This window comes from Ovis canadensis, chromosome 14 (genome assembly GCF_042477335.2).
Source record: "Ovis canadensis isolate MfBH-ARS-UI-01 breed Bighorn chromosome 14, ARS-UI_OviCan_v2, whole genome shotgun sequence".
Taxonomy (NCBI): Eukaryota; Metazoa; Chordata; class Mammalia; order Artiodactyla; family Bovidae; genus Ovis; species Ovis canadensis.
Genome location: NC_091258.1, coordinates 52,796,607 through 52,868,403, shown reverse-complemented (window position 1 = coordinate 52,868,403; position 71,797 = coordinate 52,796,607). Strand labels below are relative to the sequence as shown.

The 71,797-nt window shown below is 47.3% G+C and overlaps 1 protein-coding gene across 1 annotated transcript; it reads left to right on the top strand.

The window, feature by feature from the left end:
• The first annotated feature begins 42,338 nt into the window (after positions 1-42,338).
• Positions 42,339-70,544, top strand: CALB2 (calbindin 2). The gene is made up of 11 exons (XM_069552321.1): positions 42,339-42,518; positions 52,673-52,749; positions 55,533-55,622; positions 58,260-58,340; positions 63,478-63,534; positions 64,130-64,207; positions 64,704-64,759; positions 65,076-65,115; positions 65,269-65,322; positions 66,088-66,159; positions 69,863-70,544. The coding sequence occupies exons 1-11, from the start codon at positions 42,425-42,427 to the stop codon at positions 69,977-69,979; spliced, it is 816 nt and encodes a 271-aa protein (XP_069408422.1). The 5' UTR covers positions 42,339-42,424; the 3' UTR covers positions 69,980-70,544.
• The last annotated feature ends 1,253 nt before the right edge of the window (positions 70,545-71,797 follow it).

Here is a 71,797-nt window from a genome sequence, read left to right as displayed (position 1 = left end):
TGTTACCCACTGGACCTGCAGCAACCACAGGGTTCTATGTAGAGATGTCCTCTGGAGATGAAATTCACCATTACCAGGAAAACTGCAGGGACTTACCTGGTGTTCCAGTGGCTCAGACTCTGTGCTCTCCATGCAAGGGGCCTGGGTTTAATCACTGGTGATGGAAATAGATCCCACATGCTGCAACTAACAATCCTGCATGCAGCAACGAAGACTCCACACAGCCAAATAAATAAATGTTGAAAAACAAAGGAAGAGTAGGTAGTATTTCTTGAGCACTCAATGTTGCTTTATCGTCACAGCAACCCTCCCAATAACTATCATTATCTCCATTTTATGGGAGAGGACATTGAGTCATAAAAATGGTTCAGAAATTTGTCCAAAGGTACACATTTAGTAATCGGTAGAGCAGGGATTTGGAACCAGATCTGTTTTATTCCGGTGTTTACTCTGAACCACTTATATATGATCCCTAAACTTGAGATTCTATACATATCAAGTTCTCTTAAGTACTCAGTAATATAGTTAGTAATCTTCCAAATAGTAATATAGTTACTAACCTTTCAAATAGTCTCACCTAGCGTAACCCCCCTTCTTCAAGTGGCACAGATAAAACTTTAAGTAGCATATTAGTTAGCTATTGCTGCATAGTAAACTGTCTCAAAACCAAGCAACATGAAACAATAAGTACTTGTTATTGCTCATGAGTCTGTACAGGCCAGCTGAGCAGTTCTCCTGGTCTCTGCTGGACATACTCAGGTAGCTGAGGTCAGCTATGGGTCAGGTAGGCAGCTCTGTTTATCTTAATTGGCCTCTCTCACACCACTGGGGGTCTATGGGCTGCAGTCCAGTCTGATGGCCTCAGCTGGGACAAGTGGTCTGTGCTCCGTGTGGCCCTCATCCTCCAGGAGTCCAGCCCAGTATTTTTCATACAGAAGTGGCAGGGTTCCAAAACAAGTAAGAGACTGCAGAAGACTACAAGGCCCTGGAGGCTTGAGGCTAACAGATGCCACATTCTAATGCCCAAAGCAAGACCCAAGGCGAGCCTGAGTCAGAAGAGGGCAGGGACTAGAAATTCTCAACCACAAAAGGTGTTGATACGGGGAGTCATGAACCGGAGCCATCAATGTAATCTGTCTTCCACAATGAGTAGCTATGGCAACAGGAAACCTCCTATTTCAACACCAGTAGCAATGCTGGCTGAACGCAGAGTACGTGTGGACTCTGTGTGGACTCTCACAATTGCTCTATTATAACTGCCCCTCGTATGAAAGGAAACTGAGGCTTAGAGAGCTGGAAAAACTTGCTAGCAATACGACACTTCTGCACAAAGGACACAGCCTTGGAATTGGCTGGCTCTCTCCAACCACCTGGGCCCTGAGCCAGAGGCTCTGGTAGCTTCTTTTCTTAAAAAGCATAAAGATTGATCTGTACCTGTCTGGTCCCAAGTGTGTATTCAAAGGTTAGCCCTTTGTTTTTTCATCCTTTCTGTGGAGGGCCCTAGGAAATTGATAGGACCCAAGAGAGTCCACAACTCTGATCAAGCCCCTTCTCAGCTTACTGCTTTGGCAGCTTTTGCTCTAATTCCAAAGTGCCCGTGGTGCCCTGGGGCCATAATAGCCTTCCCTAGAACAGAAAACGAGATCAGTCTCAGCTATTGGCTTTCATATCCTATGAGTACACTGGAGGAAAGGACAGGGGCTAGGGACCAGGCACCGCCTTAGGCCTTCATCTGCAAATGACAAATACTTAACCTGGCCCTGTCTCTCACACAGAATATTTAGGAGGACCCAAGGAGCATGTTTTATGAAGATAAAAGGTCTGGGGATATGAGGCAGAGCAGAAGAGGTGAGGAAGCCAAACAGAACAGGAGACAAAAGGAAAGTGGGTAGAATAGGATCTTGGACTAGAGAAAGGGTGGATTCATCCACCCAGAACCTGCCCAGATAGGCACAGTTTTAAGGCACAGAAACTCTTCCTCAGACCCTTGTGTGAAAAGCAGGCAGCCCCTCACTCAAGCAACATGTTGGCTGCACTGCCCCCTGCTGACCTTCATGTGTAAGAACACAGGCTCTGAACAAACTGAAAACAATGAACTTGGGTTTCAGAGACCAGACCACAGGTCTACCAAGGAACCTAGGAGGCCTTTCTGCCTACTCGGCCCCAAGGCTGCTTATTGGGCCTAGTTTACAATTTCCCTAACACTTCTCCTTCTTCCCAGGGATCCAGAGAATCAGCTTCTGTTCCCCTGCAGGCACCATCTACTCTCTAAGTTGTGGCTGTAACAGGGGACCCAGTCTTCCCAGCTTTTCCATTGTTTGCAAAGACAAAGCCCATGGGTCGTTATTTCTTTTCAGAGTTTTATTGCTAATCATAGTGCGGAAGTGGCAGTGGGAAAGGGTGGAGAGGGATGTAATACAGAAAAAATTCAAGCATACTATTAAGAAGGAAAAAGAAAGGACTTGCCCAAGGTCACAGAGTTAATAACAGGGAGCTGGAATATGAATGCAGGCTTTCTGGTTCCAACACTTACCAGCTTAACCTTTAGGCAACATCGCCCTTACTACAAGTAATGAGCCTCATCTTTGTGGCTTGTGGGCTCTGGGACTTAGTTTACATTTTAATCCCCAGTCTGCCTTTCTGTCACTTGCCATGTGTGTGAACTTGGACAGTATACTGAAATTCTTGACGCTTCCGTTTCCACATCCATAAAATAGAAAGAAAAATAGAATCTACCTTACATAATTATGATAAAAATTAAATAAGATGATGCATAAATAGCATGTTGCACAGAGCCTGGCAATAGCAAGCACTTAATAAATGATATTTATTCTTCTATTTTTAATTTTTGTTCAACTGTACCAAACACATTAACTATTGGAACAAATCTAATCTTTTACCCTGGGCTCTGCCATTAACTCACTATATGACTGAGAGGTTACCACTCATTTGGCTCACAGCAGAAGTCTCTTTCCTATACTCCACACTCCTCTGTTGCCACCTCCAATGGACTGTTTTCCTCAGACAGCTAGAGTAGCCCTTTAAAAAAATAGATCACTTTGCTGCCCTGTTTAACACTTTCCAGTGGTTCCCAGGGCACGAAGGACGAAATTCAAAACACCCTGGCCATGACTTGCAAAATCATGCATGCTGTAAGCAGTGCGTCGCCTCCCTTGCCCTCTCTGTAACCCAGTCACGCCGGCCTTCCTTCTGTTCTTGAATATAATAGCTTATCCTCACCTTGAGGTATCTGCCAGAGAAGCAACCAGAAAAGTCTTCCCTTTGACCTTCACCAGGCTGACTCCTCATGACTCAGATCCCAATTCAAAAATTCACTGTAGAGGCGCGTTCCCTTCTGCCCAGGGCTGTCTTCTTGCCCAGTCCCTGTCTCACTACCTTGCTTTGCTTTGTTTCTTGGCTTTTAAAAAAATTCTCTTTATTGTGGTAAAAGTCACATAATACGAAACATGCTATTTTAGCCATACTTAACTGTGCAGCTCAGTGGCACTGAGTGCATTCACCTTGCTGTGCCACTCTCACCATCACCCATCTCTCAAACTTTTTTACTTTCCTAAACTAAAACTCTGTCTCCATTAAACTCTAACTCCCCATCTCCCCGCCCACCTCCCAAGCCCCTGGCATCTACCAGTGTACTCGCTGACTCGAAGAATTTGACTCATCTAGGTACCTTGTATAGGCGGAACCAAACAGCATTCGTCTGCCCCTAATGTATACGGGAATGCATTTTTAAGGTTAATTTAATATATATGTCCTGCACACAGAGCGTACCTTCTGTTTTCCCCTGTGCCCTACAGCAGGCCCTCAGCAGCCATCTACTTCATACATAGTGTACCTATGTTGACCTTGATTTCCCAATACATTCCACCCTGTCTACCCTGCTTTATCTTCTTCCCAGTGTTCATCACGACCTGAAACTATCTTATTTTATTTATTTATTTGACTGGCTTTCTCTCTGTGTCACTCCATCAGAATGTAAACTACCCAAGAGCGAAGAAGATAGTCAGAACTCTTTGTGTTTTGGTTACGACTGTGGCCCTGGAGCAACACAAGCTCAGTGCCTGGCATTCAGTAGCTCTTTAAGACGAGAGACTGAATTAACGAACAACTGAAGGTATTCGATTAGCCCACGATTCACTTATAAAACATGATCTCTTGGATTCAGTGATATCGAAAGTTATTTCTAGCTCTAAAATGCTAAGATCCTTGGGGCATTCTGGGGTCCTGAGAGAATACGGGAGAGAGACCAGTCTGTCTGGACTGTGGAATTCCAGGAGATGTTATTGAGAATTGATGTTTGCCCAGTGATGGGAACGAGGTTTTAATCATCTTCCAGATAACTCCAGCAGTCACCTTTTGTCCACACGTCCCTCAACCTTCTCTCACTGTAAAATTTCACAACCTTAAGTTTAGCTTTCCTATCTGTTCTATATTCCTATAATCCCTATAATCACATCCTAGGACAAGCAAAGGGCACTGTAGGAAAAGACGGCAGTTGGCACTGGCTGATAGGACCTTAGCCTCTAATCAAGAGAGCTTTGCTGACTCTCAGAGTTCTCATTTTATCAATATGTCCTTTTGAGACTATTCCATCCGGGAACATGAAAACCCTTTCGAGATGGACCTGGGCTGTAGCCAGCATCTTGGCACTGAAACTATCATGGTGGTGCTTGCCCAGATCAATTTTTAAAGAATCAATTCAACAAACGTGTATTCGGCACCTGCCATGTGCAGTCAAAGGGAGATGGAAAGAGACAACAGTACCTATTCTTATAAAGTATCAGTTGATCAACCACCGAAACTATGTAAGTGCTACTTGTCAACTCTGATAAAGATGATGGCAAAATAGTCTCCAGAATCCTGTATAGTAGATAAGAGACTGCAGGTTGAGAGCAGAATAATACATATAGATGGAGAACATAGAGTAAGAAAATATTAACCCACATGGGACTTCGCTGGTGGTCCAGTGGTTAAGACTGCACTTCCATCGCAGGGCTTATGAGTTCAATCTCTCATTAGGGAACTAAGATCCCACAAGCTGCATATAGTGGGTAAAAAAATAAATATTAACTCACAGTGTTAGCAGCGTTCTGAACAACTTTCTGTGTTTAACCATTTTGAAATCACTCTCATTTGATATCCTTGTTTATGGAGATCTAATCGGCATGTCTGATTGGAAGCTGAAGAACCATGGGGAGACAAGCCTACAATGTCCACACAGGGAAAATTTCCTTTTTTAAAATCCTGCCTGTCATCACGTGCTGGTCTCCTTGCCCACATTAATTTGTGATCATCTCTGGGGAAAATAGGGAGGAGTTTACAGAAACAGAACAGAAGAGCAGAAAGAGACAGGTGAGGCCTCGGGCGATGCACAAAGCCCTGTGATAGGCAGTTCTGGAAGGGAGGAGACTGCATCAGCTTCAAGAGCAGATGAGCCTTGCCTTATTTTTCTTTGCTCATCTGACCAGGTACTCCATAAATGTCAGACAGAGGATGAGAAGAAGTAAACATGTTATTATGAAAAAAGAAGGGAGCCATCTGGTTCATGTCAGAGGTCTGGACTGTGAAATATTGCAATTCCCAGGTGACCTTGGGGAAGCTTGCATTGGTATAACACCAGCCATCTATGAAGCTATGGTAAACTCTTTGGTTTTAACTAGAGGGTGTATTTACATGGATGGCAAATGCAGGTGCTCTTTGAACATGTGTGCTCTTCTTACTCTCTGGAGTTGGCTGTGTTCTCTCTGGCTGGATTTTCTCAAAGCCAACAGATAATCATGTGGAAGGTATGTTTTGTTGCAGGAGGCCTTGCTGTTGAGCAATCTCTCAAAACATAAGAGAAGCATTTCTCCAGATGGCAGGGTGCTTTGAGTTCAGAGGGAGGTGTTTTGGGCCATCACCAAGGCTTAGTCCTTGGTGTTGGCCAGTCACACACGGAGCATCTTGTGCAGCTGTGCCCTGTGACAAGCCGCCACAGTTCTGGGCCCTAGGCTGAGTACTGTTATTTGAACCTTCTGCTAAAAAGTAAATACTACACTGTGAAATTGATCTAAATTATTCAACTCTCATACTTACACACCTTAAGGAGAATGTTTTATTAAAAATCTTTGAAGTCAGAGAAGTCTAGATTGAAATTTCAACCCCACCCCCTTGTAACTGTGCAACCTTGAGCAAGTTATAAAATCTCCTCAGGAATTCACTTATTTATCTTTAAATGGACATTAAGAATGATGTCCACCTCTTGCAAAAGGGTTATTATGAGGATTAAGGGAGATAACAGGCAAAGTTCTCAGAACAGTGACTGACAGTAAGCAAGGGCTGTTTTCACTGCACAGAGTTCTGCATTAATATATCTAGCCCTGAAGTCAGAAAATATTTTTCAGGATGGGAAAGAAGAGAAACCAAGCATAAAAGTGCATATCCTGGTGGCTAACTCAAGAAGTTTTTAGGATGCCTGTTTTTCACATACCAAATCTATTCAGTAGGCAGAAATCAGCGCTGTGGACTGCTCCACCAACAGCAAATAGGGCAGAAGGTGCTGGCTTTGGACTTGGACCATCGATACTAGTTTTTTTTTTAATTGTGGTTATAGCAAAATCAATACTAAAGGGTTGTGACCAGAATTTTTAAAAGAAAAGAATGAAATTTTAAAAGCACAGTGTATTTGCACAAAGTACTATTTCATGAATCCTGCGTGTGTGTGTATATATATATATATATATGTATATATATACATATATATATTCATACATACACACACATGCATATATGTGTCAAAAGCTAGAAAACCACCGATTCATTTTTCTTTAGAAATATCCATTCTCAATCTATTTCTGGCTTGACTGACTATTGATGTCTCCCTTCGACTAAAGTCACACATACCATTTCTCTTGGTCTAGTCACAGTAAAACAGCTCCAGCGATCCAACACACCACAACTCTGGAGAACTGAAGTTAGCACTCCAAATATCAAGACTACTGAATCAAAAATTCAGTCAGATATCTGGGGTTTGATCTGCCTGACGCTAAATAATCAAGAAAACTATTTTTCCCCACAAGGCTGATAAACTGAGGAGTACTACCTAAAAGTCAGTTCATCAGGAGGAATGCTCATGAACTGGGGAGGCCTCAAAAGATCTGGATGCTTTAGAATACCAGTCTGGGTAGCATCAACCCAGGAGAGACATGGGGATGTCTGTCTTGGCTTCAGGCCACACAAAAGCTTCCTGGAAAGCATCTTGCCAAAGATTTCCTCTCATAAGCTACTCAGTGAAAGAACTGGGATAAATATCCTATTCATTAAATGCCACCTCTGTGGGGACAGGGGTGTTTATTTGCTTTACCTAAATGAAGTCAGAGAGGAACTCCTGGGGAAATGAGAAACTTTCACTCAAGGTACAATGATCTTTCTCGTTAAATAGGAAGCTTTACTCCAAATAAACAAATAAATAGGCAGGTTTAGTCAGTCAGTCAGTTAAGTTGCTCAGTCGTGTCCAACTCTTTGCGACCCCATGAACCGTAGCATGCCTGGCCTCCCTGTCCATCACCAACTCCCAGAGTCCACCCAAACCCGTGTTCATCGAGTCGGTGACACCATGTCAGCACAGTCATGCAATAGAGACACAAAATCACTGAGAGAGAAAAATGCACTTATTTCTGATAAATGATTAAAGGGTAAGTATTGCCATTACTTTCCAATGTTATGGTTTATGACAAAACTCATCTTCTTCCCATCCCACAATTATTCCCCTGATAAACAAGTTTTAAGCTTTTCTAAGTTTAGAAATACCAAGTTTTTCTCTGCCAGATCTGAAAACGCAATATATTTGGATTCATCTTGCCTTTTGATCACCCAGCCTCTACCTCCCTTTTCTAAAAGCACCTCTATTTCCTTCTGAGAACTTACTTCTTTTCTTTGAGATATAAATATCTGTGCCTAGCACTCTGCTTCTCAACTTGTGTCCAGCTGACCGAAGCCTGAGGCAGTCAGGCACTCTCTGGATTTTGTGTCCTGATTGGTGAGTCAAGAGGCCGACTTTGTGGAGTCCGTTCCTGGGCAGCATCAGGTGCTAACCTTGCTGGTGTCTCCCGCATCGTTGCACTCCAGATTGACCTTGACTCTGCCCGCCTGATTCTTCCGCCTTCAAAAAATTCGGTGAGCTCTCAGTTCCTTCCAATGAACGCCCCTTTCCTTAAACCAATTTTAATGAATTTCTGATGCTTGCCACTAATAGTTATATTCCAAAAATTTAGCAACCAACCCATTTGAACCAGATGCCCTCAGCAATCAGGGCAGACACCAGTCATAAGGAACTGGTAAGACTGTTATGGTGTGTTCTGGCTGAAGATCAGCCCAGTTTGCAGCCAAAGAAGCCTGACAAAATATCAGGGCAATACACCCCACCATTCATGACCCAAGGAAAAAATCTCACTCAGGAGAGAGAAAAAGAGAAAAGGGGGGATCACAGGTTTGGGAAACTGTATGGTTCAGAGTAGGAATCTAATGACTCAAGTCAATGAATGAATGAATGAACTAATAGCTACCCAGAAAGAGATACAGGAGAGAGGTGAGCCTGAGCTACTGCTCACACATACTCAAAGCCAGGTGTAGTCTTCTTTCCTCACAGAAGGGCCTAGACATCGCGCATTCCACTAACGGCATGCAAAATAAGTATAAATAATACACAGACAAACATTTACAAAACTGTGATGCTTATGTGATTCTATCATACCTTATTGTTACCTTCTATTCATGGCCAGTAATAACGGTTTCAGATTAATGATGGTGAGATAAATTTTCCTTATAAAATTGACTATTTAAGCAAAAATATGGGGTATTTTTTAAATTGTATAGATAAGAACACAGGTGGTACAAAGTTGTGATAAGAATCATTATGGCAATATAAGAACACATGGTGTATAGGAAACACTGTATTATACATGGTGGACAAAGAACATAAATTCAAGATCGAAACTTAAATCTTGGCTTCTTCTTGGTCTCTCTAAATACAGAAGCCCATCCTCTCTCTACTTGGGTGTCTGCAGCCACTCAACAGGGAATGACAATGCTGGTGGCATTTACACATATGTGGTGAAGGGCGGCACTTAAGCTCAGCCACAAAGTGGCACAGAAAATCTAAATATGATAGCAAATCAAGATCCCGAGTCCTTCACACAGTCCACTGAGCAACGGTTGATGGTTACATGTTTTAGACAGCTCTGCCTTCGGGTGGATTCAATTCAGTGACCTAGACACTAAAGACTGGCTATGTCCCAGTTCCAAGTTTCTGAGTTGTGTTGTCCTGTCCCCATGCTCTGACTGTTCCTATCAAAGAGGGCTCCAAAACACCAAAGAGTTTTCCTATAATATATTTCTTTCAAGCTTTTTACTTAAGCAAGGTAGCTTTTAAAATTAAATAACACCCACATAGCTAAATGCATGTTTATGCATGCATTCTCTGGGGATACTTCAGTAATTTCACTAACCAGAAGGCATATTTCAGAGAAATTATTCTTAAGTGGTAACAGTTGCAGGGCTAAAGTCTCATCTGAATTTTTAATAAGATCAAAGAGTAGCAAGGATGAAATCACATCTCCTAAAAGGGGGCTATCAAGCTAGGTAATCCACTGGGCTGCCATAAAGAAAAAATTGCAAACCAACAGCCTATAGAGTGAATCAGACCCACAGATGGGGGAGGGGGGATGTTGGGGGCACAAAAAGGGAGAACAGACAGGGGAAGATTTATTAGAGTGAGTTGCCTAGATCTTTAAATTGGGAATTCTCACATAAAAATGTTAGTTTTCCACCTTCTTTGGACAAAATACAAATAGCTGACAACACTGGTAATATGGCCTAGGGACCATATTCAGGAGGAATTCAGGAGTGGCTTCCTGCTTGAGGTAGGGCACACACTTTTCAGTTCTCCAGAGTCCCTGCTTATCCGTTTTGTGCTACACCCAACCCCTCTGCCTTCCTTATAGTACCTGCCTGAGACCAGAGGACAGAAAAAGGTCACTGTTACTTTTCACCACAGAACTGGCCTCCTTTGTGCAAAGGTCTCAGGAAGGAGATGGTAAGTTTTGTGAGGGCAGGCATTCACTGTGTCCATTTTCTATTGTAGCCCTAGCATCTAACATTTATCCGGTGCTCCGTATATTCCTGGGCTAGCTGGCTGGCTGGCTGGCTGGCTGGAGAGATCTTGGGATCCATACTGGAGAAGAGGAACATCAGAAATTACTGGCTTGTTTACGTGGCTCAAGAGAAGTATGGTGGCTCCATAGCTCAACCACAGAAAGGGTTATCAGCCCACACAGTGTCCACTGTTCTAAAAATTCTTTCTTCTGAAGAGGAAAGAAGCAAATGAAGGAAAGAGAAGAGGGAATTTCCCAAAGATTTAGGAGACAGTATATTGGCTAAGAGCATGAACTTTGGTGTCAAAAAAACCTGGATTTGAATCTTGGATCTGCCATTCACAAGCTGTTAGACCTTGGCCAAGTTGCTTGATCTCTCTGGCCCTCAGTTTTCCAGTATTTTAAATAAGAATCATGTTTACCTTGTAGGGTTTTGTGAGTACCTGATAAGATTGTACATGCAAAGCATTTAGCGGCTAGCAAATAGTAAATTCTCAATAAACACTGTAGCTATTGTCCCCAGTTGCTACTGAACCATTATTTCTCTTTTCCACTGGATTATTCTCCTAAGAATTAAACACACAGTAAGCTATTTTTAAAAGGGATAAATTTAAAAATCCTTCTCTTACAAACTTATAGTTACCAGAAGGAGAAGAATAGATTGGGAGTTTGGGGCACTGCTGTATTTAAAATAGATAACCAGCAAGGACCCACTGCCTGTAATAACGTAAATGGCAAAAGAATTTGAAAAAGACTACGTCATGTATATGTATAACTGAATCACTGAATCACTGCTGTACACCTGAAACTAACACAACATTGTTAGTCAACTATACTCCAATATAAAATTAAAATAATAAAAAAAATACTTCTCTTGATCCACATCCCTTTCCACATACTGCCCCATTTCTCTACTCTTCTTTAGAACAAAACTTTACAAAGCTATCCAAAGTCGATGTCTCTGGGTTCTCTCCTCCCTGTCTCCTCTGAAGCTGTCAGGATTTGTGTGTGTGTGTGTTTCCACCACTTGCCTAAAAGAGTAGTGGTTAGGATTACCAATGACCTCCCCATGGCTATATCCACTGATCAATTCTCAGTGCTCATTTCACTCAACCATCTCATCAATATTGTCAATACTTGGCACAACTGATCACTATCTCTTTCTTGAAAAATCTTTCCTCATGCCTTTCTATCTCACTGGCCACATCTCTCTTCTTTTCGCAGCTATTTGTAAGGCCTTCCCAGACAGCCATTTTGCTTTTTTGCATTTCTTCTCCATGGGGATGGTCTTGATCCCTGTCTCCTGTACAATGTCATGAACCTCATTCCATAGTTCATCAGGCACTCTATCTATCAGATCTAGGCCCTTAAATCTATTTCTCACTTCCACTGTAAAATCATAAGGGATTTGATGTAGGTCATACCTGAATGGTCTAGCGGTTTTCCCTACTTTCTTCAATTTAAGTCTGAATTTGGTAATAAGGAGTTCATGATCGGAGCCACAGTCAGCTCCTGGTCTATTTTTGGGGGCTCCAAAATCACTGCAGATGGTGATTGTAGCCATGAAATTAAAAGAGGCTTATTCCTTGGAAGAAAAGTTATGACCAACCTAGATAGTATATTCAAAAGCAGAGACATTACTTTGCCAACTAAGGTCCATCCAGTCAAGGCTATGGTTTTTCCTGTGGTCATGTATGGATGTGAGAGTTGGACTGTGAAGAAGGCTGAGCACCGAAGAATTGATGCTTTTGAACTGTGGTGTTGGAGAAGACTCTTGAGAGTCCCTTGGACTGTAGGGAGATCCAACCAGTCCATTCTGAAGGAGATCAGCCCTGGGATTTCTTTGGAAGGAATGATGCTAAAGCTGAAACTCCAGTACTTTGGCCACCTCATGAGAAGAGTTGACTCATTGGAAAAGACCCTGATGCTGGGAGGGATTGGGGGCAGGAGGAGAAGGGGATGACTGAGGATGAGATAGCTGGATGGCATCACTGACTCGATGGACATGAGTCTGAGTGAACTCCAGGAGATGGTGATGAACAGGGAGGCCTGGCGTGCTGCGATTCATGGGGTCGCAAAGAGTCGGACACGACTGAGCGACTGAACTGAACTGAACTGGCCACATCTCACCTTCTTTGCTCACTCTTCATCTCTCGTTAATTATTTTTTGCTTGCTAGGAAGTTTCATCCAGTCTTGTAATTTTATGATCATTTCCACTATGATGAGTCTCAAATGTGCCTCTGCAGCCCAAATCCCTCCCTGAACTCCAGACCTCTACACAGAATTGCAATTTGAGTACACATCTCAACTTAGACATCAAATGAGAGGCTTGAACTTAATATTACCAAATTTGAGCTCCTGGACTAGAAACAACAATGTCCCAGTAGCAACTAGCAGAACTGGCTTCTAGATCTTGGGAATACCATTCTTCAATAAAAGAAATCAGAGATCTTTGGAGAAATAGCTAATTCTAGAGACTAGGGAAGAAAATATACAAGATGAGCCTGGAATGTACTAATTGTAAGAAAACAATAATGATAGGGATATGTCAAAAAGACACAGGAGCCAAATGAAAAAACTCTCAATGGCCAAACAATTTCAGCAACAAACCAAAGTAGTACTAGATTATAACGCAAAGTATACAGCAAAGTATACGTGAACTGTGAACTTCCAGATGTTCAAACTGGTTTTAGAAAAGGCAGAGGAACCAGAGATCAAAATCCCAACATTCGCTGGATCATGGAAAAAGCAAGAGAGTTCCAGAAAAATATCTATTTCTGCTTTATTGACTATGCCAAAGCTTTTGACTGTGTGGATCACAATTAACTGTGGAAAATTCTGAAAGAGATGGGAATACCAGACCACCTGACCTGCCTCTTGAGAAACCTGTATGCCAGTCAGGAAGCAACAGTTAGAACTGGACGTGGAACAACAGACTAGTTCCAAATAGGAAAAGGAGTATGTCAAGGCTGTATATTGTCACCCTCTTGTTTAACTTCTATGCAGAGTACATCGTCAGAAACACTGGGCTGGATGAAACAGAAGCTGGAATCAAGACTGCCTGGAGAAATATCAATAACCTCAGATATGCAGATGACACCACCCTTATGGCAGAAAGTGAAGAGGAGCTAAAGAGCTCTTGATGAAAGTGAAAGAGAAGAGTGAAAAAGCTGGCTTAAAGCTCAACATTCAGAAAACTAAGATCATGGCATCCAGTCCCATCATTTCATGACAAATAGATGGGGAAACAGTGGCTGACTTTATTTCTGGGGGCTCCAAAATCACTGCAGATGGTGATTACAGCCATGAAATTAAAAGACGCTTACTCCTTGAAAGGAAAATTATGACCAGCCTAGACAACATATTAAAAAGCAGAGACATTACTTTGTCAACAAAGGTCCATCTAGTCAAGGCTATGGTTTTTCCAGTGGTCATGTTATGGATGTGAGAGTTGGACTATAAAGAAAGCTGAGTCCTGGAGAATTGATGCTTTTGAACTGTGGTGTTGGAGAAGACTCTTGAGAGTCCTGTGGACTGCAAGGAGATCCAACCAGTCCATCCTAAAGGAGATCAGTCCTGGGTGTTCATTGGAAGGACTGATATTGAAGCTGAAACTCCAATATTTTGGCCACCTGATGCAAAGAGCTGACTCATTTGAAAAGATCCTGATGTTGGGAAAGATTGAAGGCAGGAGGAGAAGGGGATGACAGAGGATGAGATGGTTAGATGGCATCACCGACTCAATGGACATGAGTTTGGGTGAACTCCAGGAGGCCTGGCGTGCTACAGTTCATGGGGTTGCAAAGAGTCGGACACAACTGAGCAACTGAACTGAACTGATAACAGCCAAAGTCCATGAGTCCATACTAACATAAATGATTGAATGAATAAGTAAATGAAGGAGATTAGCTAAATGCAGAAGAATTTCCAAATAATTTATGAAAATACTCTGCCCTGAAAGAGGTGGATCATAATATTTCTTAAGTGTAGATTGTACCGAATGACTTCCTTTCAGAGAGCACAGCCTGGGAAAGGTATAAGAAAGTTGCTTTGTAATAGAAAAGCCTGAAAAACACCCTTTTATCCAGATGATGATCAAGTTTAACATCAACATGGCAAGTCACGTTGGTAGAATGTACCCTTGGTGTGATATGATAAGAAGAGCACTCTATTTCTAAGGTCTTACTCCAAATAAATCACAGCCGTAATTATGGGGGGGGGGGGGGTGGGGAATGAGACAAATCCTAGTTGAGGGATATTCTACAAAATACCTGACCATCACTCCTCACAACTGCCAAGTTCATTTTTTTTAAAAAACCCAACAAGGAAATATTGAAAAACAGACACAGAGAAGCTTAAAGACACATGACTGTTAATGTACTATGATACCCAGGATGGGATCCCAGAACAGAAAAAGGGCATTAGGTAAAAACCAAAGAAATCTGAATAATGGATGGACTTCTGTCAACATAATGAACAATATTGATTCATTAATTTTGATAACTGTATACTAATATCTAATACAAATAAGGGAACCTGGGTGTGAGGGGATCTGTAGTATCATCACAATTTTTCTATGTATCAAAATTATGCTAATGTCAAAAGTTTATTAAAAATTAAATTCTTCCACAATAAAATACAGTCCTTCTCATCTCAATAAACGGAGAGTCCATTCTTTCAGTTTCTCAGGCCAAAAACCATCATTGAGCCCATTCACTTCTTCTCACATGGTACCCAACATCAAAGCACATCCCTATATCAGAGCATTCTCACTTGATAATCCCTCCGCCTAAACTGCACTTTCCTGGGACCACAAAGCCTCTTCCTCCATATCCTTCAAGTTTCTGCTCAAACCTCAACTTCATCAGTGAGGTCTTCCCTGAAGAGACTGTATAATAAGAGCATAGCCCACCATTGCATGCCCTCTCCCCCTCAAACTGCCTTACTTTTCTTCATAGAATTCTGTACCAGGAGGAATATACATGTTCAGCTATTGCTCCACTCTGGTGACGAACAGTCTTTAAAAAATGAAATAATTTTCTTAAGGTCCCAGCTAACAGGTGACAGAGGCTGGATTTGAACCCAGATGTGCTGGATGCTGAAACTCGCTGTCTTGATCACCATACTACACCCACCATAGACAAGGAAACCTGCCTGTGACAGGACAAGAGATCAGGTGACAGGTCCATGCTCAGTGGGGAGAGTGTCAGAAACAGCCAGGTGCTGGTTTCTTGAGCTCACACTTGTCTCAACTCCTGTACAGCTGATGTGAGTTCTCAGTTTCCTGCAGAACTTCATGGCTAAGTCATTCATTACAGCATTGTTCATATTTTCATTCATTCAGTGCTTATTCACTGAGTGCTGAGGATGTGCTGCCAAATGATTTACAACCAGAAAATGTTCCCAGTAGGTCTGCTTTGCCATAGCGATTCGGGAGTAGACAAGTTGACTATAGCATTCCCTTCCAGCTTTGGGTCTGCTGATCCTAGGTGCTCCTGAAACTGATCAGGTGGTCAGTAAAAGCTTCTGAGTGATTGACAGGACAGATAGGCCCCAGGCTGCAAATGCCTGGCTGGTCACAGCGCTCAGTCCTTGACCAAAGCTAAAGAGTCTTAAAGTAGTCCTATGGTGTTCCCTGTGGTGTCTCCAGGAAGTTTTATTATGGTCCAGTTGGCATATTCCAAAAAGATCTCTTAAATCCAGGCCTTGGTCCTACAGCTATGACTCTGGGACAGCTGCCCCTACTAGACAGTGGGGAAGAGACCCTGAAGTCACACTATGGGCTGGAATCAGTGGAAAAACTGCCAGTTCGGTGCTGGCAGAATGATAACTCCATCTGCTGCCTGCTTGTCCTCAGGGGCCAGTGCAGGGGCCACCCTGGAGGGGGTCACAGTGCTGGAGGACAGCAGCGAGTCCAAGAGCTAGCACATGCAGGGCATGGCAGAGAAGGGCTTCTGTGTTCTAGCCGATTTACTCTTATTGATTCTCAGATCAAAGGGGTTTAGCTCACAAATCAAAAGATGCTTCTTGCTCCCTCCTGTTAAGCCTGCAGCTTCTCCTGGAACCTCACCAGTCCTTCTCTGGCCTTGATTAGCCTGGATGCCTCTAGGTTAGAATGGAACAGAGCGGGTAGGAGCCTGAGGATGATCTGGGCCCCATCAGTCAGCTTGCCCAGGGTGCTGCTCTGAGGTTCTGGGCAACGACGTCAGCAGCTCAGCAGCAAGTGTTGGGAGCCTGGGTCCTGATGGTGTTCCTACTCACTTGGTTTATAATCTTTGCCAAGTCATTTTAACTCTCTCAGGCCCTCTTTTTTCCAAAGGGGAAAAGTGAAGTCATTCAGTCGTGTCTGACTCTTTGCGACCACATGGACTGTAGCATACCAGGTTCCTCTGTCCATGGGATTTTCCAGGCAAAGGTACTGGAGTGGGTTGCCATTTCCTTCTCCAGAGGATCTTCCCACACAGGGATCGAACCCAGGTCTCCCATATTGCAGGCAGACGCTTTATCGTCTGAGCCACCAGGGAAGCCCAAGGGAAGTAAGAGCCCTTCAGCCTGATAGTTAAGGAACAAGGGCTTCAAAATCAAATGGAACTGGTTCAAATCCCAATTCCGTCTTTCGTGACCTCAGGCAAGTGAACTCAGCTCTCTAAGCCTTCATTTCTTCATGTGAAAAATGGGTTTCCGGCAGCTGGGACCTCTCATAATGCAGCCCCCCAGAAAAGAAAAGCAGATAGATGGGAGTCAGCCTCCATTCTCAGGCCCTGAACACCATCTCTGGACTTTTTCTATGTGAGAGAATGAGCCCTTATGTTTTAATCTGCAGTTTGTTTTCAGCTTTTAGAAGATAAGAAGAAGTCATACTGCCTTGACATGTTTAAAATTCTGCTCAAAGGTCTAGCATCTGTGCAGGTTATCCCCACCCTGAGCCCTGACCTGAGACTCATTTCTAATGGCCTTCCAGTCAGCCGGAAACAAGCCTGGGACCAGTTCACCACCCTTATTGGTAAGTAGTAACTAAGGTTCCACCTGTGCCTTGGAGCTAAGAGGGAACAGGGGCTCCTCCCCCTGAGGCTTCCATGGCCCAGGAAATCTGCAGGGAGAGCTCTGTTCCCTCCTGCCTCAGCTGGGAACGTTTCACAGAGGAGAAGTTAGGCTAGTTCCCAAAGAATGAGCAGAAACTCAACCAGCAAACAAGGAGAAGGGGCACCAGCAAAGGCAGTGAGGTAAGCCAAGGCTTAGGCAGACACTCTGGAGAAGGGTGGAGCAACACTGGTTACAGGCCGCTTTGGAAGTTACACCAGATTATTCAGGCTTTATTGTACAGAAATGTCCCTCTGAGAAGTTCAGTGATGGATAATTACTTTTTGAAAAATTGCCTCAAGTCAGGATTGTTAAGAGTACAATCATAATTTTGTAAAAACATTTATTATATGTATATGCATGCAACACAGAGATCATATATAATACATGTTTTTAAAAGACTGAAATGAGCTAAAAATAGCTAACATATTGAACATTTATTATGTCTAGATGTTCTTCATGCATTATTTCATTTGATCCCCATGACATCTTGCCAAGATAAGTATTGTTATTATTATTATTATTCCCCCTTTGCAGAACTTTAATCATTTTCCCAGTTTTTATCTTTAGTATAAGATAAGGCCAAGATCTGAATCTGGCTGGGTCTGTTTAACTCCCAAGTCCACTTCTTAACTACCAAGGTCAACTCCTTCTAAAATGATTTCCACCAAAATGTCAACCGTGGTTACTTTCAGAAGGAGTGATCATAGGTGGCCTGTCTTTTTCTATCTTGTACTTTCCCTGTTTTCTGAATTTCCTACAGGCAAAGTATATTGTTTTTATATTTATATTGTGAAATACTACACATCTAGAAAGATATAAATTTGCAGCTTAATGAAGAGAGGACTAAACACCCATGAGACTACTCCCTATGTCTGCACCCCAGAAGCCCACCATGACCTTTCTGACCCCAGCCCCCTCCTTCCGCACTAAAATAACCACTCCCCTCACCATCTTACTGTTCACACACTTGTTTTTCCTCTAAATCACCACTTGGTCATGTATCTCTAAACAAACATAGCTTCAAGAATTCTTTTTGAATTTTATATAAATGGAATAATATCTTCTGTATTCTGTTGTGTCTAACTCCTTTTACAAAACATTACACTTTTTACATAATGTGCTATTTAATAACATAGAAGAATGGTACGAAAAAGATCTTCATGACCAAGATAATCACGATGATGTGATCACTCACCTAGAGCCAGACATCCTGGAATGTGAAGTCAAGTGGGCCTTAGAAAGCATCACTACAAACAAAGCTAGTGGAAGTGATGGAATTCCAGTTGAGCTATTTCAAATCCTGAAAGATGATGCTGTGAAAGTGCTGCACTCAATATGCCAGCAAATTTGGAAAACTCAGCAGTGGCCACAGGACTGGAAAAGGTCAGTTTTCATTCCAATCCCAAAGAAAGGCAATGCCAAAGAATGCTCAAACTACCGCACAATTGCACTCATCTCACATGCTAGTAAAATAATGCTCAAAATTCTCCGAGCCAGGCTTCAGCAATACGTGAACCGTGAACTTCCAGATGTTCAAGCTGGTTTTGGTGATGGACAGGGAAGCCTGGCATGCTGTGATTCATGAGGACGCAGAGTCAGACACGACTGAGAGATTGAACTGAACTGAACTGAATATTAAGAATATGTTATTTTTAAATAGATAATAAGAACATACTATATCAAAAAGGGAACTCTACTTAATGCTTTGCGGTGACCTGAATAAGAAGGAACTCCAAAAGGGGCTGATTCATTTTGTTGTACAGTAGAAACCAACACAACATTGTAAAGCAACTATACTCCAATAAAAATTAATTTAAAAAAAAAAGAATATGTTGTTTTTAAAATTTGAAGAAAAAAAAAACAAATTTGCATTACAAAATATTTTAAAGCTGGAATCACATAGTGTCTCCAGAGCCTGACTTAGGTGAGCCGTTCCCAGTGATATCTTCTAAGTAGGACCAAAGTGCCTTAAAAATAGAATTTGTTCTTTTTAAAAGCCATGGCCAGAGAGAAGAGGGACCATGGCCCCTCAGTTCCCTCTGCTCATGCTCCAGCTGCCCTCCCACCAGGCCAGTTCAGCCAGCTGCTCTAAATGGATTATCCAACTCACTGCCATGATTTTCGAATCACTGCCTGGGTCACCAGTCATGTGTCCCCCTGCCCGGCAGGCACTGGGACCTCTGGGCAGAGGGGAGTGCCTGTGCTGTGTGGAGGTGACTGGACTTCTCTCTTGGAGGACAACCTAAGAATCCTCTGACTTGGGAGATATGTAGAATCCCTCTTCTTTCTTCTCCTATTCCTTCTTTTCAATTTCAAGCAATTTTTTGATGGAAATTTTCAAACATATGTGAAAGTACAGAGAATAGCACAATGAATGTCCATGTAATTAATGATTAATGCATGTCCAGTGTTTTTTTTCTACATCTTCCCCTAATTTTCCCCCATTCCTACTGAAACATTTTGAAGCAAACCCGAGAGTTGTCTTTTGTGAATACTTCAGTATATATCTTTAAATGATAAAGCCTCTTTTTAAAAGCATAGCCAAAACACAGATACTATCATAACTGGCTTAATTTCATCAAATATCAAACAGGTCTTCAAATGTTTCCAATTATTTCAGAAGTGTTTCCTTATAGTTGTTCTGCTCGAACTAGGACCTAAAGTTCCACATGCTGCATTTGGTTGAAATGGCACCCCTTCCAGGGTTGAATGGGATTTGGAGACTTAAAAACGAGTCTGAGCCTTGCACTGCTACGAGATTGGTCATTATTCTAGGCTTCCGGGGCTTACAGATGTAAGAAACACAAATAGTGTGCACACGTGTGTGTATTTTAAGAGAAAATATATCATAAACTTAAAATATTTCCAAGTCAAATTTTAAATTACAGAATTTTTCCTTGACGTCTTACACTTAAACATTTGTATCTTTTCTCATGCTGAAAATCTTGGTTTCTAATAACATCGTTACTTATTTACTTTATTTTACTGTGTGCATGACGGAAAGTTTTGAACAATAATTATTCCTGATGATATTTTTACTGAAAACACTGTAAGATCTACTTTTTTAGTTATTTTGTTTTTAGGATATATTCTACTGGGTATATACAATTATTGTGATTTAAAAGTCCTGTGAAATAATTTATCTTTGTGTGCTTCCAACCTGGTACACAATCAGGTTCCAGTGTTTCATATTTCTCTCATTCAACCAAGGTTATTTCCATTTTGCAGTTACTTCGGGGCTTTTTCCCCATTTCTTCAGCTCATTTGGTTCTGTAATCATGTACAACATTTACACTGTTTCCAAGTCAAATGCACAGAAAAGGTACATCCTGAAAAGTTCTGCTGTGGACCCTGTCCCCTCCATCTGTTTCTTCTCCCTTTGTAGGTAACTAGTTTTATTACTATTATCATCATTTTACTACTTCATCTGTTAATGTTAAAGAATGAATTTCTAAGTGCCAAAGACTACTTTTTAAAAAGTAATCATGGAATGCTTTTTTTAATGAACAGCATTGCTATCTATTTCTTTTACTATCTCTCTTCTGAGGATTTCTGAGCGTTCAAAGTTACTCCCCAAAAGAGAGATTTACCCCCTTTTATAAATAACAAAATAAGAAAAAGGATAAGGAATTTTTCCAAAAGCACACAGCAAATTCCACAAAGAAAGATTCTCTCTGGTTACTTTTTAGGCACTAATCTAGCCAACAGAGTATAAAGACCAACCCCATCTGAGACAGTCTGCTTCTCTAAACCTAAAAGCACTTGTGTGTTTTTGCAAGCTCCCTGGGGCTGCCCTGGTGGCTCAGAGGTTAGAGCGTCTGCCTCCAATGCGGGAGACCAGGGTTCTATCCCTGGGTCAGGAAGATCCCCTGGAGAAGGAAATGGTAACCCACTCCAGTATTCTTGCCTGGAGAATCCCATGGACAGAGGAGCCTGGCAGGCTGCAGTCCACAGGGTTGCAAAGAGTCGGACACGACTGAGCACTACACTTCACTTCACTTCACTAAGTATTTCTAAGAAACAGCCCTGGTGGATAACTACCAACATGAGCCAGTGACAGCCAATCAGACTTCTTTTCATGAATCTTGAAGCAATTTGTTGTTGCAGGAACAAGTCTTGTATCCAAGATTCAGGCCTGACTGCAAGAAACATTATCTTGTTTTTCTTTAATGCAACTTAATCCCTACTTTGACCTCTCACCTCACCAGAGTAGAGATCTTGGCCAAAATGAGAATTCCACTTCCCCATAAACAGGCATCTAAGTTCCCAGGAGTGTCAAGGTCTGGGAGGAGGAAGGCCTGACTCTGGCTGTTCCCTGTCCACTCAGGCCATCACCCCATCCACCTTCATCGCTGATCCACACAGAAGATGGCCCAGAAAACTGACCCGGCCACGGGCTCGGTCAGCTTCGACAACTCCCGGACCAGCTCAGATGCAATGCCCAAAGCACTGAAATCAACCCACTTTTGAAGGTCCTGCCTGCCTAGAATTACCACACAGCCCTTCTTTTTCGGGGGCTCCACAGGAAAATGGAACCCACATAACTGAGGTTCTTCATTCTGCAAACTGACCTGAGGTTCTTGCCATACCCTTCTGCCCTAACCAGGACGTGGCCAGGGAGCGGGGTAAGGGTCTTCTTCCCAGAGAGCCACTAACTTCTATGCACTTGTCTCCTCGGCCTCTGACAGCTGAAGGCATCTCTTTATTTAGACTGGGGCTGAAGAATCCTTGTTTCTAGTTATCCAATATTCTCTTACCCTTTTTATCTATACTTGGAGTTCATTTTGTTTCCCTAAGGCCAAGGCTTTTGAATGCCAAAGTCCCTGAGGCAGCTCCACTTTCTTTTGTTGTTAAATCCTTTTTCAGGGCTATCACACTGCATAATTCAGGGAGCAGAAGGTGAACTTATACACAACCTGAACAGCTATATGAATATCCACAGCTGTGCGTGTTTCAAAATATTGACCACACATTCACGCAGTCTGAATGGGGAGAAGAAAAAATGCCACGGGGAAATAACATTAGTTAATATTTCAAAAACACTGTCCTGCCACATAAGAGAGCTCCAAAAAGAGGCACCCATGAGCCTGGACTGTTACTGGGAAGTTTGACTGGAACAGAATATGAAAGGTGTGTGTGACGTCATCCCCCTGTTTTACCATATCTCTTCCCCAGTCTTGCCACCTCGGTGTACCAAGGAAAATCTAAGTCTGCCTCATCTGAGCCCCAAACAACCTGGGATCCAAAAGGTCAAGATGATGAGGCCACAAACAGTGAAAGTCCTTAAAGATCCCTTCCCAAAGAAAGGGAAGCTCAGAGACCTGGCATCCTGGGGCACTTGAGCAAAGTCAGTTCTCACTGGTGAGCTTCCGAACACCAGCACGATTCAAAAAGAGCCCCTTAAAAGTCATCTGATCTCTTGTCTGCTCCAGTCCCCAAGTTCTAAGATTCACCCAGTTACCATGGCAGCTGCTGCCTGATTCAAATGTTCACATTTATAGAAATTGGCCAAAGCATTTGAATCTAATAGGACTATCACACCAAGCAGAGAATGTCACTCCCCCAGACACACAAGGATGCTTTATCCAGAAACCATGGAAGTACCGGCCTTGAAACCAAGCAGAACCCTTCAGGATCCTCTCTGGTATACATGCCTTCCAAGCCCCCATCTCCAAGTAGCCAGTTTCTATAAATGGGAAGGTTTCAGGCTCCGCCTGAATCTCAAAAGTCTGAATTAATGATTAGAAAGTGTGACCATGTTGTAACAAGTATAGCTATTGAGCAGGAAACTCGTAATAATTTAAACAATAGATCAGCCATGTAGCAGTCACAGGACCTTTAGTTCCTCCCTGACGACACAGATAACAACGTTTGATGCACACTCCTAAGTTGTTTTTACAGAAACCAGACTCCCACCAAATGAAAACTGCTGATCACAAGCACACAGACCATAGACCAGTTGGGACCAGAAAGTTGATGATGTTGATTCCTCGAACATCACCTTTGCTATCTCACCACCAATCAATCAGAAGAATGTCCATAAGCTGGTCAGACCCCTGCAACCCACACCTCTATGGTGCTTTTAAAAACCCTTCCCTGAAAGCTGTTGGGGAGTCAGGTCTTCTGAGCACTAGCTGCTCATTCTCCTAGCTTGGCACCCTGCAATAAACACTGTACTTTCTTTCATCACAGTCTGGTGTGAACAGACTGGCTTCGCTTCACATCAGGCAAACGGACCCAAACGCAAATTCAGTAACAGCCTGGGAGAAGAACCTGAGACTCCGGGCCCTGGCATCAATTAACCATGTGACTGTAAACAGGCATCCCCACCCAAGAGATGTCCCCTGCTGACACTTAATGGTGCCTATTTTATTAGTAATCCACTCACTCAACAGCACCGAACACTTTCTCTGTATTGAGCAAGGAGCTGAGGATAAATGGTGAGCGTTGCTGTGTTCACTAAGGCAGTGTAGTCAGGGGGGCCAATAAGGACAATAAGTTACAGTGTAGCATGAGACAAGCAAGCAGAACAGAAGCATGGGGCAGGGAGGCACCAGACTGGGGAAGGGGTGCTGGGTACTTTCCAGGCAAAACCTAAGCTGAGTCTTGAAGGCTGGGCAAAAGTTAGCTGTGATGGAGGGAGCAAATGGACAGAATGAAAGAAAGGTGCTTCAGGCAGAGTGAACAGCATATGCAAAAACCCAGGGATGGGAGAGAGCATTCAGGGTGCAGTAAGCAGTTCAATGCAGCTGTATGTAGCATGGAGAATGAGGGTGAAAGAGAGGAGAAATGTAGCTCAAGAAGAAAGCGAGGGAGGAAAGGGAAAGTCCCTTGGCTTTCCATGGGCTTCCAGCTACTCAACTCCCCCTTAAAACCAAACAGCAAAGGAAGAGATTAGTTGAGAGGTGGCTCTGCATCGGGGCAAGGAGGGCCAGCGTCCCTGAGAGGAAGGGCACTGACAGGACACAGCAGGCTGGGACGGCCACACCTTCCTGATGCCCAGCACCCCAGCCAGCCCCAACTCCTGTTCCACCAAGGGCTGCCTGTCACCAGGACATCCCTCCCCCCTCCCACCTCCAGTCTGCTCAGAGCATCCCCACCGCTTCAACTCCTGGAGCACACCTTTTCAACTTCTCATTCATTACATTCAGCTCCCCTAAGAGATAAGTAACAATTTACTGTACATCAATTCGGGCTTGGCACTGTACTCAGTACTTGAAAATGCAAAATTCAAGTACTTTTTAATTTTGTCATCCCCAAAATTATGTTTGAGCACCTTCTAGAAGGCAAACAATGTAATTCAGATGCTGGGGACATGGCCATGAACAAAGAAACTCCTAGCCCTCCATCTCAGGATGGGGGAAGAGACAGACAAAAGAAAACAGACATGTCATATGCCAAGAAGACACAGTGGTCTAAGAAACATACCCAGTAAAGTGAGAAGAGAGTGAGGGACAGCAGATGCTCAGAAAGGAGCATGAAAAAAGAGGAACTGAATCACCTCATTAAAGCTGCATTTAGAAAATAAACAGCTCACACTCTTCTCATCTGAAGCAAGACCTGAGGGAACTGAGGCAGTGAGGGGACCAGGCCAGATCAATGGAAGAGAATCAGATCTTTATAACTGTGACACAAAAAAGTCAAGCACCCTTGTTCAAACATCACAGACAGAGAAACTGAGGTTAAGTAATAAACACACAGGTTCTCAAACCTTTTCCAGACAGAGCTGGGACTCAAACCCAGCTGTCCAATCAAACACAGGCCCCAGCTGCTCCCTTAGAATGTCTTGTCAAGAAACTGTAGGTAACTAAGAATAGATTAATAAGACTCCAGCCTCCTCCATGTTACCCAAAGCCCCAGTGATTTCACACCCAAAACTATAAGGGGATCATCAAAGATGAACAAAGATTTAGCTACTTTGTTTATACAAGCAAACTAACTGGGAAAGATACCTTTTTCCCTAGTAAGCAGGAATTGGTAAATAGATTTAGGATGCATGTACGCAGTGTCTCATGCATGGCCATTTTAAAAGACATTGTGGAAGAATACGCAATGACATGGAGAGACGGTCAAACTATGTCTTTGAAACAAAGCCATTTGCACAGTAGGATCCCATTTTTGTAATAAATAAATAATGTGTATAAGTATAAGCAAAAGACTGGAAAGAATTAAACCAAATGTTGATAAATCACTAACCCAGGGGATAGGATTGTGGGTGGTTTTTCTTTTTGTTTAGCAGCATTTACTACAATGAATATAAAATATTCTTGCTCAGGAAAAGTTTCAGTTCAGTTGCTCAGTCGTCTCCGACTCTTTGCGACCCCATGAACTGCAGCACACCAGGCCTCCCTGTCCATCACCAACTCCCGGAGGTCACTCAAACTCATGTCCATCGAGTCGGTGATGCCATCCAGTCATCTCATCCTCTGTCGTCCCCTTCTCCTCCTGCCCCCAATCCCTCCCAGCATCAGAGTAGTTTACATATACACAAACACACAGAAAGCTAGCCAGAAAGCTTCCTGGGCTGGTCGTCACTGGGTGGGACCAACCTGGGCTCCTCCAGCCCCCACCCTACTCCCTGGAGTGTATAGAAAGCAAGAATCTGCCACACCCCCATCAGAATCACGTTCAGGTTGGAAGCTCTTATTATGATGCAGCTCCCTGACCTAACTAGAAAATTCGGGACACACTGACAGCCTCACATCACCCCCCAACAAAGACTTCAGGATTCAAAGCTGGGGGAGAGCTCCAAGCCCATGGGCAGACAATGGCAGCCCTCAGGCCAGGGTGCTGGATCGACAGGGTAATTAACACTTCACTTGTCAAGAAACCTGGTGCTATTTTTAAAACCTTTCCACCTCATAGTTTCACAAAGGATTCCAGGAGTCCTGCTCAGTCCACCCAGTGCTTTAGGAAGGCAAATGAAACAATTAATGATTTAGTAGAAATCGCCCGGAACTTTAGAGGAGACACATTACCCCACCCTCACCCCGGGGATATGTCTGCTACTGTTCCTTCCAGAGATGGAGCGGCTTCCCTGGTGGCTCAGACGTTAAAGCGTCTGCCTGCAATTCGGGAGACCCAGGTTCGTTTCCTGGGTCGGGAAGATCCCCTGGAGAAAGAAATGGCAATCCACTCTAGCAGTCTTGCCTGGAAAATCCCATGGACGGAGGAGCCTGATAGGCTACAGTCCATAGGGTTGCAAAGAGTTGGACACGACTGAGCAACTTCACTCACTCACTCACTTCTAGAGATGGAGGGAGTGAAGCCAAACAGAACTCTCTCACTTGTACCCTGTTTCCTTCACCCTGGAAGGCACTTGCCTTGCCCCCACCAGCCCCCGGTTTCAGGGGGCAGTTTAGTACACCGGCTTCAGAGCCAGGCTGCGGGCCCTGCCACTCACCAGCGTGTAACCTTGGGCAGGCTACTTCACTCCTCTGCACCTCTGTTTTTTTGTCTATAAAAATGAGGATGTGGGGACTTCCCTGGTGGCCCAGTGCTGAAGACTCTGTGCTTCCAGCGCAGGGGGTGTGGGTTCGATCCCTGGTCGGGGAACTAAGATCCTACAAGCCAAGCGGCACAGCCAAAAAATAAAAATAAACTCTGGGGAAAAAAGAAAATTAGGATGTAACAGAGCACCAAGCTCCCAAGGCTGCTGTGTTTAGTCTAAGGTCAGCAAACCATGGCCCCCAGACTAAATGCAGCCCACGTGCTATTTCTTTAAATAAAGTTTTATTGCAGCACAACCAAGCACATTCATTCATGGAATACCTATGGGTACTTTTGAACTAGGACAGCAGAGGTGAGTGACTATGACAGCCCACAAAATTCAAAACATGTACTAAGTATTTATTACCTCACCCTTTATGGAAAAGGCTTGCTGACCCCGTCTTACATTAGAATTTCCCAGAAGTGGGACAAAGATTTGGGGGAAGTGATTTATCAAGGGAATGCTGCCAGGAGGGACCAGAACAGGGGTGGAAGGATCAGGGAAGGAGGGAAGGGAAGGGAAGGGAAGGGATGAGAAGGAGGCCAAGCCAGGGCATGACTTCAGGTAAAGCCCCAGCCTGGCTTGAGCCCCGCGTGAGCATTTCCCTTGTACGTGGTGTGGTTCAGATGGTCCCTGAGGAAGGGAGCAGGTGTGAGCTGAAGCAAAGCCCACAGAAGCAATCCCAGGCACAGGGCACTGTGTCAAGCACTCTGGGTGCATTTCAGTGTTGACTCCTTGGTGCAGTGGTAGGAGGTGTAAGTACATGATGCTCATGTCGTAGCTGAGAGTTAGATGACGTCATCCAGGTGGGATGCTCAGTCCATCACCCGCCATGGAGGAAGCGCTCACAAAAAGGTGCTACTGTGTCCCAAGTCTGGTCGTGTGCTGAGTTCTGGGGCCACCGAGATGAACACAACTAGTCTAGGAGAAAACATGACGGGTCGCCGGGGGACCTAGCATATAACTTCCACCAGAGCCCTGCTTAGCGGTCCCGTCACAGAGGTGGGAGGAGGTGACCCTGGGAAGGAGTCTTGAAGGAGAGATGGGAGTTGCCAGGTTGGGGAACAAGCTTTCCGACACAGCACACAACACGTGCAAGGGCTTGGCCTACAGGGAACAATACACGCTCTGGCAACTGCAAGGACTTTGGTGAGGGTGGGTGCAGGCTGAGGTGGGGGCGGCAGAAGATGAGGCCGGGGCACGTAGGCCGCACAGAGGGCAGATCTGAGAGGATGGACAGCTGACGCAGATTTCAAACGGTGAGCTCTGCAGTTCGGCTGGGGTGTTGGTTTTCCAGGGATGCCACGAGAAAACCCCACAGAAAACCCGCTGTGTCCTCACGTGGTCTATCCTCTGAACATCCTCGGTCTCTCTCTCTCTGTCCAAACTTTCTCTTCTTAGAAAAACACCAGTCAGGCTGGATTAGAGCCCGCCCCAGGGGCTTCGTTTTAACTTAATTACCTCTTCAAAGGTCCTATCCCCAGATACGGTTCCCATCTAAGATGCTGGGGGTTCCAATATCAACATGTGAACTGGGGTGGGGGGACACAATTCAGCCCATACCAGTAAGCATTTCAGAAAGCTCTCTGTGGCTCTGGTAGGAGAAACCAGAGGCGACAGGCTGGGTGAAACCAGCCACTCAGAGCCTGAAGTCTGGGTGGCTGAGTCCGCAGTCTGCGGGACAGCTGAGCAGCAGTAGCCAAGCTGTGCTGACCCTGCCCTCTGGCTGCGACTGACCTTCAGATCCAGGCAGCAGAGAGAAGAGAACGAAAGTATGCCTCTGCATAAAGGCAAGCATCTGGTACCCAGGGCACCGGAGCAAGTGTCAAGGCCAACACATGCACAGAGCCAGCTGTCACCTGTCCCCTGGCCATGCCGTGGGGGTCTGACCTCCTGGGCAGCACCTGAGAGCAGGTGGTGCCCCCACTGCCCTGACTTGTTCACAGACTCCCAGTACCATCCGGTCATCAAAGACACTTTGTACCATCTGGGTTGAAAGTTCACATCAGAAGCACTGTGCCTTCTCTAACCCGCCCCCAGAAGTTCTAGGGCCACTGATGGGGGCTCTCACTGCTCATTCTGAGGTAGGCCCTTCCCAAGAAAGTTACTGATCTATTATACCTTAGGCCAGGGCTCTACAGCTGTCGTCCTTTCTCATTACTCATCTCTCTCTTACTCTCCCCCTCTCTTTCCCTAACTCCTTCTTTCTCCCCATTTCTCTCTCTCTCTCTCTCTCTCTCTCTCTCTCTCTCTCTCTCTCTCTCTTTCTCTCTCTCTCTCACACACACACATACACACACACACACACACGGTCAACTGTTCCCAAATTCCACCACTCAAAGACTTACTCCTTCAGTCCCATCTCCTGGGAGAAGGAGAGTGCAATACATTAAGTCACCAACACCTTAGTGTGAATTTATTAATCAGATTCTTCCTTCTGCCTTAGCCAGGCGTTGAGAAAATACCAAGCATTTGAAGGGAAAGGTTATTGAAAAGAGATGGAATCATGGAGGGGAAGCAAATGTAAGCAAGAGTGAAGCATCATTCTCTTCTATCCAGCCTGGTGCTCTGAGTCAGAAGTCAGCCAGCTTTTTCTGAAAAGGACTGGACAGTAAATGTTTTCAGCTTTTCTGGCCACAGGCTATCTGCTGTGATCACTGGACTCTGCCACAGCAGCATGAAGGCAGCGCCAGGCATCACTTAAGTGAATGCAGTGGCAGGCATGGCTGTGTCCCAGTAAAACCTTACTCACAGACACTGAAATTTGAATTTTGTATCAGTTTCATAAAATAGTCTTTAACTTTTTCCCATCACCTACAGTGTAAAAACCATTCTTAGCCTGCAGGCCAGGCAAACATAGGAGGTGGCTGGCTTTTGCCCGAGAGCCATAGCTTGCTGCCTCATCCTTCGCGGAAGACAGAATTTGTTCTTTTTCCATCTTGTCAAACCATCCTCTCTGCAAGGACAAGCCCGTGGTCATTCTTTGCTACTTGCCATCCTTGCCTCCCCTCTCCAGCCCTCAAGAAAAAAAATCAGCTCCTTGTTTGGCATGCTTTGTCTGTGATCCCTGGGGATCTGCTTTCACGTGTGGAGGAGATGACAGGGTGACAAATGGCCTGCCAGCAAGCCACCAGCACAGGCTGCTGACGGACAGCGGCCTCAGGTTCACGCCAGCTGATGCGGTGGGCTCCATCTGCCTTTCAGCCCACCTCCGATGTTGTCAAGTCCTGAGTGTCCCATCTGCCACACTATGGGCCACTCTTCAGGTGCCTCTCCCAAACCACCAAAGGTATCTGTTGTTGTTATCGCATCTGACTTTAGCCATACCACCCCTGTTAACAAAACAGCAATCAATACTCACTGTGTACTGGGTATCCGGTCTGGGCAGGTGCCATATAAACCTTCCATGGCTAATATTCCCTGGATGGACCAGGCTCTGCTGTAAGTGCTTGGCAAGTACTTAGGGCTCTCAGGAACCTACGGCTTTAGTGCCAATATCACTTTTATCTTATGGATAAGAAAACAGAGAAGAGTGGTGTTAAAAGCACACTCGAGGCATGGAGCTGTGGGGGCGGGGGGAGATTCTATCTGATGCTAAAGCCGGTTTCTCTGTCGCCAGCTCCCCTGACCCTCTCTGTCTCACAGCCACACTCCAAGATTGTGTCATGATCCCAGTTCCTCAGATGTAGAAATATAAACCATGAGAATCTCAAGTCTTGGTCCAAGTTCATGCAGCTGATGAATGGCAGTGGTAAAACCCTTTGTTAGAATCTCTGACATGTTGGAAATATCCTGCCCTCTTGTGAAAACATGCATTTTCTAGATAGTGTCAGAAACTGGGGTCCTAGACTAAACAGTGGGGTCTTTCAACAAGTGGTGAGAGAGGAATCTTTGTCATCTTGTTCTGAGAGTGTGTCTGAGGTCTGACCTAAAAGCAGAGCCTGCAACATGGATTCTGTGCAAGTGAGTTATTGAGGGAGGCGCCCAGCAGGAACCCTGAGGAGTGAGGGGAGAAGGTATAGGTTCAGCTGAAGTCTGGCCTCAGTCTGATCTCTGGGGAGCTCTGGAGCTCCCCAGTGGAGCCGGGTCGGACCACAGAGTTCTCTCATCTTGAGGCAAGGGGCCAGACCCTGTATCTGTCAATCATTGATCATGGGTCGTCCCCCATTGGGGATGGGGGAACATCTCTCGGCAAGGTGGCAATTCTCCAGAGAATGGAGCAGCTTTGAGCCCTAGCAGTCAACACTCACAGCAGCCAGGGAGCACAGTCCCAGAGTTAGAAGGGTCTCAGTGGGACACAACTGGCATGTACTCTGGATAGGAGAGCCTGGAGGCCCCGACCTATCTGTCTCTGTGACTCCTGGAAAACCACACTTCCTTCCCTCCCCTCCCCTTTATCCTCCTTTTCCTCCCTTCCCCTTGGACCTCCTCCTTTGTCACCATCCAGCACTGGCTGGGCTGCGCTTGGCCCGGGCTCTGGCTCCTGTATGAGACCATCAGGAATCACAGCCAGAGCTGAAGTTTCCAAGAAGTGCCCAATGAGATCCTTCCCCCCTGAGCCTTCTCCCCAGAGCCCCATCCTCTGTTCTGCCTGTAAGGGGATCCCACTGATGTGATGGGTGGGGAAGCAGGTATGAGCCAGGCGTAGGGATTAACGAATGAGGGAGAGGACAAGAGAAGGCGGCTCCTCCTCCCCAGACAATGCTTCAGCCCCTAGCAGGGTGAGCAGCTGCCCTCTCGAAGGTGACCTGCTGAGGCCTGCTGCCTGGCACTTGATCATCAGGAGCTGCACTGGTCACGTTGGTACAAGGGGTCATTTCTAGGGCTTTCAGAGGGTTGTGAGTCTCTTCCTCCCTGCTGCCTTTCATTCATTCATTCATTCATTCATTCATCTGCTCAGCAGCTATTCATTGAGCGTACAAGGGCCACACACTGTGCTAAGCGCTGCAGAAAAGTGATGAACAAAATAGGCAGGTGCTCACCTCCATTCTAGTGAGGGTGCCAAGGAATGACTGTGTGTGGGAGGGCCACAAATCACTCAGAGAGACGCGCAAGGAAGAAACAGCTTCTCTGTATCCCATAACTGGCTCAGTTCAGCTCAGTTCAGTACATTTCAGTTGCTCAGTCGGGTCCAACTCTTTGCAATCCCATTGACTTGACGGACCTTTATTGTCAAAGTAATGTCTCTGCTCTTCAATATGCTGTCTAGGTTGGTCATAACTTTCCTTCCAAGGAGTAAGCGTCTTTTAATTTCATGGCTGCAATCACCATCTGCAGTGATTTTGGAGCCCCCCCCAAATAAAGTCTGACACTGTTTCCGCTGTTTCCCCATCTATTTCCCGTGAAGTGATGGGACCAGATGCCATGATCTTAGTTTTCTTAATGTTGAGCTTTAAGCCAACTTTTTCACTCTCCTCTTTCACTTTCATCAAGAGGCTTTTTAGCTCCTCTTCACTTTCTGCCATAAGGGTGGTGTCATCTGCATATCTGAGGTTATTGATATTTCTCCTGGCAATCTTGATTCCAGCTTGTGTTTCTTCCAGTCCAGCATTTCTCATGATGTACTCTGCATAGAAGTTAAATAAGCAGGGTGACAATATATAGCCTTGACATATTCCTTTTCCTATTTGGAACCAGTCTGTTGTTCCATTTCCAGTTCTAACTGTTGCTTCCTGATCTGCATATAGGTTTCTCAAGAGGCAGGTCAGGTGGTCTGGTATTCCCATCTCTTTCAGAATTTTCCACAATTTATTGTGATCCACACAGTCAAAGGCTTTGGCATCGTCAATAAAGCAGAAATAGATGTTTTTCTGAACTCTCTTGCTTTTTCCATGATCCAGAGGATGTTGGCAATTTGATCTCTGGTTCCTTTGCCTTTTCTAAAACCAGCTTGAACATTTGGTTCACCGTTCACATATTGCTGAAGTCTGGCTTGGAGAATTTTGAGCATTACTTTACTAGCATGTGAGCTGAGTGCAATTATGCAGTAGTTTGAGCATTCTTTGGCATTTCCTTTCTTTGGGATTGGAATGAAAACTGACCTTTTCCAGTCCTGTGGCCACTGCTGAGTTTTCCAAATTTGCTGGCATGCTGAGTGCAGCACTTTCACAGCATCATCTTTCAGGATTTGAAATAGCTCAACTGGAATGCCATCACCTCCACTAGCTTTGTTCGTAGTGATGCTTTCTAAGGCCCATTTGACTTCACATTCCAGGATGTCTGGCTCTAGATTAGTGATCACACCATCGTGATTATCTGGGTCGTGAAGATCTTTTTTGTACAGTTCTTCTGTATCTTCTTGCCACCTCTTCTTAATATCTTCTGCTTCTGTTAGGTCCAGACCATTTCTGTCCTTTATTGAGCCCATCTTTGCATGAAATGTTCCCTTGGTATCTCTCATTTTCTTGAAGAGATCTCTAGTCTTTCCCATTCTGTTCTTTTCCTCTATTTCTTTGCACTGATTGCTGAGGAAGGATTTCTTATCTCTTCCTGCTCTTCTTTGGAACTCTGCATTCAGATGCTTATATCTTTCCTTTTCTCCTTTGCTTTTTGCTTCTCTTCTTTTCATAGCTACTAGTAAGGCCTCTCCAGACAGCCATTTTTCTTTTTTGCTTTTCCATGGGCATGGTCTTGATCCCTGTCTCCTGTACAATGTCACAAACCTTAGAAGACATGGAGTAGCCATCATGGTCAACAAATGAGTCTGAAATGCAGTACTTGGATGCAATCTCAAAAATGACAGAATGATCTCTGTTTGTCTCCAAGGCAAACCATTCAATATCACAGTAATCCAAGTCTATGCCCCAACCAGTAATGCTGAAGAAGCTGAAGTTGAACAGTTCTATGAAGACCTATAAGACCTTTTAGAACTAACACCCAAAACAGATGTCCTTTTCATTATAGGGGACTGGAATGCAAAAGTAGGAAGTCAAGAAACACCGGGAGTAACAGGCAAATTTGGCCTTGGAGTACAGAATGAAGCAGGGCAAAGAGAATTGCTCTGGTCATAGCAAAGAGAATTGCCAAGAGAATGCACTGGTCATAGCAAACACCCTCTTCCAACAACACAAGAGAAGACTCTACACATGGACATCACCAGATGGTCAACACCGAAATCAGATTGATTATATTCTTTGCAGCCAAAGATGGAGACGCTCTATACAGTCAGCAAAAACAAGACCAGGAGCTGACTGTGGCTCAGATCATGAGCTCCTTATTGCCAAATTCAGACTTAAATTGAAGAAAGTAGGGAAAACCACTAGACCACTCAGGTATGACCTAAATCAAATCCCTTATGATTATACAGTGGAAGTGAGAAATAGATTTAAGGGCCTGGATCTGATAACTGGATCAGTCTTCCTCAATGCCTTTGCTCTGCCTGGCAGGGGGAGCAGGAATAGGGGAGCACACTTTAAAATTGCCAGTTTGAGGAAACACCCTGCTGTTTTGCTCAGAAGGGCACTTTTGAAGGAGTTGGTTTCCTTTGGAGAGCATGCAGTCTTCTCCATCCTCTTCTCACCTCTATCTCCAGAGCAAGGTCTGAGGGTGAGGGAGGGCAGTGATAACTGGATAACTCGTGGTGAGGGGTGGACATCACTTGAAGGAACACTGGGTCCTCCTGCTGACTGCTGCTCCGAGTGGCTGGCCTGGTCTGCTCCTGCCTGGACGGCTCCGCTACACCTGTCCTGTCAGGGGTGCAGCAGCCGCTGCTGGGTCCCCATCCACCCCCTTCACCAACCAGGGCTCCCGCCTCACAGCTGCTAATCTGTCACACAAGGACCCATCTCCAGGGATCGCCCTTGATGGAAGGAAGGCACCCATCTCCCCTGGAGAGGGACCCTGGCCAATGCCTGCCTCTCCAGGGTCTTCGCCACCACGCCCCCCACACCCCCTAAGCTCCAAATCCACAGGTCTTCTTACAGTTCCTCCACCATGGAACATGGGGTTCAAACCCCAGGAATGCCCCCACCTCCCTCCTCAGCTAACTCCCTCTCAGAATGACTTCTCTTAGACACTAGATATTTCGGGGGCTGCTCTTACACAGTCTGCACTTCTACATTCCATTGTGTGGTTTGATCAATACCTGTCTCTCCCATTTGAATTGACACTCCTGAGAGGAGGGACTATTTCTGATTTTCTAACCAGTGAATCCCTAGGGCCTACTACAGTGCCTGGCACAAAGCTGGGGCTTATTAAATATATCTTTGAGAGCATGAACAATTCTGATTTTAAATGAGCTTATGAATAAATGGAAGGCATCCCTTGGCTTTCAGTATTTCACTCCAACTCCCTGCTACATCCTGGAAAATCCTGGAAGTGGGACCCTGCTCCCCTAGGCACTCTTTACCTATCCTTAGAGAAAGGATCCAAAGTCACAGTCATCAGGAAGTCCCCTTCATCAGGAAACAGAGCAGGTCTGTTTGCAAATCAAGCCCAGGGCTCCCTGCCAGGTCCCCAAACAAAGGCCAAACCAGCCTCACCCGGAGGCCCTGCAGCTTCAGATTCCTGTGCAGCTACATTTCCCTCCGCGCTCCTCCCGAGCCTTGTCTTTCTCCATCTCCTTCACCCTGGTCCTTTAGTGGTCTGTAATCTTCTAGAGGGAGGCACTATCAGGTCAGAGAAGATGAAGAGACTCCTGTAGGTTCATAAAGCAAACCAGTGGATCTAGAATCCAGTTATGGCCCTTTCTCAGTGGTCCAGGGGTTAAAAATCTGTCTGCCAATCCACAGGTTGGGTCCCTGGTCCAGGAATAGTCCACGTGCCGCTGGGAACTAAGCCCGTGCGCCCCAGCTACTGAAGCCTGCACACTTAGGGCCCGTGTTCCGCATCAAGAGAAGTCACTGCCATGGGAAGCCTGAGCACCGCAGCTGGAGAGTAGCCCACCGCTCATGGCAACCAGGGAAAAGCCCGCTCCCAGCAACGAAGACCCACAGCCAATAAGTACACAGAGTCCAGTTATTCTGAGATCAGCAACGAAGACCCACAGCCAATAAATACACAGAATGCAGTTATTCTGAGATCCCACCCAGTGATAAAGAGAATAAATGCAGCCAATATCCATCTACTCCGTGCCAAACACTGTGCAGAGTAACTTACATGCATCATTTTACTGAATCATTACTATTCTTCTCTGGAGATCCTATTAGTGTCCCTATTTCATCAAAGAAGAAGCTGGGGCTTTAAGAAGTTAGAGAGATCCTAGGATTCATTCATTCAGGGATCAGCAATCTATGTCCCACAGGCCACATCTGGCCCAGGGCATGTTTTTGTAAATAAATTTTCCTTGAAACGGAGCCATGTTTGTTTACATATCATCCTTGGCTGCTTTTGTGCAGAGTAGCTGAGACAGACACTCTGTGGCCTGCAAAGCCAAAAATATTACTATCTGGCCCTTTACCACAAAAGCTTGCCAACCCCTGCTCTGGACGACACCTCCTATCTGGGCGTTTTTACATTTGGACTCATTGATCAGAGGGTCTTATATGCAGGTCTACTGCAAACACCTCCCACTGCATGTTTGAGCTTTCCACACTGCGCACCCAAGCTAGAAGTGTTCAGTAATGCCACTGCGCCCACAACTCCCTCGAAGAGCAACAGCCCTTTCTCTGTACTGCTTCACACCTCAACTCCCCTCACCCTCTTCTGACTGGCTCCATAGCTAATGGGATCAAGGGGTGGGTGTCATCCACAGCTGGGCAGTAACCTATGATATAAATGACTTGATATAAAAAAGTGAACTAGACCCATCAGATCCTTCTCTTGGGCATTTAGGAAAGGGAAACTTAGAGACCCAGGCCACTAAGGGAAATGGAAGGTATGACTCTTGAGGACAAGTGGAGACCAGGCGGGTATGATAGACAACGAAAGGCAAGGCGATAAGGACATGTGCTGTGGGACAGAAGAAACTGGAGGAACCGTGCTGACTGCGCAGAGAGAACCCTGGCAGGAGTGGCTTGCTGCCATAGGATAAAACGAAAGAGAGGGGCCTCGGTCCCAAAGGTTTCCCAAGTCCAGGTCTCATGAGAAAAACTGTCTTCTTCTTGGATTATCAGCTAAGCTTTTTTTGGTTATAAATGAACGAAAATCTACTATAAATGGGTTTAAACATCAATGGGTATCTATCAATTAATAAAACTGAAAAGGCCAAGATGCTTCAGGTTCAGCTTAATCCAGCAGCTCAAATGATGTTACATACGATCCAATTTCTTGCAATTTCTCTGCCTTGCCTTCTGTGATTGGACTTCCCCCCCACTCCATGCCCTTCCCCACCTTGGGCCACTCTAGACTCTTAGCTCATGGTGTCAAGATGGCTGCAGCAATTCCAGACCTCACAGCTGCATACCAGTCTGTTTGCCATAGACAGGGCATCCCTTCCAATAGCTCCTTCCCATTCTGGAATGCGATCTTACTGCCTATCTTTGATTGCACTTTGGCCAAGCAGTGGGCGGCACTGACTCGATGAGACCCCCTAGCATCTGCTTTCAGTTTTCTCGCCTATAATAACGACATTGGAGTGTTCCTTATGTCCCAGGGCCTCATCATTCTTCACATGCATTCCAACTCTTAATGATCAGAATGGTCAATGAGGAAGTTATTAGAATTATCCTTATTTTACCAACGACGGCAGGAAAGCACAGAGAGGTTAGAGGCCTTGCCCAGGGTCACATGGCCATCACGTGGCAGAGCTGCTGATTAGCAGCCAAACCAAGCTAAACGGGGGCGGGGGATCTTGGAGCCAGAGCTCTCAGCCTCTTCTGTGTCCCTGCCTGTTGGGGGAGGGTGTCACTCAACAGCCCCAGCTACTGTCATTCCACTTCATATTGCTATCCTGGTGACCCAAATCCTTGGTTCAGAGGGAAGTATTTTGTCCACAGATTCTCTGGCTTCAGACCAAATTTACTCAAAAGTCCTGCTCCCACCTCTGGGTTCCTCTGGACTCTTTTCTCCCTCCACCTGATCCGTTTCCATGGAAACTGCTGGGCTCCTGCATCCCTTTCATCCTTCTTCCTGGGAAGCAAAGCCAGCTCTCGGGCACCCAGTAGCCAGGCCTAAACATTATTAAGACCAAAGAGGTAATATCTGGAAGAAATATTTCCAGGCAGAGGGAAGAACTAAACAGGGTTTCTGATTTTTCCCTCTGATGTTCTCCAAAATAACACCAGGTGCTCTGAACAGCTCTGCCAATTACCTCGGCCCAGTGGATACTGGCTGGAACATGGTTTGTCATCTGCTCTCCTGCATCTCACCGTTTCAGTCAGCAGGCCGCCCTCCCTTCTTGGGGGTGCAAGTCTGGGGTCTGAGGCAGAGGGCAAGACTTCTTGCCAATCTTTGGTACTGGACTATAGCACTCACGATGCAGCTGGTGGCCTGGGGGTGCAAAAGGGAGGATATACCCAGTTTGCCCCTTCTGGAAAAGGAAGAAGCAACCATCAGCTGAGTGCCTGGGCATCTCAGGAACAGCAGACGTGGCAAGGTTCCTTGCCACTAGGAAGTGCCCTGCAGCTCCGGCGGTCAGAAAATGGGAAGTATTTTGTACGTACTGTCTTCCCCAGTGGCTTCCCCAGCAGCTTCCCCGACGGCTCAGCAGGTAAAGAATCCATGTTCAGTGCAGGAGGCACAAGAGACATGCGTTCAATCCCTGGGTCAGACAGACCCCCTGGAGAAGGAAATAGCAACCCACTCCAGTATTCTTCCTGGGAAATCCCAAGGACAGAGGAGCCTGGCAGGCTACAGTCCATGGGGTTGCAGAGAGTCAGACAGGACTAGTGACTAAGCACGTCAGGGCCTTGCCACCTGGTCCACATGGTCTCCATATACCAGAGAAGCCAGAATGTTCCCTATATCCCACTCCTGCCAGGTCATGGTTGGGTGTTCATCTCTCTGGGCTTTGGTTTCCTTATCTTTAAAATGGGCCCAATTCTTGCACTGATAAGATAGCTGTGAAGACTTAACCAAGCAAGACACAGTAAAGCCCTCTTTTAAAGTCATCTAAAGGTATCCTTGTGGTCCTCATCGTCATCGTTGTAAATGGTGTGGGGAGATTCTGGAAGAGTAGCAGAACTTCAGATGCACAAGAACGATCGCAAGACTCAGTTTCGGTATAAACATAAAAAGAATTTCGTTTCTACAGTCACTGCTTCCAAATATGCTCACTGAATCTCTTTCTCATTCCTGAGTAATTTCTGGATCCATGCCCTTCTTCTCACGTTCAGGTATTTAAACCTGGTCAGGTCCAGCTTGAAACTCCAGACTCTGCTCTTATTCAAAGCTCTCTTCCTCCCCTACCACAAACTGGCTGAGAGACTTGAGAGTCTTGGGTTGGGGCTGATCATGGAGAGGAGGGGTGGGCTGGTTTGGAGATGTCTCCTCCCTCAGTGAGCAGGGGGCCCGGGGCCAGGAGGAGATCTTAGCTATCCGGTCACCCCAGGTTGCAGGAACTGTAGCAGGTCTGGTCTCTAGGGAGTTTGAGGGCCCCTTGCACAGTAGAATGAAGGTTTTATCGGAACTGTTTTCAGCTCTACCCTAGCTTCCTTCAACACCAAGAATCAACCAGCAGTATCTGGCTTTTGCTCCTCCTTTTCAACTCCAAGCACCTTTCGCAGAAACACAGTGACCTCCAGGGGCTGCAGAGACCAGGAACGGGGTTTTTGATCACTCCCATCTTCCTTCTAGGCCCAGGACAGGACAGCCTGAGCCTTTAGACAGCTCTAAGTCAGACAAAAGCACCAGTTCTGTCTTCATGGGCAGACTCTACAATTCTGCTCGGGGAAGAGGTGGGCCTGCCAGTGCCCCCTTACAGAAGGCACCCCTCATGACCTGGAGAAGTTTTCTAGAGTCTCCCCAACAGAGTGTGGCTTCAGAGAAACCACACATGCTGCACTCCCTGAAGACTAAGGTTCCTTCCTCTCCCCCAGGCAGCTTCTCCTTTCACAGCCCATGGCTTTGGTTGGAAGCAGAGGGCAGCCCAGCAGACGGAACACAAGATATTTGGCTCCTGGGGAGGAGCTTTGCAAGTGGGGTACTCAGTCCCTTGTGTGCTACTATTTCAGAACAACAAGAAAAAATTTCTAACATTCTATATTCATAATAATATCTACTTTTTAAGTAAGCACTTATTGCTGCCAGGATTCTTACTAACTAAATCCTTGAGTACATTATTTTTAGACATTACACTAACTTTGCACCACCAGTATCATTATGACTTGTATTTCTACTAAGGATCAGAGAGGTTAAATAGCTTGCCCAAGGTCTAAGATCTCCTGGAGGAGGAAATGGCAACCCACTCCAGTATTCTTGCCTGGAAAACTCCATAGACAGAGAAGCCTGGTGGGCTGCAGTTCATGGGGTCACAGAGTCAGGCGCGACTGAGCACAGGTCTCAAAGCAGGTTTTGCACCCACATCTCTCCAATCCCAGGGCAGGGACTTGTCACTACTAAACGTGACTGTTTCTGCAGGACTCACCTTGGGGACAAAGGACTTGCTAGGGCTCTGCCACCCCTCCTGGGCTTGTATCTGGGAGTGAGGGATGTGCCACCCAGAAAGAGACTCCAAGCACGCACGAAAATGAACAACGCAGGGCTGTCCCAATGCTGGGTTTGGAGGCCACTGTGGAACCCTGCAGTCATACTCAGGACCTCTCCTAGTCAGGCCAACATCTTCCCCCATCTCAGCAGTCCTGAAAAGTAGGAAGCATGAGTTCCACTCTCTCTTTCTCACCAGGAAGACCAAAGCAGCCAAGAGGTACTGGTTTGGATCTCTAGAGAACCGGAGATGCGATCTCTCGCCCCTGTCTGGGCCAGGGGAGGGCACAGGAGGTGAGCCAAGGAGCCCAGACGACAGTGGACAGTGGCGGAGCCAAAAGGGGCCGGCAGCACAGTGGGACGCCAAGAGTCTGGTGCAGCGTTTCCTCGGTCTCACTCGGGCCAGCCCCTCTAGAAGCTATTAGCCCCCTCAAGGAGGGATGCTGGCCAAGAAATTTCTTGCCAAGCCAACTGCCGCTGATCTCCGTCTCCACAACGGGCAGCTGGAGTGTGAGCTCATTTAATCCTTGCAACAATTCTTGTGAGGTAGATACCTACATTCCCATGTTTTAAAAGAGAATAACTGAAGCACAGATAGGTTACATAATTTGCCCAAGGTCACAGAGCTTATTCTGGGGTTCAGATCCAAGCAGCCTGATTATATAGAGTGCCTGCTCTTAACCACTGAACAATCCTACCACCCTAGACCTAGTGGCTTTGAATTCCTCAGCCCTGGACCAGACAGCATGGGGGCAGAGGGTGCATACAGGCCTGGAAAGCTGGCTTTTTATGACAGCTTCTCTCTCTTACTCTGTTCCTGCAAGTAACTCGAAACACTTTTGTGCTAGGCAAAAAAAACACACACACACACAAGCGGTTTTGGAATCTTCATTGTGTTGCCTCTTCCAGCCCTGCTCACTCAGGGCTCATCCCTCCCCTAAGGAGCAGCCTGCCCCTCGCTCCCCCCAGTCTCCTCCTGGTGTTCCTCTCTCCCCTGGTGACCTCCTTTTCATTCTCACCTCCCTGCCTCTGCTCCCCCTTTGGAAGGCAGTTCAGCTAACACTCATTAGCACATGCTAATGAGCATCAATTCATTTCTCAGTCACTCAGCGGGAGAGGAGAGAAAGGTGGGGACAAGCTGCCACTCTGAGGGGGATGGTTCACAAGGACAGGGCAGCCCCCCAGGCTCAGGCCCCCCAGGAGAATGGGAGGGAGCCTAGTTCCCAGGTGGGGGAGACCTGTCAATATTCTCGGGCTGTACCCTCAGCAGCTGCCTCCATCTTCTCTGAGACTAGCATTTTGAGATCATTCCTAGGTCAATGTGGGACCCTCTGAGCCCACCAGCCTCAGCAAATTCCCATGATGCCCATAGGTGGGAGGGGCTAAGACCTGGGACAGGAGGATCTAGTTCATGGACAAGGGCCTGAAAGCCCCCAGGGCCTGTCCTAGGTGCTAGCAGGCATCAGAGGGTGGAGCGAGGTACCCAGGTGAGGGCAATCAGTGGAAGCCGCTCCTCCACTCCCTGGGGGTTGCTGATTCCAGCCTACCCCAGTAAAGCCTAGAGAACCTCGGCTTCTTCCCAGGCCTTGGCCAGTAAGGGACCATGATAGCAAGGAAAGAGGGCTGGGCAGGGCAAGTCATTTGAAGTCTCAAGGCCCCTTATCAGAAAAGTGGTCCCTGGTCTTCCTGCTGAGGAAGGGTCAGACGAGACAATGCATGAGAGAGTCCTAGAAGAACTCCGAAGTGCCAGGGCTAAAGATTTGTCAAACTTGTATTATTACTACTGTTGGTTGTGGTGTTGTTACTACAGTTATTTATTATTGCCACTGCTAGTGAAGATATGTGGTGGCTGCTCTCAAAATGATCAGAGTGGGAGAGGGACGGCAAGGGCAGCCTCTCCTTTGCCCTTGAGAGCCTTCTCTCTGTCCAGGTCCAGAGTGGTCTCAGCACAGACGGGCATCCCCACCCAGAAAACCCCTGCAGAGCCCCTGGGCGGCCGCCGCCCCGCTGAGACGCAAGCCGATTCTCTGAGCGCGCGCTCCCTCTGCTGGCTGCGGGGCGCGGGCGCAGCCTCTGGATTGTATATAAAGGCAGCGTGGCGCGCAGGACCTGGCGAGTGCCTGAGCGGAGCCGGCGCGCAGGGAGAGCGCGGTGCTGCCTGAGGTCTCTGAGCGGCTCGCCATGGCTGGCCCACAGCAGCAGCCACCCTACCTGCACCTGGCCGAGCTGACGGCGACCCAGTTCCTGGAGATCTGGAAGCACTTCGATGCAGACGGTCAGTAAAGCTCCAACTTGTGTGCCCGCTCGCCCCCAGGGGACCTGCAGTGGAGGGAAGGGGTCAGTGATGATGTGGGCAGCTGTTAGATTGCCCCCAGAGCATGCTTTGGCCGCAGAACCTGCTGAGGTCGGGGTCCTGAGTTTGGAAGACACCTCGCTGCCCAGTAACAATTGTCAGGAACTTTTCTCCCTTGACAGAGCACACCGGCTTTTGCAGCCTCATTCTGGGCGAGTTGGGGCTTTCCCAGACAGGACGTCTGTGCTGGCAAGGCTCCCCAAGACTCCCCGTGCCATTTTCTCTTCCCCCACCTTCCCCTTCAAGCTAACAGCCTGCCTTCAGCGGCTGCAGCCACAGGTCTCAGAAGCCCATTCATTTCTTCCCCCAAGTTCCCCTTTTGTTGAATACCAGGTTAGCCAGCAGGGGTCCAGGGGGCTGGGGCAAGCTGGGGGGTGCTAAAGGAACACCCTTGGCCTCCCCAGCCTGTTTGGTATCAGGAGGAATGGAGAGGACAGCTGGGCAGTGAGCATCCCCTGGGCTTCCTCTGCCATTTTCCATCCCTCACCAGCATGCAGGTCCCACTCACAGCAGCAGTGGGTGTGGTGGGGGGCAAGCTTGGGGTGCCAGCCTGATGCATTCTTTCAGGGTGCTAATCCTGGGTGCTTTGGGTGACTCCTTCCTTCTCTGGGTCAGGGGAGGCACCATCTTAAATGCCTCAGTGACTGACCCTCTGGTCTGTGCAGTCTTGATACTGACTAACCAAAAACCCAGGGCTGGACTGAATAACCTTTGGAAGTTGGCTCTAGGGATTCCAAGGGTCTAGGATGGTCTGACTCAGGCATAAAGGGAGGTTCCCTTTTAGAGGCTTCAGATATCACTAGAGACTTTTTTTCTCTACCACTCCCCCTGGAGAAGGAAATGGCAACCCACTCCAGCATTCTTGCCTGGAGAATCTCATGGACAGAGGAGCCTGACAGGCTACAGTCCATGGGGTCGCAAGAGTCGGACACAACTTAGCGACTAAACCACCACCACCACCACCCCCCACCCCAACTTAAGTGATCTTATTTCCTTCTCAGAAGTCCTGCCTGGCGTGGGCATCTGAAATATTCTGGTATCTCACACCACTGGCAGGATGGTGGTCCAGAGTGTTTATCCTGGGATGAGAGTGAAGGGGGTGGGAACCAGAAAAAGGATCAGGTGGAGGGTCCCTCCATTCTTCTCCCTTCCCTTCCTTGCCTCAGCAGGGTGGTTGGAAAGGTGACTGAACAGGTACCTTGCACCAGAGTGCTATGGAGAGGCAGGGGTTAATGGGTATGCTGATGAGTGAAGATATGTTCCCTAGGAGCCAACAAGAAATCTGGGGGTGAGAGGCTGTGTGATCTGCCTAAGAATTACTGAAGGAGAAGGATAGATTGTTAAATCTGTAAAATGGGGCTAAGGAGGGGTTGTGTCTCTAGTCTATGGCTAGGGCCATAAAACTCCCTCGGGGGCAAGGGCTATGAGAAGATTGTCTCACATTCCAGGTGACATGACAGTCCCTAAGGCTTCTCCTGCCAGTTTATCTGCACCAGAGACTTGCATGATTCAAGGAAAGTTACCAAGTGGCCAAGGTTATACCACCGGCCTCCTGCCAGATGAGTCAGCTAGAAACAGAGGACTCCACAGTTATTCTCTCCCCCTTTTCTCACAGGGACAACCAATAGCACTCTCGATAATCAGGCACACTTGTCTGAGACTTTGTACTTTTCAAAACACAATCACACCTGCTTGAGTTCCACACAGAGAGGCTCTGGGCAGATCATGACCCTCCTCATGCGGACGAGGGAACAGACATGAAGTGTGACTTTTCTAAGGTCAGGGAGCAAAGTGGCCCCTGGCCAGTGCTTATATCCCCACTCTGATTTCTGGACACCTGCTTCCCCTGCCATTCACTCACAGAAGAGCCCCTGACCCAGCCCTGGAGGTGATAGGCAGTTTCTTTAATACTAGAAAGGGGTCCTTCGCATGGCTGGAGCATAGCTAAGCTAGCATGAGGCCAAAGACTCATTAAAGACTCCCAAACCACTGTGCCTCTGGCTCGCTCTGCTCCTCCGTGAAAGGGAGCTAGGTTGCTTCTTGGCTCGTTGTCCCATTTGGCATCCCATTGCCCTCTCTGATCACTGCTTCAGGGAAGTTCCAAGGAGGGACCGTGGACCTCACAGAGAAGGAAAGCATAGGAGATTAAAACGCCAGAGATGGTAGAAAATGATGCTACAGCCAAACTGAAATTCCACTAAAGGACCAAGAATTATCCTGTGGGTCACCTTGCTCTGTATCTTCGCTATCTGTCCCCTCCTGAACTCTCACTCCTGAGCTTCCCGCTCACCCCCGAGGTGCTCCCTGCCCTGGCCGGGCCTCCTCTTACTAACTCTGGCTTCTGTTTTTATCTTGGGGTTCTTCCCGACTCTCCTGCCACTCAGAGAGTTTAAGACCTCTGGGAAGACTCGGCTCACCAGGTCTCTGGAGTGAGCTCACTGGAGCCCAATTAGTCCCAGCCACTAGGGAGCACCGACCCACCCCTCCTGGACTCTAGTAAACAGAGGCCAGGAGTCCGAGGAGAAGCTGGACTCGAGGAGAGTGAGGACGAGGCAGGGATCTAACCCTTACTCAGCCCATCTCTAACAAGGAGGAAACGCCAGCGTCCTGGTGACTTTGCACGAAGAGAGTATCCCCAAGATTATCATCAGCCTTGTGGTGGAGAAAGGAAGGAGCAGGTGTCTGGAGAGCGGGAAGCTGGGCCTCAAAGAGGCACCGCTCTTTTCACAATACCACATGGCAAAGTGAGAGGGTGGCGGGCCCACCTCTGCTGGTGCCCTCCCCAGGGCTTCTCAGTGGCCACCCAAGGCCATGCGCTTGGAAGGGCTCGGGTGTCGTCTCAAAGGCAGAGGTGAAGGAGACGGCGGCCGAGCGCGCTCTGCGAGCCTGGCTGGGCAACCTTCGCGTGCCCTACATGACTGAGCCCCCTGTTTTGTTGTTTCCTCGCCGCTCCTTTGTCAGAACCCTTCTCACTGTGCAGGATTCGGGCTTCAGAGAGATGCCCAGTTCCAAGCTGACACTGTCCTGTCTGTGGTTCTGACCACATGGCCACCAGGCTCCTATTCTGCTGACCATCAGGAGGGGGTCTGTGAGGAGCCAAGATCTGCCCTTGGCCTTTGCTACACTTTGGAAGCTGATGCAAGCGTGGGGATACCTTCTCTCCCAGAGGCCAACAGACATTCACACGTCAGCACAGGGAATCCCACTCATCCCAAGAAGCATCCTACACGGATACACTCCTGCATATACATAAAGCTGTGTGAACACAGGGGTCTATTACCAAGTTCTTTGGGATACTGAACTTTTGAGAAAGAATGTGCTTCCCTAGGGAACAGGAAAATAAATCCTCTAATTTCTACAGTGGAATATTATACAACCGATGGGACTGAGATGGGGCTTCTATACTGACATGGAAAAACGTCCAAGATGTATTACCAACATTTTTTTTAATTGCAGCATGACACTATTATAGTATGAGCCCATTTTTACTATTAATGAAACAAGTACAATGGAAAATATTAGAAAGAACGTAACAATAGTGGTCTTCTCTGCAGAGTAGATGATGTCAAATTAAAAGGCATTTTCTTTAACTTTTGATGTTAATTTCTATAGTGTTTTACAAGAGCCTGTGTTTCTTGTATAATTAGCAAAATAATAAAAAGAGTTAAGAGGAAAATAATTTTATGGGCACTGCCCCCCAAAAGAAATACATCTCTCTCTAGTCGTGGGCCTGTGCCCAGAGTTCTCTAGGCCTCTGTCTGCCTCCAGATGGCCCTGGTGATGCAGGAGGCTCTCAAAGCCTTGCACAGGGCCTGTGCCTTGCTCTATACAGTGTGGCGCCAAGGACTGAAAATTACTTGACAGGGAGGACCACCAAGAACTAAGGAGGGCCCTGCCCAGTCTTCCCACCTCTCTCTACAGGGGTAAGAACAGAAGCATCCTCCCAGCCCACCCCCTACAGGGAACACTGGCCGGCCAGAGGGAGAGTGGCCAGGCCAGCTCTCAGTCACAGATGAGCTTGTGTCCCTGATGGAGGAAGCTGAAGAAAGCTGAATGGCAGTGCCTCTCAGAGGTGGAGAGAGGCCTGGGCAGCTTGCCCTGGAATTCTCAATGAAGAGGGCTTTTGAGATACTGAAAAGAAGACCTCTGTGCATAAAACAGGGCTTCCCTGGTGGCTCAGACGGTAAAGAATCTGCCTGCATTGTGGGAGACCTAGGTTCGATCCCCGGGTTGGGAAGATCCCCTTGAGGAGGGCATGGCAAGCCACTCCAATGTTCTTGCCTGGAGAGTCCCCATGGACAGAGGAGCCTGGCGGGCTGCAGTCCATGGGGTCACAGAGAGTCAGACAGGACTGAGCAACTAAGCGCAGCACGGTGAATAAAAGAGACAGCTAATAGAACCTACTGTTGATCCCAGGGAATTTTACTCAATGCTCTGTGGTAACCTCAATGGGAAGGAAATCTAAAAAAGGGTGGATGTACGTATAACTGGTGCACTTTGCTGCACAGCAGAAACCAATACAACAAAGCAAAGCAACTCTACTCCAATCAGACTCAATAAAAGGGAAAAGACTTGCCCAGAAAGGCTACAGAGTATCCTGTACCTAGGCATTCACACAAACGCGACAGCTGTTACTGCGCAGCACACCTGCGCTGTGCACGAGATGACCACAGGACTTACGCAAATGACTGCTTCTTGGAGCATTACAGGCAGAGGGTCTGAGACAGGGGGGAGCCAGCGCTGTCTGAGGGTGGTTTTCTTTTAAACCTGTCAGTGTTTCTCTGTGGGGTCCACGTGTCCCGTGTTTGCCTGAGGTCAGGATTTGGGGTTCTTTGGGAGCAGCGTCCCGCCCCACCTGGGTAAGCCCTAAGAATAAGGCCCCCACCCCACCTCCGCTTTCACCCCCAAGTCCCCCGTTTGTTTTGCCCACAGTGCCCTTTGGTGTGGATGTCCACAGCACGCCAGCCCTGCACGGGGTGCCGTTTGTGTGGACTCGTGCCCCATGGCCCAACCTCTCCAAGGGTGATGGTGCCAGCTGAGTGGGGAGGCAGCTGTGTCTGAGAAGAGCTGGGGCTCCCCAGGGAGGCAGCTATGGGGACATTTGCACAAACAAGACACTTCAGCCTGCCCCACCTCACCAGGGCAGCCAGCAGCGATCCCGCATCCCTGCCCTACTCGCCTTGTTTATCTCCCTCTAGACTTCAGTACTTTCAGTAGCTGAGCCCCTGGGGGAGGTTTCCAGGGCTAAGGAGACCTCTCGGGGAAATCTCTTCTAGTACCCAGGGAGCCAGAATTAATAGAGCAGGCGTGTGGGTCTTCAAGAACTGAGCCTCTCCAGCTCTGACCCACGGGGCTGTCCTGGCAGATTGCATCAGATCCTGCCTCTGCCCATCCAGGGCCTCTGGCTTCAGCCCTCTGCCTCCCCTCCTCTCTTGCTCAATCTGTCCCATCCTTCTGGCCTCCACCCCTGGGACCTGGCCCAGCATTAGGCTGCCAGATGTCCACAGGTTCGGGGGACCCAGCTCCAAAGCCAGTGTTCCAGAAGCAGCTCAGCGCAGAAACACAGATAAAGTCAAGTGTCTGAATATTCATCCGGTAGCTGTGCGCACTGGGTTCTTCCCCCAGGAGCCTCTGGGAGACATATGTCTGTGTCTGTCTGTCTGTCTGTGTAAGACTGACAAAGAGAGAAACCAAAACAAAATAGAGATATGGACAGAGGTTGTCCCTGGAGCAAGTCAAAGGAAAACAGGCTGTAAGCTGCAGTTCAGTCTCTTTCCCCTCAAACTCCTTCTCTCTAACGCGACGTCGATAGCACCCGTCTGCTTACCTGGCAGGGTCCTGAAGACCAGATGGGACAGGAATTGGAGAGCTCTTTATATGGTGGACACTGTGCAAAGGCATATTATTAATACTGGAGCAGAGCCAGAGCAGGCCCATTTCTTGCCACAAAGGGTAAGATGTGTCCCAGAGAAAACCAGGGCTGAGGGTAGAAGGTTACTTGCCCTTTCATAAATTTGAGCTCCTGACAGAGACCCAGAAGGCATGGCCTTCTGGACGCTTTCTTGGGCAGCTAACTTGAAACTGCCTAACTGCCCTCTTTGATTTCCTTAAACAGAAGGAACATAGAATAATACAGATTGGTGAGCACGCATGGCCACACAGGTCCACACTTCTCAAACTGGAGCATACAGGAGGGCTGGTTCAAGAGCACATTTTCGGGCTGCACTGCCAACAATTCTGATTCAGCCAGTCTGGGGTTAGTTAGAAATCTGCATTTCTAACAAGCTCCCAGGTAATACTGACACATCAGGCCCTGATCACTCTCTGAATAGTGCTGGTCTAGGCCACTCTTGTCAAAAGAGGCACTCTCACTTAAAATGAAACCCTGGTCTACGACCTCAGGGTTCACACCAGCCCTCCACCTCAGCCTCAAAGGTGAAACCAAAGGCATGGTCTCTCTAGGGAGGAGAGCTCACATTCAAAAGCAGCGGTGCCCAAATGTTCACGCTCCTACGTTGTTAAAATGCAGATTCTGATCAGCAGGGCTGGGGTGGGGCCTGGGATTCTGCATTTCTAACAAGCTGCCACATAATTCCAGTGTTCCCATTCCACAGACCACACTTTGACATCAAGCTCTCATACTCCAGATCTGCCAAATTAGAACTTCCATTTTAACAAGCTCCCCGGGTAATTCTTACATACCTCAAAGTTTGAGACAGGCTGCTCTAAAGCAGTCCTTAGTCTTGACTGCACCTCACAATTGCCCAGAGAGCTTTGAAAACATGCCAGTGAGACACCCCCACCCCATTAAATCAGGAGCTCTGGGGGTGGGGCCCAGGCACTGGTGCTGGTTTTAATAGCTTTCTGGGTGACTCTAATACCTAGCCTGGGCTGAGAACCAGGATTCTGAAGCTGAGCAGTAATACTGCAACTCTTTGGGCCAAAGGGTTTATAGCCACGGATTGGTTTGGAAGACCTTAAGAGCGCAGAGTATAAAATGAGGCTTTTAAGTTAGGTGAGATTTTACATTTTCCAGAATCCTGTCACAGCTGCGTGTTGTGTGGCTGTTACAATGACTCTATATAAAGTTGAAAAAAAAAAACGCATAAGTAGTTTTGAGCATAAACAGTTACAGCCACTTTAGAGATCAAGAAAGATCAAGAGTTCAGAGAGACTGACTGGCTCAGCATCACGTGAATAGTCACAGAAATGGTGATAGGCTTACAGCTCTTACTCAGGCTCCTCTTACCTGTTCAACTCTTAGAAAATCTGTATACACAAACGCCAGTGAGGAACAGACCCCTTTCCGCCGTGGGGCAGGGCACTCTTCAGCCAAGCTTTTCCAAGTGTCTGCGGCTAGATTAACTGGAAAGAAGTGCTGACTCACTTCAAAATTTGGGGAAACCGAGGTACAGTGGTGGTGAAGAATGGTGGCGACCCTAGAATGAGGAAAGATGCAGGGTCCCTGGCTCCACCCAGCCCCCTCGCTAATGCTCACAGGGTGTGGTTTGATGTGGCAATTAGAAGGGATGGCTGTTGTGTTAACCACATCCTTATCAATGCCAATCCACGAGATGTGTGGGGTGGCCAGCCACCCCACCCCCAAATAAGATGGTCATAGAAAAAGCGAACCACCTGCCTAGTGTTGAAGTCCTCCCTGGAAGCTGGTAGGCCAACCCGTCCCCTACTCCCGCCTTGGTAACAGGTGCCTCCTGCCTGATGGGCAGGGAGTTGCTCTGAGGGAAGCGAGGGTAGCGGAAGCCCTTCTCCCACGCCCCGGTGATGGCAGGGGCCTCATCTGCCCCCTGCAGCCTGCCTAACCTCTGCTCCTCACCCTCTCCCTTCAGCTGGCAGACACCTCTGTTCTTGTGTGGTTCCCTCACCCCAGGAGACCATTAAATGCTCTTGGGGAACAGGCCTATTTCTAAACTTGGCTATAGTTCCCACAGTGTTGAACTTGTTATTCAGTTCAAAAAAAAACACAAAGGCTGTAGAATTGAACCACATTTCTGTTCCTCTGCACAGAATGAGGTGCTGGTGGCAAGAGGGGTCATGCAGCCCGCTGCTATTCAGCCTGCACAAGTCGGACTCCAGGGGGAGTTTCTTTCCACGGGGGCCTGGCTGGCTTCTGGGCCCCTGCTGCCTCTGCTAGTAGCTGGGGTTTCTCAGCGAGGTCTTCCGCCCATGCTGTCCAAGTAGCCCCATAGTTATTTCAGCCTCCTCCTAGTACACTCGCGAAACAGACTCACAGGCACTGACTCACATGTCCATCCAGCCCTGGGCCAGCCCACCTCTGAGGCCTCTGCTACACTTAACCCCAGTGCATGCTCACTGTACGAGCTCCACACACACCACCCCACTGCAATCGCAGCCTTGGGCTTCTCCTGGACCCAGAGGTGAGCTCAGCTCCCTGCCTGAGAAATAGAAGAACAGCCAGATCACGGCAGGGAGTGACCCAGGGAGACACAAAGTACTGGTTCCTCCAACTCGGAGTCACTGTCCACTGGCGACTGCCTTTTTGTCTAGAAAGCGCTTCATCCCCGCCCCCCTTTCCGCCACCCCACTCCAGCTGGCCTCGCTGGCAGTAGACACACACTCGTGAAATTCCAGCTCTCCTAAGAAGCTTTGCAGAACATCCTAGAAGAAAGATGACCTCCCTAGCCTAAGGGAAAAAGGGAACTCAAATCTTTCCCCACCATGCCCTACCCCCCCTCCACCCGCAGTTACAATCGTATATTTTCCCTGCAGATAAAAATACATAATTTATCTCACATGATGCCTTCCATACACTCTCCATATTGTGGCATTTTTCCTACTAGAGGGCGCCAGTAAGGTTACTTATTATCATGGGGCATTGGAGGGGAGGCTGGGAAGAACATAGACTCCCACTCTGACATCCCCCTCCACCCTCTCAAAAGCCTCCACCAAGGCCAGGGTAAACACGTCTTCTTTATTCTCTTTGTTTAGTGTGTAACTCTGCACGCCCCTGACACAAGCTACCACCTCCCTTTCCTTTTCAAGTTGAATACTCTCTATGAGAAACTTCCTCAACTGCTTCAGTTCAGATTTAGAACTTGACCTTTAGGCAGCGGTTTCCAAATCTTGCTATAGGCATGAAAATCACTTGGGGAGCTTTTTAAAACATCAGGTGCCCCCCATACCATGGGATAGATACCCCGCCTTTCTCCTTCCACTCTTCTCTCTGCATCAGTTTCCTGGAGCTGCCACGACAAAGTACAGTTGGGGGTAAAACAACAGGAATCTATTCTCTGACAGTCCTGGAGGCGCAAAGCCCAAAATCAAGGTGTAGGCAGGGTTGGTTCCAGGCTCTGAGAGGTAATATGTTCCATGTCCCTCTCCTGGCTTCTGGTGGTGGCTAACAACCCACAGCACCCCTTAGTTTGGAGATGTACCGCTCTGATCTCTGCCTGTCTTCACGTGGCCTCCTTCCCTGAGTATCTCTCAGTGTCTTCACATGGACTTCTTTTAAGGACACCAGTCACTGGATTTAGGGCTAGTATGATCTCATCTTAACTAATTACATATGCAAAGACACTATTTCCAAATAAGGTCACATTCTGAGTTCCAGGTGGACAACCTTCAATTTAGTATAGCCTCCAACTTGAGTACACCAAAGACTCAAGTTTTGCCTCCGACCCAATCCACACTGGTGACCAGGGCTTGCCACCTGCCCACAAACCTTGAGGCTGATAACCTGTTGTCCCCTGTTAGAGCTCCAGCCCCTGCGGCTTGCCCAGCAGGCAATCGAGGGACAGCTGCCAGCCCCTGCTCCCTCTGCGGCATGGGATCCTGACGCTGGCCCCTCCCCGTGCTTTCTGTTAAATGTACACTCCAAAGATAACACCGTTATTCATCTTGGATTTCTATGGTTGCAAATGCCTAGAGGACAGGACCCACATCCCTAACAGTCCAGGGTTGGCCCAGACACCTGCTTGATGACCAGTGAGGAAAACAAGTTCTCCATGAAGCCCCCGACCTCCTCACCCCACCCACTGTAAATCTTACTATTTAGCTTGGAGATTCATTGCTTTTTTTTTTCTTTGCTATCTTTTCAGGAAATGGGTATATTGAAGGTAAAGAGTTAGAAAACTTTTTCCAAGAATTGGAGAAAGCAAGAAAAGGCTCTGGCATGGTAAGCCCAGTCCCCTCTCCCTTTGCTTGGAATTTTCTGTCATCCTGAACATGGCTTTGAGCATTATCTGTCCTAGGTCATGCATTCCATCAGCAGCCTGACATCTCTCGTCTTGACCCTTAGAGTTTTCTTTTATTTGGAAGGATTTTTAAAATTGATATAGTCCCTAAAAAGGGTACCTTACCACACTATCCTTGGGTGTCTGGAATTGAGGGGTGTTCATGTCTACCATAGGTTGATAAATGCACCCAAAACTGCAAAATTTTGTGTGTCTATAAACATTTTTTCCCAGGGAAGAGTCCATAGCCTACCTAATATGCTTAGAGGCGTCATGACTCAAGATTGGATGCCTAGAAGGTTTCCAGTGCCTTTATTCAAGACTAGAATTTCTCAGCCTGAGCACTACTGATATTTGGGGTAAACGACTATCATGGGGGGCTGTCCTGGACATTGTAGGGTGATTAGCAGCATCCCTGGCCTCTACCCATGAGATCCCAGTAGCACCGCTCCAAACTGTGACAATCAAAAGTGTCTCCAGACACTGCTGCTAATATCCCCTTCAGGGGATGCAGAATTGTCCCTACTTAAGAACCACTGTTCTAGACCAACCGAGGCTGGAACCTCAGCAAGGACTTAGAGGAGAATGGAGGATTGCTCCAAACCAGTATCTGAGCTGGATCGCACTGGCTCATTTGTGCAGCTGTCAGACTGCCCTTCAGGGCCTGGAGTGACTCCCAATCACATCCCAGCCCCTTAATGGCAGGTACCTTGTCCCTCCTGGTGCCAACCTGGGACTACTGACACTAAAGCCTTTTGGGGGCGTCTAACATGTTGAAAAGGTAAGGTGATTGGAGCTAGTCCATTGTGATTCTCATCTGGCTCTCAAATATATGGAGTCAGACCAGCTCCCTCCCCCAGCTCCTGTGGGTCTTTTCACGGGCAGGTCTCTCCATTCTCCCCTTATGCATGTCTGCTGGCTAATCCACTGATTATTAGCAAGTCCTCATGGAGCCTTTGAGAGATGAGTCACAAGCCCACTGGTGAGCGCATGGTTCTGAGCTCGGCAGTGGGCCCCATTGAGGAAGATGTCCAAGAGATGGGCTTAGGGGCTGGAGGTGATTCATGGGTTTGTTTATCAACAGTCCTCTATCACTCCTCATTACTAGGATAATGAAGCCCAGATCATGGAAAACACAGGCTTCTCAGCTGGTACTGGGATCATGAGGTAGACGGAGGAATGTGATTTTATGAAGTGCTTCAAATCTGAAGTCCTTCTCTTAGTCATTCCCTTCCTCAGATGGCATCAGGGATGATTTTCAAGTCTGTCAACAACACTCTCAATTAACATCATCCTGGACTGGTTTTCAGAGCAGCTGTTAAGTGGCAGGAAAAATACTGGTCTTGGAAACGGGAATCATGGGTTCACATTCTGGCTATACTAACTGGTGACCTCAGGAGAAGCCACTGTATCTCAGCCTCCATTTGTGTGTAAAACAGTCAGGTTTCATAGGGATTGTTGTGAAATGTAAATAGGGTAAATAGACCCTTACTTGTGATAAGGGTCTAGGATCATTCCATGCACATCTGTAAATAAATGTAAAGCAATAAATATTGATAAGCAAACATATTGGCAAATTGAGACCAGTCTCAAAGGTTAAAGAAAAAAAAAGACAATAGAAGGGATTCAGAAAAGACTGTAAGAATTGGTAGAATTCTTCTAGGCCCAATCCTAGGAAACACACATCCACTAGAAAACCTTCAGTGAAACAAAGAAAAGGCATCAAATGCCAAAATAATTCATCATTGATTAAGGATAAGGAAGAGCTTGTTAATGCAAATAATCAATCAGCAGCACCCCAAACCAAGAGAAGCTCTCAGAACTTCAAGAAGGGCTTAAATTTAAGTTAGGTGATGATGGCCCAACAGAACTTTTGAAGTTCAATGCTTTTTAGTAGTCACACTCATCTAGTGGACTATTTAAATGACCCCTCAGCTAATATAGACTTTCTCTTCACATTCTTCCAGGCCTAAAATCACAGTGGAAAGCATTGTAGAATTGCCAGTTAGTCTTTAAAGAAGAAAACAAGCAATTCCCCTTGCTCTGGTGGAGTGCCTAGAACCTACTGGGGGGCCTTGCAATAAGCTGGGCTTATTAGAAGCTGCCTCGGTAAAATGTTGGGACCTGAGTTCTCACATCTGCAATGGGAATAAATCCTCACCCTTCTGACAGACTTATCGTTTAATCCATTCCAAAGGCAGAGGGCGTGTTTACCTATGTGGTACACAGCATCTCCACGTGTCATGTTCCCCTTTGCAAATTACATGACTGAGCCTCAGAGAAGGCTTCCCCGGAGGCACAGGTGGTAAAGAACCTGCCTGCCAAGGCAGCAGATAGAAGAGACGCGGATTCAATCCCTTGGTCAGGACGATCCCCTGGAGGAGGGCATGGCAACCCACTCTAGTATTCTTGCCTGGAGCATCCCATGGACAGAGGAGGCTGGCGGGCTACAGTCCACAGGGTCACAAAGAGTCAGACACAGCTGACGCACCTCCGCAGGCATGCATGAGCCTCAAAGAAGAGAGCACTGAGAAGGAAGGACCCTGAGGAGGGAAGAGTACAGCCTTGATTACTCAGACCACTGGTTCAACCCACCTGAACACAGGTTCAACCTGTATATCTGGGGTGCAAAATAACTCCCCATCATCGCCACACCAAACGGGTGAGAGATCCCTGGTTTGAAGGGGACCTAGTGGCAAAATCAGTCCTCTTTGTCTTTCTGCAGGTGTCAAAGAGCGACAACTTAGGGGAGAAGATGAAGGAATTCATGCAGAAGTATGACAAGAACTCAGATGGGAAAATCGAGATGGCGGAGGTGAGTCCTGGGGTCTAAGCTGCTTATAGTCATCAGACCTGAGTCCTAGCTGCTAAGAGCTATGTGGGAAGGGTCATCGGTTGCTTGTATCTTTCCCATGCATGAGCATCCTTCCAGGAGTCTGATGAGGTGGTGGTCTTAAAGCCCCTAGCACTCAAGCTGATCAAAGAGAACAGATGGAACTTTTTCTTTGTCTCACAAAGAAAGAGGAACAAACAAACATTGGCCTAAGACAGGGATAAAGACCTTTAATGCTCTCAGGGTCCAATAGGCACTGTAAATGTGTGATGAACTTAAGACAGAAAACAGGGTGAACACTGGGCAGTTAGGAGAGTTCGTGCCCCACCTGAAGGCATCCACAGGAGGGTGTGTGTGTGTACAATTTACATATGTAGTGTGCATAACGTTTACATATATACACACACACACATTTATATATGCATAGATAGACACATATTGCTAAAGAATAAACCGAGGCATATTAAAAATTTTAAGAGTTTCTTTCAGCAAAAATCAATTCAAATAGAGCAGTACCAACCCGAAATAGTTAGGAACATCCTACCAACAGAAGATAACAGAGACTTCTATAAAGAAGAGACCGTGGCAAACAATTAAGTTCTTTGACTGGCTACAGCCTGAGTGGTTACATTATTTGGGAAAGCCAGTTGGCTGTTTTGGTTGGGTGTTTAGATTTTGGTTTGCTTAGGTAGGCTACTAAGGCATTAAGGCCACCTCAGTCTAAAGACTTCCTGTTTAACGATGGCAGAGGAGCCTGGCAGGCTACAGTCCATGGGGCTGCAAAGAGTCGGACACAACTGAGCGAGCGATGCTTTCACTTTTCATATGCATACTTATACATACACATATACATGTGCACGTGTGTGCAGGCCTAACCAAGCTCTTCTGGAAATCAGTTTGCCACCCATGGTCAAGGGGTCCAGAATGACAAAGGAGGACATAGTCCTTCTGGGGTGGACTGGTTACCGTGGTGCCTGAGGGCAGTGCCCAGGAAGCAGATATTGAGACAGAGATTCAAGTGGGTAGGACTTCAAGAGAAGGGAAGAGAGAGCAGCAGGAAAGGGAAGAGGAAGAAGCCAAGCAAGGGTGTGGTCTCAGCTGATCCCATGGGGGCCTCTGGAGGGTGGACTGTGCCACAGAGCTGGTCCCACCTTGAAGTAAGGGGTGGAATGGTGGTCCTTTGAACCCCTATGTCAATCAGGTATTGGATGTAGGCTGCCCACTCCAGGATGGGGGTTGGAGGGGAGGATGGCTAGGGCAGCCCATTTGGTGGAGGGCAGTTCTCCTGGGCAGCTATGAGCCACTAGCTCACAGCCTTCTCAGCAGCTGAGGGATGGCCCACCAGCCTAGTTGAAGGGGATCTGCAAAAGGCACCAAGGCCATCCACTATAGAAGCCTAAAGTAAAGGTGGTGGGACATCCTGACTCAGATAGGCTTAAACCAGGGGTCAGCAGGCCTTTTCTGTAAAGATACAGACTATGGTCAATGGTTCAGAGTTTGCAAGCTGTACAGTCTCTGTCTTGACTCTTCAACTCTGCCACTGTGGCACAAAAGCAACCACAAACACTATGTAAATAAATGGGCCCTGGCACGCTCCAGTGCAAGTTTCTTTACAGAAAGAGGCAAAGCAATTTGAGACTGGTGGTTGCTAGTACACAGGGGACCTTTTGGGGGTGATGGAGAGCCAGATTTGGCTCATGGGCTATAATACACTGACTCTTGGCTTAAACTGTAAGAGACTCCTAAGGAGAAAGGCCATTAGAAGGCTTGGCTGGTGGTGAAAGAGGCCAGGTCTCCAGCCAGGCTTCTCTGCAGTTCTCTTGGTTCTGTTCTCTGCCCCACAACGGCTTCATCCCCAGGCTGGATAAGAAAGCTAGCTACAGCAGTTCCAGATATCACATCCAGATGCAGAAAGGACCCACCTCACTGGTCCCTGATAAAAGCAAGGAAACCTTTCCCAGGAGTGCCCTCAGCAGACCTTCCCTCACATTTCATTGGCCAGGACTAGGTCACTCCTACCCAAAAGCCAATCACTGGCCAGCGAAATGAGATTATTACGTTTAACTGAGACTGATTAGGATTTGCCTGTGACTCCAGCATGCTGGGAGCAGAGAAGGTGGTGGGGGGAGCCAATGGCACATCCTGCCTTTTTTTAAAAACCAGATTTGTTTGCAGTATAATTTATATACAGTAAGCAGCATCAATTTGAACTGTAAAATTCCATGAGTTTAGATAGCTGTATACAGCCGCAATCAAAATACAGCATCTCCATCACCCCAAAAAGGGTTCTCTGAGCCCCAGCAACAGCCCATCTCAGATTGCTTTGCATTTTCTAGAATTGCATATCTATGGAATCATTTAAGTATTCCTTTGAGTCTTAATACATGCATTTTAAAGTGGCACCACTTTTGGTCCCTCCAGCTACTCACCCAGAGGGTTGGGGGCACCCAGAAGCGCTTCTTAGAAAATCCTTCTTCCCATTTAAAGGGCTGCCAGCCCCCATTTCCAAGGAAGGAAGCAAAATGGAACAAAATGTGGCTCCATGCTGCCTGGCACTGGCTGTTCTCCGTCCTTCCCCAGCAGGGCTCTAATGTTACTGTCACTCTCTGATCCCCACAGCTGGCACAGATCCTGCCGACCGAGGAGAACTTCCTTCTGTGCTTCAGGCAGCACGTGGGCTCCAGCACCGAGTTTATGGAGGTGAGACCAAGGCGCTGCCTTCTCTCTTGCACACTGGGGCCTGCCTTTCCCTCACATTCAGAGACAGGCCCACCCTATGCCTAGTAGTGGTCTCTGGAAGATACCAAACCCCTTCTGAGTAGCTCAGCTACTCAAAGTGTGCTCTGTGGACCAGGAGCATCAGTGTCACCATTAACTGGGTGCTTGTTACAAATGCCGAGTCCCTGACCCGCTGAATCAGAATCTACATTTTAACAAGATCCCCAGGTGATGCGTGTGCACATTACAGTGTGGAGGATAGGTGAGAAGTGAGCTTGGGTAAAGTACCTTTTTGCGTCCCTTGTGTGGTTCAGCTGGTAAAGAATCCGCCTGCAATGCAGGAGACCTGGGTTCGATCCCTGGGTTAGGAAGATCCCCTGGATGAAGGGAAAGGCTACCCACTCCAGTACTCTGGCCTGGAGAATTTCATGGCTGTAGAGTCCATGGGGTCACAAAGAGTCGGACACGACTGAGCGACTTTCACTTCACTTCACTAAGTACCTTTGGGAAATCATGTGTACACTCTGCATCCCGTCTGGGTGTCTGACACAGATGTTTGCATACTACAGGCTCTAGGAAGTCCTGCAGTAAACAGACCGGCTTACTCAGTTTGCTTCTAGGCTCTTCCATGTTTTCTCCTCACTCAATAGCATTAGTGTTCCTAGAATTCAGAGTTCCAAGAAGCATTCTGGGAAAGGATGGATTCAGCTACCACTCTAAAACTGAAAAAGGCCGGTGAGAATCCCAGTGTCCAGTACCTTCAGGCTTGAGCTTTGACTGTGCTCATGGCTTCACTGTCCATCTTCAAAGGGACGTGGCCATCTCTGCAGTAGGGATTCTCTGAGATCTTCATGTGAACAGGACAAGGAAACTCAAGTGTCTTCTGAGTAATATTCAAATAGATTGAACCATGAGAAACTGCTCATATTTAATCACTCTTTATTTACAAAAATTGGAAATTCCTTACAGTTTAACCAAATATATTACTAATCCAGCAAACTACCAAATATTTTCTGCTATTTTTCTGGGGCTCTGCACCCTAGCCCCTCAACGTATGTGTCCGTCAAGGTGAGATTCAACTCATCCCCTCATCATCCGCCCCCCCCCCCCCCACACACACACACTCTGCCTGCTGTGATAACTAACTGGCCTTCAACACAACTCCAGTTGCCATTTGTAATGTTAAATCCATTTCCAGCCACCGGTAATCTCCTGTCTGTGATTCACTGCTTAAGAATGACTGGAGAGACAGTCCAGAAACACACATGGCAGTAAGTTCCCCACACGGATGGAAAGTCAGTTAGAAATAATGGATTCTCAGGGTAGAAGACTCATTTTTTTAAGTGGCAGCGTGCCTAAGCATTATATATGGGTTTAATTTTACGGTGCTTTAAAGGATTTTCTCCGGTTTTTTCAAGATGGCAAAATCCCATAAGCCGGTACTTTGACATGCTGGGTTCTGTTCTTAGCGCCCCCCTTGCCTGTCTAGAAGGAGAAGTTGCATATACATAGAACTTGTCAGGGGGCGATTATCGTGAGTGTCAATGTTCTGTCTATAGATAAGGGACTTCCCTAGTGGTCTAGTGGTTAAGACTCTGCGGTTCCACTACAGGGGCACAGGTTCCATCCCTGGTCAGAGAGCTAAGATCCCACCTGCCACATTGTGTGGCCAAAAAAGAGAAAAGAAAAGGGAGCATTTATACCTGATTGCTCCTTTCTCCATAGGGTGGCAGCCAGACACTGGCTCTGTTCCACTTAATGATCAGGAAAATGGGGATGAAAGCTTACAGGGTATAGAGAGGCCTAAAGAGGAGCAAAACAAAACCCAAACCCACCCGCCCCCCTCTAAATCATCAGTGGTTTCTTTCTGTGTGGTTGACATGGTTCCATGTTTTACCTGTCTTTATCCTTGAAGCTGAGCCCAGCTTAACTACCGATCCCCGCCCCATCCCACAAGTTTCTGGGAACCCCACTGCCTTACAGGACGATCCCCTCCGGGGGGTGTCCATTGGCTCCATCTCTGTCGGCTGGAAACCTGAAAAGGCCCCTCTGCAGCCCCAAAGGCCTCATGCTCTCGGATGGTTTCCATCCCACTGCTCAGAACAACATTTTAATTCCTAATTTTAGTGACACCTCCAGATTTCTTTGCGATTTCACAAAGCCCGGGTCTCTTGAACTCTTCTCCTTGAATGGGAAGAGAACGATGACCCACTGATGGCCGCACACAAAGTACTGGAAGGGGAGAGACGCCCAGCATGAGGCCACAGGGCTGCAGTGGACCCAGGGAGGGAAGGCAGACCTGCTGGCAGGCTCTCACTCTGACGGCAGCTGAATGCCCTGCTTCCTGTGAGCACTGGAGTCCCTTCAGGTTATCCCCCCTCAGGCAATTTGGGGGGCATCTGACTTTTCTCCCAGTCAAGACTCAACCTAGAAACCAAATTCTAATGCACTCGATGCATGCAGGCGGTTGGTGAAGTCATATTTGAAAATCTGCACATATTTCTTTGTGCTTAACTCAAGGGTGGGCTTTCAGAGCATGAGACGGAATATTTTGATGGTGCTTGGCATTTCTTTCCCCAAAGAAAGTTCTCTTCCCAAGTCAAAAGCTATCTGTCCAAGTTTCATGTAGAATAAGTCTACAAGCAACATAACTTTCCATAAAACCAGGATCAAAATTTTTGAGTCACTGCTATATCAAAGAGTTGGGCACAACTGAGCGACTGAACAAGACAAAACTTATACCGTGAGAGTCACAGCCTAGTTTGGTGGAAGGGAGGAAAGATCCTCACACAGCTCCCAATAAAAGGGGGACATGCCATAGACAGGTGAATATGTGGTACATACATACCACACACATGTATACGGAGTATTACTCAGCCATAAATTAGAGAGCAATAATGCCCTTTGCAGCTGTATGGATAGAGAAAGAGATGATCATACCAACTGAAGTCAGAAAGAGAAGGACAAATACCATATGATATCACTTACATGTGAAATCTAAAATATGACCCAAATCAACTTATCTATGAGAGAGAAACAGACTCCCAGACACAGAAAACAGACTTGTGGTTGCCAAGGGGGAGGCGAGGGGGGCAGGCATGGACTGGGAGCTTGGGATTAGCAGATGCAAACTATTATATATGGAATAGATAAACTATATAGCGTAAGCCCCTGTATTTACAGGGAACTGTATTTATTATCCTCTGATAAACCACAATAGGAAAAAACATGAGAAAGAACGTGTGTGTGTGTGTGTGTGTGTGTATAAACTGAATGTATAACTGAATCATAATGCTATACGCCCAAACTAACACAATATTTTAAATCAACTCTAATGAAAACAATTTTTTTTAAGTGGAGGAGTTAGGGATGCAGGAGATCAAATCTGGGAAAAGAATGAGTGCCTGCTGACTCTTAGAAAAATCAAGTGTTGCTGGTGTCTAGGTGTGCTGTTTGGGGCTAGGGGAGAAGGGAGTGAAAATTAAGGGAAGACGACTTGAAAGAAAATCTAAGAACTGTGGTCAGGCACCAAAACAGACCAAAGTTTAGGGAAACAGGGTTCCCTGGGCCTCTTTGCACAGATACACCCACGTGCATCACCACCACCCCTCAACATGGCATTCCGTCCTCCCGCCAGATGGCTTCGGTTTCAGGACAGCTGTACTCAGGACCAGATTTTTTCAGGACCACCCTATTAGTTACCTATTGCTATGTAACAAATTGCCCCCTCAAACTTACCAGCCTAAGGCCACAAACATTTTATCATCTCTCAGTTTCTGTGGAAATTTGGTAAAGCTCAGGCAAGTGGCTCTGGCTCAGAGTCAAGATGTCAGCAGGGCAGCAGTCATCTGAAGGCTCGACTGGGGCTGGAAGCTGCCCCTCCGGGATGGCAGTCACCTGTGGCTGTTGGCAAGGGGCCTCAGGTGCTCCCTCCATGTATCTTTCTATGGTGCTGCTTGAGTGTCCTTACACCATGGCACCTGGCTTCCTCCAGAGTGAGTGACCCAAGGGGGAGAACAAGAAGGCAGCCTCACTGCCGTTATGACTTCGTCTGGGAAGCCATAACGGCCACATCTGCCATATTCTATTCATTAGAAGTGAATCGCCGAGTTCAGGCCACCTTCAAGGAGAAGGGAATTAGGGAGGTGGAGAGTTCATGGACAGTTTAACCTTTCCAACTGTTTCTCCTGTTTCTCCTGTGTAATGTCTGCGCCTGCTCAGATGGATAGTATGGAGAGGAAAGAGGTGGTCAGAACCACATCACCTGCTGAAGCTCTGTTTCTCTCTGATCCTCCAGATGCTGTGGTCAGCAGGCAGTTCCCTGGTTTCTCACAGGGACCCAATGCATGCAGCAACTAACTGGGTCTCAGATCAGAGCCCAGAACCAGTAACGGAGCAAACTCCAGGGAGGGACTGATGGCCAGGCCTAGGTCACATGTCTACCTCTGGAGACTGGTCAGCCCTTCTTGAACCATGTGTACTGAGCACGAGAGAGGGGTAGCTTCCTAAAAAACGAAGGAAGGGAGGATGATTTTTATCAGAAAGATGGCGGAGTGGCCTTGGGATAGTCTAAACAAACTGATTACACTACCAATTCTGTTCCACCTTCAGACATGGCTGCCACAGGCCTCGCGACAAGGGGCAGAGGACACAGTACAGTGAGGAGTAACCGGAATCTGTTTCTGCCCCTCCAGAGGGGTCTTACCCTTGCCCCCAGGGCCCGCGCAGAGAATGAAAGGCTTCCAGAACCGTGAAAGAACACTCAATACACCCACAACAAAAACAGGGTCCACAGATCCTAGTGCTAGTCCTAGTAAAATCTGCCTGGCTGGGATCTAAGGAAACTAACCCTGGCTACAAGATGATCGTGAAGCCGGTTAGAGTAGGCAGACCCTGTCCCAGCAAGGCTGTTTTTCTCCTTTATGTGACCTTGGCCAAGACACTTGCCCTCATTTCTTCATCTGCAAAATGGAAGGCACTGGGCTAAACTATCTCAATGTCCCCATCCCACTGTGATATTCTTGAATATGGAGACCCAGCCTGGCCCGCTAGACAGAGATGGAGGGAAGCTTATAGGTGTGGATAAACCTTTGTGAATAGGTTGACATTCCCATTGCAGGCCTGGCGGAAGTATGACACAGACAGAAGCGGCTACATTGAAGCCAATGAGCTCAAGGTAGGATGGGCCTTGTCAGGGAAGGTGTAGAAAGATGGAGAATGGGCCTGAGGCCCATGTGGTGGTGGGCTTAAGGTACCTGGGGAGGGAGGAGATGTTGGGTGAGGAAGTTGGGTGTGTGGCCTGATCAGGGATACCCAGGCCTGGCTCTGAATGGTTGGACGTATTCGGCCATGTGAAATCAGCAACCTGGAGCTGCCAGGTCACAGAGTACAACCAGTTCACACTCCTCAGCACATCAGTGCCCAGAACAGGCATCCTCAAAGTCTTCCAGCAGTTTGGCCTTCTGGCTTGTATGTCTACCAAACTCCTCGAGACCAGGGATCTCCAGGCATGACTTAGCATGTGTTCTGAGCTCTCTGAGGAGCCAGAGCCGGTTTCTACCACCTGTCCTATGGGATGAGGTTGCATTTAGCAGCTCCTGCCTCCTATGGGATTACTCCACGAGCATTAGGGGGTGAGGGGATTATGAGGGCTGCAAGCTACGCAAATGATGAGCTTCAGAAAGCAAGATCAAGTGACTGAAGGAACAAGTAAGTGAGTCAGGGGCAGAGAGACTGGGTCAGGAGCTCTGAAGAGGCCTTTCCTATTCCAGGGATTCCTGTCTGATCTGCTGAAGAAGGCGAACCGACCATATGATGAACCCAAGCTCCAAGAGTACACCCAAACCATAGTGAGTGGCCAGGGCACAGGACATGGGACCCAAATCGGTGGGATTTGGGGTTTGCGGGGTCATTAGTTGGCTGATTCTTCAGCCGGGGAAAAGTGACTCCCAGTGGCAGCTGGCAAGAGAGATGCCAGTTCATGGCCCCAGCACCTTCTCTCTGAGGTTCCCACTCAGCCAGATGCTCCTGGGCCACAGTAAGACCAGAGCATCTGTTTGTGTGACAGCCTCCACAGCTCCAGGGGAGGGTAAACTTGGAGAGGGGGGCCTTCAGTGTTGGCCTCTGTCCTCTGCCGCCCTGTCCCTCAGAAAGGGGAGAGGAGAGCGATGCCCAAGGCCCTGCTGATTTAACCCATGCTGCTCCCTGCCTCCAGGCGGCCTCAGAGGACACATGAGCATGCTCTGCCATGTTCCTCCCTCTCCAGTACAGGGGATGGCGGGTCAAGGTCTCACATGAGAGAAGGTCAGAGCAAGTAATCCAAGCACCACTTTCTGTCCCCAACAGCTACGGATGTTTGACTTGAATGGGGATGGCAAACTGGGCCTCTCGGAGATGTCCCGGTAAGTGCCCAACCTCACTCACCCCAGCATCACTTTTCACAAGACCCTGGCAGATAATCCCTGGGCTACCATTTCATCACCAAGATCAACCAGTGGGGAAAGTGACAGGTCAGGTGTCCCAAAGCTCAAATCAAAGTTAGATCAAATAGTGATCAGCATCACCTCAATGTCCCATCTCCCTCTCTTTTGAACTTTCCTCTGAAGTGCTCAGAAATCGTTTCTGTAACTACAGATACTACCTCTGCATCCCCCCAGGTCCTCATTGTCCCTGCCTCTGCTCTAGCTCCTAATTACTGCTCTAACATTATCTTTCCAGACTCTTGCCTGTACAGGAAAACTTCCTGCTTAAATTTCAGGTAAACGAGCGACTTTGCTTTTCTTCGATTCCTCCCTTCCCCTCATCCCACTAAGCTCACCCTTCCTCAAAACACACACACACACACACACACACACACACACACACACTCTGCAGATCTTGGCTTCCGTCTTTAATACCTTGGGCCTTCTAGGGCATGAAGCTGACCTCGGAGGAGTTCAACGCGATCTTCACATTTTATGACAAGGTAAGATAAGAGGGCAGTGTGGATGGAAAAGCAGGAGGCCCATCCCAGTCACCCCCCCACCACCAGAATGCTCACCTTGGTCCTTAGAAGTAAACAAGCTGTTCGAGCCAGGTCTGGGCCGTGCAGTTCCTTCCTGTCCCTTTGGATTCCCTGCAGCACCTTCTGCTGTACGAGAAGATAAATGTCCTTAAGAACGTGTGGCTTGTGGGACCCAAGGTTTTGGTTCCTTCAAAGTACAGTAGAGAATAGCTCGTGGAAGGGAAGAGGGTCATGCCCAGGACTAGGATGCGATTACACTGTTGGCGCCCAAAGGCAGGAGGTGCTTAGTACTGCCCCCCTGGTGCCAGGCCATCACCTTGCTGTCCTTCTAGGAAGTGGGGAGTGAGAGGCCCTCTGTACCACTGTCACCCCTCTCTTAGCTGCCCTTGCCTGGTGACTCCAGTGGTTTTCCTTAGAACTACAGGTTTAGGGTAAATAGCCCCATGTTATCCTGACATACTATTGCGGGATTCAACACCCAGGGAGTTAGCAAAATGCTTCTTGAACCTCATTTACATTTTCAACGCAAATGTAAAATACCAGAAGGGAAGGTTGCCAGCAGTTTGCCCTGCGCCCTCACGTTGCTGCAGTGACTGGCAAAGTCAGAAGTAACATGTTATTTGGGCACCTCTTTTGCTCAGAGTAAAGACCCTTAGCAAAGCTAGACTCTGGTCAGGGGTTAGCATGAGTTTTGAGGCTCTGTGCTGACCCTTGGCTCCCTTCCAGGACGGAAGTGGCTACATTGATGAGAATGAACTGGACGCCCTCCTGAAGGATCTGTATGAGAAAAACAAGAAGGTGAGGGGCTGAGCCCAGAGGTGGGGTGCTGTCACGCAGGTGGTGTGGAAGTGGGAAGGCTGGCCAAGGAGTCTATCTTGCTCCCCTCTGATTACCCCTAACAAGGCAACAGCAGTTTTTTGGGTTCTTTTCATGGTTGATTTTTTTTTCAATACACGTACCAAAGTTTGCCACCTTAACCACTTGTAAGTGTTCAGCTCAGTGGCATCAAGTACATTCACAGCATTCTGCAACCATCCCCACCGGCCAGCACTCTTTCTGTCTCCCCAGAATTAAAGTCTGTACCCAGTAAATGGTAACTCCCACTTGCTGCCTGCCCCCAGCCACGGGCACTCACCATTCTACATTCTGTCTTTGTGAATCTCACCACTCTAGACACTTCATACAAGTGGAGTCATACAGCATTTGTCTTCCGTGTCTGGCTTATTTCACTTCATGTGACTTCCTCAAGGTTCATCCATGTTATAGTATATGTCAGAATTTCCTTCCTTTTTAAGGCTGAATAACGTAGTGTGTCTCTCCCACATTTTATCTGTTCGTCCACAGACAGACATGTGGGTTGCCCCCACCTGCTGACTGATGTCAACAACGCAGCTATGAGGCCATGGCAGCTTCAACGTGGCACACTTCTTAGAAGTGTCAGTTACGTGGCCAAAAAAAAAAAGACTTTTACACTAGGAGAGATTTGGAGGAGCAGGGCCAGTGGGAGTTGAGGGTATTCTGAATTGACTCTAGAATCTTGAGCTGGGGAAGGGGCTAACAGAAGTCCCTGACAAATTTGTTCCCTGGAAGGAAAGGCTGGGAACTGGACTCCATTACTTTGCCTGGTCATGTTGCCTCTTGGGCAGTCCCCAGCGGCTCATCTCGGTTCCCAGGATGGGAGGACACAGGCCAAAGAGGAACCAGGAGACAAGTCTTGGCAGCATCTTCCTCCACCTCCTGGAAAATGTCTTTCTCTGAGCAAATAGCTTTTTTGCTGCTTTCTTTAATTAGATGATGAGTGATCTATAATTCCCTACGTTGTCTAACTGCCTGGGCAGTCAGGCAAGAACTAAATTTAACTCCTAATTTCAGGGAAAAAAATCCATCGTGGCTGCTGAATCAATCTGTCTCCCTTTCCAAGTGTCTTCTGACCTCTTTATCTTTATCCTGAATATCATCCTTTTCTTTCATCCTGTTTATTTTTTTTTTAATGTTACCTATAATAGCTTTTTGAAAGAGGCAGAAAATAAATCATATGCAAATACTTCCTAGGAAGAAGGAATTACTCATCACGTGCCTGAACTTGGCAAACTTTTTCCTGCTACCAAACTCTAGGAGAAAATCGTTTGTGTATCCTTATGTGTTCAAGGGATGTTGGGCATCATAATGAAAAATATGCTTAACTGTAATTGGAATAATGAGGTATAGTTTTTCTCCATATGACCCTACGTTACGCCTGAGGCTGATGGGCCTTGAGGGCAGGCATTAAATCTTGGGAGAGACCTGAATTCCGTGGTCATCACCTAACTAGGCTCTTCCCTGATTCCCACAAAAGACAACTCATATGGCTACACAGCTTGACTTTCTGAGATGTGCAAACAAACAAAAAGTCAGGTGTTGTGGTTAAGAAAAATTCTGCAAGTTAGAGAACAAGGATATTAATAAAGCGGTTTACCTGGGAACCTTCCACCAGCACTAACCACCAGACTTAGCACATGGAGGTCAAGAAAAGGGAATCAGTAGAGAGAGCTACATGCCTGTAAATAGCCTGAGCTGGGAAGGGAACGACCGCTTTTAGGTGACCCCACATGGCAGAGGCACGTGCCATTTTGGTGGTGCCTCCATGGGCCGTGCGGAGAAGGCGGCGGCACCCCACTCCAGCACTCTCGCCTCGAAAATCCCAGGGGTGGAGGAGCCTGGTGGGCTGCAGTCTGTGGGGTCATTATGAGTCGGACACGACTGAGTGACTTCACTTTCACTTTTCACTTTCATGCATTGGAGAAGGAAATGGCAACCCACTCCAATGTTCTTGCCTGGAGAATCCCAGGGACGGGGGAGCCTGGTGGGCTGCCATCTATGGGGTCTCAGAGAGTCGGACACAACTGAAGTAACCTAGCAGCAGCAGCAGAACATGGACAGTGAATTGGTTTCGAAGCAGATTAATGTCTGAGGCTCCTGCAGGACAGGCTGATGGGCTCAAATGTTGACATATTCTTAGCATTCCTAAGACAACTGCAACTGCTAAAGCCTTCCCCAGCTTCACACAGTGCTTCTAGACACAGAAAGGAAGCAGCCTCTTCCCTTCATTCTGCTTGAACTTCGCAGGCCATACTGAATCAGAGGATTTTCTCAGGCTTGTGGTTGATATATGGGGTCCCTTCCTTGGCTCCTGATTGAGGGATAGGTCACTCAGGCACACCTCAGTGTTATGAACTAGGTGACATTTCCAGGAACTTCACAACTTTAGGGAAGTTAGAGATGTTTGCAAAGTGCCTTGGGACTGGCTGGTAGCACAAACCCAGAGATCAGTCATGTGAGGAGATGTCACCAAAGAATGCAATAAAAGACTGACCCTCCAGCACTGAGTACCGGTGAGCCAGGTAAAGAATTACACAGCCTTCAGGACTCAGGGGCCTGAGACTGTTCGTGGCTGTAGGGTTGGTTCCCTCCTTTAGCCAATACCTCAGTCTTCACACCTCAGTTTTCTCATGGGGATAATGACCCATTAATGTAGAAGTATTAAAAAAAATAATAATAAGATCTGCCAACAGGTTCAATACAAGAGGAGGAGAAGGGGAAAGGAAGGAAAGAGGGAGGGGAGGATGAGGGAAAGAGGTGTAGAGGGGAAGAAGAAGGGAAAGAAAAAGAAAATTGCTTAAGTGATTTTCCAATGATGATGACTTTGCTGTATTTCAGTACTACTGGCTCTTTGCATCCAAAGCAACACAAGGCGTATCAGATGCTGGTGTTCTGCCTAGTGCTGGCCTCCAAAATCCCACAGACAGAGGAGCCTGGCAGGCTACAGTCCATAGGGCCTCAAAGAGTCGGACACGACTGGATGACTATCACTTTCAGTTTTCCATTTTATATGAGACCATGAGTCACCTGTCTTAGAGCCTCTGAAGGCCTCAAGGTGTCCGTGAACAAGGAGTAGGCTAGTAGGCTTTGCCCCTGGAGGAGAGAGGAATTAGAATTCCTTGTTCCGCTGGGTGAGGCTTAGCGCAAAGACAAAACCATGGAGTTTCCCTGGCATTCTCTTTCTTACCCAAAGGGACCCAGCAGACTGAGTGAATGGAAGCCCAGTGAGGTAGAGGAATTTAGCGAAGCTGTATGTAGATACTGACTGGTGTCAATAGCTGCTGTTTGGCGAGCATGCTGAGTGTCAGGGACTGCGCTCGATGCTGTTTACATTCATTTCTCATCTAATCATCATAACACCTCAGTGAGGCAGACTTATTCCTTATTACAGATGAGGCAGCTGAGACTTAGAAAAAGCTGAATACTTTCCCCAAGGCAAGGCAGCTAGTAAGTGAAAGGGAGAGCATTTTAACCCAGGGCTTTCTGACCCCAAAGCCCATGCTCGGTATGCCTCTCAGCTACTTGCACTGAGATGGGATAAGGGAAAGGTTCTGGTGAATGAACAGGAGGGCCATTTGGGGAGGGGGGGGGGTGGGGGCACCTTCCTCTGAACCTGCTCATAACCTCTCCCTCTGTCTCCCAGGAAATGAACATCCAGCAGCTCACCAGCTACAGAAAGAGCGTCATGTCCTTGGCTGAGGCAGGAAAGCTCTACCGCAAGGACCTGGAGATTGTCCTCTGCAGTGAGCCCCCCCTGTAAAACAGGGGTGGGGGCTGCTTCTCCACCTCCCCCTCAAACCTGCCCCTGCTGCCCTGCCGCTGCCACCCAGACCCAGAGATCCTGAGCATCCCTGTGACTGTCCCTGCTACCTGCACATGCCAGCCTGCAGAGCAGGAAAGGAGAACGGAGAAGGGGCTGCTGCCGGGCCCCCTGGAGCCCCCTGCAACCCCACCCTGGCTGACCGGGCACAGCACTCTGTGCAGGGGGGCACCAACCTCATGGGAGGTGGGCGGGGGCACGGACGGGGGTCCCTGGTTCTCTTTGCTGTGATGCATGAGCTCACTCGCTGTATGATTTAGACGTCTATGTCCAACAGAGTGGACCCTCTCCTCCGCCTCTCCCCCATGCCACCAGCCACCCCAACCCCCCAGGCCCCATTGCCCCACCTCGCTAATGGTGTAGCTGTCTCTCCGAGCTCCTTGTTCGTGGTGGGCGTCAGCCTTGTCCTTTTCTTGATGCAGTGTGCACCTTTTCCCTTTGGGTTTCTTGTTTACCAAAGAAGAGTTTACAGACAATAAAATGTTCTCCTGTGGAAGCTCTCCCAGTTCTGGCCAAGTGGTCAACTTTCTCTCTAGAGGCAACTCTTGACAAAGAGAGAGCCTGTTCTCAAGTGAGTGGGGATGCTGGGGGGAACCACCCAACCGGGGTGTAAGCACTGGAAGCAAGGGCACAGGACCCCGGGGCTCTGGCTCACCCTTGCCACGCACCACCTGCTCTCCATCAACCTGTCGTTTTTCTGCTCCGTGTTTGCTTCTAGGTTTCTGAGATCATAACAGCAGTTATCAGTTCACTGCAAATTCACTAAATGCCAGGTATTGTGCAAAACAGCTCACCTGCAGTGTCTCTCAGTCCCTGGAGAGGGGTGCTGTGACTGTCTCCATGAACAGATGAGGAAAAACTCAGGATTAAAGAGGTTAAGTAATGAGCCCCGTGTCTCAGAGCCAGTTGGCAGTGCAGAGGCAGGGTATGACTCGAGCATCAGATCCACATTTTTTTTTAATAGGCCATGCTGCATGTCTTGCAGGATCTTAGTTCCTTGACTGGGGACTGAATTCACGTCCCTGGCAGTGGAGCATGGCATTCTGACCACTGGACCACCAGGGATGTCTCTTCACAATAGGGATACCATAGTCTGTGGTAATGGAACTAGGTGTCCCCTGAGTAGGGGTGACCTCCACCCAGGAGTTCCAGACACCAAAAACTTAACTTCTCCCCACAAAATGCAATTTACCCCACAACAACACATCAGGTGCCTGAGGGTCAGCGTGGCCTTTGGGTGCAGAGAACTCTTTGGGGCCTCAGAATAGAGAGAAAACTGTGTGTGTGTGTGTGTGTGTGTGTGTGTGTGTGTGTGTGTGTGTGTGTGTGTGTGTGTGTGTGTGTGTGTGTGTGTGTGTTTAATGCTATCAGGTTTGACTGTCTACAAGATGAGTTTTGACATTACCTCATTTCATGGACTGTCCCAACAGTCCTTGCAATGAATACTATTTCAGGTGAAGAAACTAAAGTGCAAAGACATTAAGTAACTTTGGAAGTGTCCATTTGATAATCAGGAACCTAGCTGGAGCAACAGAGCCCCCAGAGTGGATAAACCTGGGTCAGAGATACAAATCTATTTCAGGTTCTCTGAAAAGAGAATCTATTTAGGTTCTGGGAAATGAATGAAGTGAGAGGCGCAGGCCATGCTGCCATTGTGAGGGGGAGTCCAGATGGAGGAAATAGCAAGTGCAAAGGCCCTGAAGTGGGAGAGTTCCTGGCGAGCTCAGAAATGTGGTCACTGGGGCCAGAACAGAATAA

Coding starts and splice junctions, on each gene's coding strand:
- CALB2 (XM_069552321.1), top strand. CDS start 42,425: ATGGCTGGCCCACAGCAGCAGCCACCCTACCTGCACCTGGCCGAGCTG. Junction 42,519..52,672: donor GAAGCACTTCGATGCAGACG/GTCAGTAAAGCT, acceptor CTATCTTTTCAG/GAAATGGGTATATTGAAGGT. Junction 55,623..58,259: donor GGAAAATCGAGATGGCGGAG/GTGAGTCCTGGG, acceptor TGATCCCCACAG/CTGGCACAGATCCTGCCGAC.